The 72,089-nt window shown below is 41.1% G+C and overlaps 1 protein-coding gene across 1 annotated transcript; it reads left to right on the top strand.

Moving 5' to 3' along the window:
• Positions 1-35,048: 35,048 nt before the first annotated feature.
• Positions 35,049-69,228, top strand: LOC124805056. The gene is made up of 4 exons (XM_047265482.1): positions 35,049-35,166; positions 57,709-57,858; positions 67,018-67,182; positions 69,047-69,228. Exons 1-4 carry the CDS (start codon positions 35,095-35,097, stop codon positions 69,194-69,196), a joined length of 537 nt encoding a protein of 178 aa, XP_047121438.1. The 5' UTR covers positions 35,049-35,094; the 3' UTR covers positions 69,197-69,228.
• The last annotated feature ends 2,861 nt before the right edge of the window (positions 69,229-72,089 follow it).

The following is a 72,089-nucleotide window of genomic DNA, read 5'->3' as shown; positions in this document are numbered from 1 at the left end:
TCGCCTCCAGAGTTTTCTGTATTTTGTCCGTCACTGCTGCAGTGACAGCATCAGTGATGGTTTGAACAACGAGCCCGAGCGTCTCCTTAGCCTGCAGCGCGGCACTCACCTCAGCCTTCACGAGTGCGGCGATGTCAGCGATGCCGGGCGGAGCGGCCGCAGCTCCCGGTGTAGACTCCACGCCTGCGCTGTCGCCGGCCTGGCCGTTGGCTGCACTGCGCGTTGTTCGGCGATTTTCCATTTTAAGTGCGATTCCGTGTAATTGGTGCTCAGTATGTGATGTAAAATACGACACTCGGCAGTAGATATACGGCTTTAGTATATGTAGACTAGCCTAACTGCTTAAAACACCTCCAGATTTCACGTAAACTTACGAGCCAAGCTAACGCACGTCACTCACTCGCCGCCATGTTTTACCGTCCTGTATTAAAACAATTCCTTTTATCAATAGTGCAATTTATAAACAATGTTTTGTGAGTAGAATAAAATTTTCAATGGTAAACTTAACTGCTTTTTCGACGTTATTTTACCAGCTAACTAAAAATAGGAAAGCCTTGAACCCCTTCCACTAAATTTAGTTAGTATTAAGATTCTTTTACAGGGAGTGCAGTCGAGCTGATGCTGAAATCATTAAGTATTAGATTATATCATCGCTAGTCTCACTGAACTCTTCTGAATCCTACATGTCATGTGTGGTCTGGCGTCTCCTTACCAGCAACAGGTCCCAGGTTCAAACTAGTCAATTCCCTAAAAAACACACTCAGAGCGTCGTTGCGCGAAAGTGGTAGGGAGGCACGATATAGAACAAACAGACACCACGCAGAATGTTAGAAAATGGCGACCCTACCAGGATGGTAAAATACCATGATTGAAGGTCGACCACATGCCTAACTAGGTCAGAAAAATATCCTGTTGAAAAATTTTCGTAGTAAAAAAATTTTTTTTCTGAAGTTATACATAGCCGAAAACAGTAGCTGCAGCGATAGATAGTAAAAGTATTCAATAGAAAGTGAGTTTGGCAGATACAATAGCATAATTAAGTTATGAATTTTAATATTGTTAGAATTAAGTTTTCTCCTCAATGCAAGCACACAGGTGGCGGATACATCGTTGACAAGTTGGTTCTGACCCAACAGGTAAGTGAATTGATTGTCAAGTCGTGTGTGCAAAAAGTTTATGAAACGCGTGAGACCGTATGAGCGCATGTTGACGCGAAGTAGGGCGGTGAATTGCTTTTAAAACAGAAAATAAGGGATTCGGAAAGATTAGCAATGGCAGATCGAGACCTTGACCGAATTGAGGTAGAGACCCAGCATGAAAATGGACAGAGAATAGAGGACAGTACAACAGACGATGCAGTATCACGAGAAATAGGACATATAACGCACCATAACGACGGTAATGTACGTCAAGGCATAGAAAACGTAAGTCAGCATACGACAGAGGAGCAGGAAAGTAGAGAGACAGTCGATGAGGATTCTAACTTGCGTCTTGAATACGTAGAACCCATAGTACAAGTAATCAGAGCTCCCTCACCACAGAGTACAAGGAATTCGAGCAGAGACGTGTCACCTAACAGTTCAATGCAATCGGTTGCAAACCAACACTTGGGCGAAAACACAGAGCGTAGGACGTCGGAAGAAAACGCAGTAGGACCCACCAATCTGGCAGAATTATTACAATTAATTACGGAAACCATGACAAGGCAAAATAAAGAAATTGCGAACCAAACTAAAATTCAAAATGCAGAAACGACGAAACAAATTGCAGAAACCACGAGACAAATGCGTGAGATTAAAGAACAAAACAAAAAAAATTCAGTTACACCTAAGTCATATTGAAGACGAGGCAAAAGAATCTCGAGAAGTGATAGTTAACTTAATAACAGGTCACAATCAATTGAGAACAGACATTGACAAGGTACAAGCGGACGTACAAACATTGCGTAATGACATTCAGGACGAGATCAAAACATTACGTAACAACACCCAGGGAGAAGTCAAGAAACTAGAGAAACAGATAAACGTAATCACTAGACAAGCAGCAGGTACAGCGCGTGAAGTTGTTGAAAACAGTGTGTTACACAAACGTATCACAAAAGCAGCGCTGAAAAGATATGATAATCGCATAGTCAAAATAGAAGCGCAAAAGGAAGCGACAATTTCAGAAATTGCGAACAGAGTTGTTGCAAACCATTGAAGAGCGTAGTGAACACGATCCAACAAGCACAGAGTCTGCAACCACATCCGTATCTGTAACAGCACCGGAAAAACAAGCAATTAACGAAGATATTACGCATTTGCGATTCCAATCACAGGCGGAAAGTAACATACGTGAAATCAGACAGCCTGCACAGCAACAAACACGTTTCCAAATTCTTGATGAACAAACGTCCTCAAAAACACATGCGGAACCACAAATGTATGTTTCAAGACAGTTTGGATGGTGCAATGAAGCAGCAAGGTTAGCCAGACAAGATACCGAACCAATACCTGACAATGGAAAGCCAGGTCGCGAAGAATACAGTGCAATTCATTCAGCTACACGTTCACAACCGATGGAAGAAAATTATTGCGTACCACTCCAACCATACTACGCAAGGGTAGGCGAAAGTTACAGTGGACAATATCCAATGGATTTACCACAACCGGAAAGAACGACGGGAGAAATGATTAGAAACAAAAGTGGCGAAGAATCGCGAATTTCATATGGGACTATGACGAAGTACGACAACGATCATTTCCTCACAGTCAGAAAATTTCAACACTTTCGAGAAGGAAACTCATTACATCCACGAACGTTTATTGATCAATTCCGAGTAGGATTACCAGAACACTGGACGTTAGCACACAAATTAGACTTTATATGTGCACACATGTCAGGAACAGTCGCAGAAACCATGCACAATGTTGCAGCGACATGCCGATCGTACGAAGATTTCAGAGAGAAGTTTCTCTCACGATATGGGCCCAGCGAAGCACAGAACAGAGTGAAGTACGAATTATTACAGAAACCGTATTTTGAAAATTCAGGAGAGAAGAGTCCCGTGAAATTTTTCGAATTAATGGCAAAGAAAAATCAATGCTTAGATGTGCCATACAGTGACGGACAGTTGATTAAATTATGCGCGATGATGCTACCATTGAAATACCAGCAATCATTAGTAGGTCGCGGAGGCAATGACGTCGAAGCATTTAAAGATATTCTAAGGGAACTAGAGTTCATATTTTCGGAAGATGACGCAAGAAAAAGACGAAGCGCACGTGAAAACGAAAGCAAAAAGCAATGGAATCCACAAGACACAGTACGAAGAAACAATAATTACGAACCATGTGATAACTTCGCACCAAGAAACGACAATAGATTTCAACGAAGAACCGGTTATGGATTTAGAAGAGAATATGGCAATAACCATAATTCACCCAGGAACGGCAACAACTATTACAGAGGGAATAACGACAACCGGAACGGGTACTGGAGAACCAATAGACCGACAAAGTATCAACAAAGAAACCACTATCAACAAGCTGAACAAGAAAAGAGAATACAGATACAAGAGGTGGAGGTAAGGCCACCAAACCCCGATAAACGTTCGAAGTGACAGCTAAGCGCCCATGCCAAAGAGAATGACGCACCGACCCAGGACAATTGCAGCACCTTGAACAGAGAAGTAAACATCTTATCACGAGAAGAGAAGAAGGAAGAAACAAATCCGCAGGGACCAGATGAAAACAAAGACAGGAAAATAACAATATCGTGTTGGGACGAAATTAATTGGGAGAATACTGACGAGGAAGATGAATTACCAGAGGTATGCACAACGAATGTAGGAGGAAAGGACGTAGTAATGAGTATTGCAGAGCTATTTGAGATGGAAACCAGGGAAAGCGAATTCAATAAGGATAATGCGCAGTTGACAGAAGTTGAAAATAAGTTACAAGTGGGCACACAACCCAACGTATGCAATGAAGGAAGTTATGAAGCTATAATTAGAGCATTTACATGCGATTATGTGGAAGTAGCGACGAAGAAGGAGAAGATAGACGAGGATGAGGAAAAAGTAGAGGATGTTGAAGAAAGCGTAAATGAAGGTAGAAATAGAGAAGATGAAATAAAAGAAAGAGAAGTAGCAGTCGAAGCTTATCCTACAGAAAGTTCGAATTCACAAGGGACATTCCTAAAAAGACTCATGTATGATTCAGTGGAGGATTTGTTGATGCAAGAAGAAGAAGAACAGAACCAACCTTGTCAAATTCAACCAGTTGTGAAGGCCATGGTAAAGCATATCCCATTCAATATTGTAATTGATAGCGGAAGTGAACTGACTACGATCTCAGAAAATTTATTCATGCAGTGTAATGCCAATGAGGAATTGCCAGTTCTGAAAACACATAAGATTAAAGTAAGAGGTCCTATTAGAAACAATGCTGCGGAAGTTTCGAGACAAACAAAGTTAACTCTTTCGTGTCAAGGTCAAAAGATCGAAGCCAACTTCGTGATTATACCTAAACTAACTGTAGATTTGATTATAGGTGCAGATTTTTTAAATGAGAGACGAGCGAAAATAGATATGGGGGAAGGTAGCATAACATTCGGGAATGTCACACTTCTCTTTGAGCAAAAGCTAAAATTAGAAGAAATACCAGTTATAAACAAACAATTAAGAATGATGCGAGATAAAGAGGTTGAAGAATTAGAATGGTATGCACAAAAGGGGGAATTGCCTCAACTCATGTTAGAAGTCCATAAATATTGCAAGAAGTTCAAGGTATTTCGGAACACAGTAAAAGAGAATTAGAGGGTATTTTACTAGATAAAGCAGAGGTATTTTTACCTAAGACTGGCAGTATTAAACACTTTCAGTACAAGTTTGAAGATTAATTTTATTACTGGTGAATAATCAGCACAATATTTCAAGATTATGATGCAGGTAAGATCGTCAGGAGAAAGAAGAATGAAGAGAGAGGAAGGTGGGAAAAAGAAAGTAGTTTCAATAAAAACAAAAACAAAAATAACACCAATAGTACCATAGAGTAAGGTGAAGGGATAAAATGTAGATAGTCTAACAGCATGAAATACTAAAATGCTATACACCACGATACTTGTAACGTTGTTGCTTTATCTTGTGGTGTAAGCGGTGCTGATAGACAATAAAAGTGGGTTAAAAGCTGTGAGCTATCCGACGAAGTTAACCTTGCATTACTGCGCAACTGTTTCACCAGGTATCCAGTCTAGGTTATCAAATTCCCAACCAGACTAACATTAATTATAATCTTTTAATAGTCATACAACAACCGGTGATATATATATATAAAAGAGAATTTAAATAAAAAGAAATAAATCAGTTTATATTTGGAAATTTATTTTAACATTGATCATTGAAATTCCAGCATATTAAACTTGAGTCGTAAGTAAGCTGGTGCCTTATTTAGGATTGTGAAAATGTGAGATTGTAATCTTACGGAACACCTTAAATATGGAGCCAAGATTGGGAGACTGCATACAACACTGCATTCATAAAATAACACACGAAGAACATTGAAACATATGCAAGAGGAAATTAACCACAACCAACCAATTCAATTTTCACCCAAAGAAATTACGTTCGTAGCACAATCCTGTCCGCCATGTAATTACCACACACTGGTATACTAAATTCATACTAACTCTCTGTGAAATCTTTACAAAAAGAATAGCTGAGGGCTACTTTGATGATTACACCACATGCTTCACGTGGTCAACTTGGTTTACACAAAGCGTGTAACTCCACAATAATTTTGATAATTAAAATAAATTACATCGAAAAGCAATTTACAAAAGAAAAACCTCGAACTGGTTACTAACGTCTTACTATTAACCTGATGGGTCAAACAATTATATAAGCACGTGGTAGTGGTCTCACAAAGTACACCCCACATGGGTTGAACATAAAGAAAAGTTGCTATCTTGAAAAATATTGTCAAGACGAGATGTTATAATCTCACGCACACTCGCATTTAAGATTGATGATCTTAGTTAGAGTTACTTATCAACACGTGGTTCCACTTTATTCACAAAGTAGTGACAAAGTAACTATTGGAAAATATTCTGAACTTCACACTCGAAATACACTGCGTTGCAATTTAAGATAACATTAGATATTTTAGAGCTAAACCTGAAATAAAGGTGATTAAATTTTCAGTTAGGCTGATCTTAAGAAATCCATTGTCCTATGGACTTAGCAGACACGCGCTTAGCCAGAGATCTTACCACTTCAGACGCTCGCCATGGACAGACTGACCTGGTCCCTTCCTGGGGGTGGCTCACAAATACAAACGGAAGTAGCCAGAGGGGCAGCTTCCTATACCAACATGACAAGGGACGGACAGGACCATACTAAGGATAGAAACCTCTTTGCTTTTAGAAAGTGTAGCTACCTGTTCCGACGTTGGTCCTACTGTTCTCTAGCAGACAGGCTTGTCTGCTACCATCCAGCATGCAACTAGAAATACATTTGCTCATTCATCCTCTCACACAGAAGGGAAGGGGGATGACAGTATCTTATCATAAACAGTATATAAAAGAAAGCGGATGTAGGTTCCGTATGAGACTGTGTGACATGAATTACATATAAACTGTGTTTTAACGTGTAGTAGTGTGACAGATCGTTCTTGTTTATGTGTAAAAGTAACACGTTCCACTACTCAGTCTCCTCCCAGATAGTCAGAAACGCCACAGTAAATTTAGAAGAGGAATTTATGCCCTAAATGACAACAGATTTAAGAAATTAACATGAAAGGAATCCAACAGAGACCTTTCATAACCCCAACGCTCCGGGAAAAGACTGTGCAGGGAATATTCTGGCCATGCTAGGACATTCCCAAGCAGGCTTCTCACACCCAACTTAAATAAAAAATGTAAAGAAAAGGCAAAAGGTCACCAGCTACTTGCTAAAACACAATAATTTCAACACATCTTTAGAATCTACCAATTTCAAAGAGAAGAAAACAATCTGTGACACCTATTTAAAAGATAGTGTAGACCTAACTCGGTCAGCAAGTAAAAACAATGGTTTCTGTGTCATTAATATGAAAACAATTTCTGGTTGTTACCCTTATGGAGTTCACCAGTGTTTGCTCATTGCAAGAGTCAACTCATCACAGGAAAATTTATGACTGTATATTAACAAGTAAAATTTATGAAAATAGCAAAGGTGCCACAGCAATTTAAAAAAACCATGAAAATAACATCAGTATTATAAATCAGAGCATTACAATGCACAATCCGCAAAAGCAAAAAAAAAAGATAAGAGAAAAAACATGTTTTACAAAGTGGTTATCGCAAAAAAATTCTATATCTTATAAAACTAATAATTTGTAGAATTAAAATAACTATGTGGCACTAATTTAATCACTCTACTATATTTCAATTAGTTAGCAAACAATGAGCACTGTGCCATTATACTGAAACTACAATAATTATGTGATTGTTACCCTTAAGGGGTTCCTCACAATAAATATGCCCCATGCAAAGGCTAATCGATCACAGTCCAATGAGAATGAATAGTTATCTGACTGATAAATGAAGCAATGCCACTTGAATGAATTTACGAAACAAAATATCACAAATCTAATACATCACATAAGAACAAACATTGATCAATAAAACAGTACAATAGTCAACATCTAAAATAAAAAACACCAATAAATAAAACACCTGCAAAATACAAGAGTCAAAGTTTCTCTGACAGAAACAAACGTATATCCATTGAACTAAGAACCGTATAATCACTGTTCACTGACACACTCAGTAGTTCCACTGTTCCGAGGCACAATATAAGGGGTGGGGGGAGGGGGGGCGGATTCGTCGCCGCAGCTGTCAGTAGGGATTTTTGTCCATCTGTTGCGTGCAATCCCGCTGTCTCTGCCCTCTCATGAAGTTTCTCTTGGTGGCCCCTTGTCACGTACATCTCGATTTGGTTCCATGTTTGTGTTGTCAAATTCGTGCGGTATCCTCGTTTGACACGCCAGGTTGATATTCCTGGGCAAGGATGACACTTAATGGCTCTTCTTTGTGCCACCCTTAGCTACCAGAGAACATCGAACTATGATTTACTGTCGCTTGACAGTGGGCATCCGTCAGGAAATGTTGATAGGCGTCGTTGAAGTCTGCCAGTTTCTCAGAACAGTATGTGTCAAAAGGCTCCACGCCCCTTGTGTTGTTACATTCTTGAGTTATCCTCAATTGCTCGCCAGTTTGATATTCCTGGGCAAGGATGACACTTAATGGCTCTTCTTTGTGCCACCCTTAGCGACCAGAGAACATCGGACCATGATTTACTGTCGCTTGACAGTGGGCATCCGGCAGGAAATGTTGATAGGCGTCGTTGAAGTCTGCCATTTTCTCTGGACAGTACCTGTCAAAAGGCTCCACGCTCCTCTATCCCCTGTCTTCTGTCGTTTAACCGTGGCCGTCTCGTCACGGTCGCGTGCGTGTGGTGCGTTGCCAGCAGATGGATTTCCGCGTGGTGGACCGCTCGCCCATCTAAGGTCATCGCCTCCATGAAGGGTCGCCCTGGTGCGGCCAGCCATTAGCTCCGGGAGCAAGGGAAAGTGTTTGCCGCGTACCTTTCTTTTGTTGTAACCGCGCTCCTGAAGTGGCCCAGTTGACAGTGTGTCCTGCTGGGAAACCCGCCTGTTTACAACTAGTCCTCCTCCTCGTTGCTCCCGCTGTCTCCTTAGAGTTTAGCCGGTTGGCTTTCACGTTCTCAACTGCATTCACAGAAATTGTTCATCATAGTTATGTGATTACAAAATGTCATACATAATACTGCTTAGTATTGTCTTTCACAATTTTTAAGAACAAAAGTGAGACTTATTCTTTTTTTTAATAAAAAAGTTACATGAATCGACAATATAAAAAATAAAAGTTAAATGACTTGACAATATAAAAAAAGTGAAATGACTTGACAGTATAAAAATTAAATTTAAATGAACTGACAATATAATATCTAAATCCACATCACTAATGTGGTTCACTTGCGTTTTAAAAAATCAAATGCTACTTACTAATTCACTAAAATGAATAGGATTAGGCCTTGTGGAAGTATAGGTCAGGACAGCATAGGGTTCACATGTTATTTACACACACACACACACACACACACATATGCACACCTGTTGTCTATACTACAAACTAACTACCCATAAACATGTATTACTCATAACTCTACTTCTATCCACTACTAGTTAAGCCAACAAGCTACTTCAATGCTACTTCAACACCGTGTTTATACCACTACAACATTGTTCTAGTTCGTCCTCTTCTTGACGCTCGCAGCATACGTCTTGTCACATGATAAACATGGAGAAACGTTCCTTAAACATACATAGTAGAAAGATCAATGGTTATTTGCAAATCAAAACATTTATACCAGTTCACACACCTATCATACTCATATGTTTATACGTAATACCCACAGATCGGATATTCCCCTGAGTTTTGCATTAATTCAACACAGATCTTGCTTCTCTCAGGGGCGACTCTTATCAATTTACACAAAAAAAACATAAACAGTATTTCACTCGTTCACAAAGAAACCTTTTATCTTCACGTTTGAACCAAACTAAATCCTAATTGCACAAGGAAAGAAAAAAAAATTAGAAACATCACTTCAATCAATCACATAGAAACATCTTTATGATTATTTTTACCAACATATTATTCAAAATGCATACGTCACAAATTTAAACTAATCAATTCTTTCTCCACCGTCCTCTCTACTCCTCACTGTCCTTTCTACTCATTTGCCATGTCGCTCATTTGTTCCGACTGGGCGCCTTCTGCGCTGATCGTTTGTCATTGCCGGTTTTGTTCATTTCCATTTGCTGGATTATGTCTAGGGTTAGCCGGCCGAATTTCAACATCATGAGGTGCTCCGCCTACAGTCCTATTCCCACCGTATTCATCGTAGTATCGATTCTGGTTACCGTACCTGTAGCGTTCACGATCTTGTCCACGTCCTCGATCATTTCCGTTGTTCCACCTGTGTTCGCGACTGTTACCCCAGTTTCTATACGGCCGGTCCCGATTATTGTTCCGTTCGCGTCGCGACGACCAGTCACGCCATTGATTAGTACTACGGCCACGACTGCGAACGCGCTGCTGTGCCCCGTAATAACTTTGTGCCTGATTAGGCGGGCATTCTGCTGTATTATATTCCAACTCTTGGAGAAGTGTCTTAAACGTTTCCACGTCCTCTTTGCATCGTCCCGCAAGAATGACGTGGCGCAAGTGCATCGGCAATTCGGTGATGCATATCCTAATTAGTTCCGCAGGCCCGTATGGGTCGTATAGAAATTGATTTGCCTGCAGCATGTGGTCGAATAGGCGTGCTGGGCTGCCGAAACCAGACTGGTTCAAATTTGGCAGCATAATTATGCCATGCTTGACCCTATCTTGTGCCGCTTCCGACCAATAGGCGGACAGAAAGGCTTGTCGAAACTCCCGAGTGGAGTTGCAGTGACACGCTGCCGACCTCATGCGAATCGGCGGTTCGCCTTCCAAATAGCCACACATATATTCTATCTTATGTGAACTTGCCAAGTTGGGGGGGAAGACAGAACTCAAATTGCTCGAGCCATGCTCGTGGATGTATTCCTTTCGGCGAATTTCGAAATATCTCAAACTTTCTCACCGTAAGGAAATGTTTGAAATCAAATCCCCGCATATCCTCCCGGCGAGGCCCTTGAATGTTTCTATTTTTCTCATGTCTGCCCCTCAAAATACATTCTTCCCTGTCGTCAGAATCTCCCTCGTGGCCGGAGTCCCTCTCTGCACTGTTCGTACGGCTATTTTTAGTGCTATTGGCGAGTTCGTAATCACACGCCATGCGGTTTTCCAGATGCGCCATGCGTTCTTGTAATTCGCCTGTTACAGCTTTGTGCTGCCTGTTCACTTCGAACTGTCCCTTCTGAAATCTAAGAAGCGAACGCACTTCTTCGGTCTCTGCGGCCGCTACCGGTGTAGTATTGTTCTCGCTTTCCGTCACCTTCATCGTGCCTGCGATGTCCGCTAATGCTGCAATCTTATCATGTATTTGTCTGTTGTCCTCCGTCCCAGTCTGCTTCAATTGTTCTACTTGCTGTTCCAGTGCGTGAATCGCTTGACTGTTGTCCGCTACTGTGTTGCTAACGGATGTGGGACAATACGTTTCTACCTCCTGGACCCTCGAGAGCACCTGATGGAGTTACCTTTGGCATCCTTCTCTCAGCGCTTGGAAATTCCTAAGTAGCTCTCTTTAGATTCCTCATCGCGACTCTGCTTGCCCTGTTCTAAGGCTTGCAGACGGTCATCGATTTGTTCCAATGTACGGCCTAATTCTTACATAATATCACTTTTTATTTCACTTGCCAGATTGTTTATTCTTTGTGAGATATCATCGGACACTCTCTGCATCGACTTGACGACTTTATTTGTCTGCTGGATTAGTTTATCGTCTATTTGTTCGCCTAGCTCTCGGATCGATTTTTCGGATGATTCTTTTTGTTCTCGGAACGATTTTTCTGATTTCTGCGTCATTTGTTCGCCTAGCTCGCGGATCGGTTTTTCGGATGATTCTTTTTGTTCTCGGAACGATTTTTCTGATGTCTGCGTCATTTGTTCGCCTAGCTCGCGGATCGATTTTTCGGATGATTCTTTTTGTTCTCGGAACGATTTTTCAGATTTCTGCGCCATTTGTTCGCCTAGCTCTTGGATCGATTTTTCAGATTTCTGCGTCATTTGTTCGCCTTGCTCTCGGATCGATTTTTCAGATTTCTTTGCGTTTTCTTTATTTTGTTGCAATAAGGCTGTCATGAGTTCTGCCAAATCAATTTGGTTAGTTGGAGACAAACTAATTTCTGGCTCTGATGTGAGCCCGTTCGTCCTATTTTGCATTTCCTCTGAAGTATTCCCCATTGCATTTTCGGAACCGTCTGGCGTGTTAATATTCGAAATCAAATTATCCCCATGGTCCATGTTGCTTAAGTTGTTGGATCGCCTACTTTTAGCTTGGTTGCGAGTCTGCATTAGTTCAATTTATACCCGGTACGCAACACACTGATCAGAATAAATGTATCCCCCAAAAATTACGACAGTCACACGAAAGGTACCCAACCTTGTATGCACTTTTTCAGACGCAAAACAAATTTATATATTTGATCGATGTCAGTCCAATTTACAAGCGAGAAAAAAAACACATACATATAAAACAAACAAATATAGAAAACAGAACAAGACATACAACACAACGCCGCTCAACAATGCCGTGAATCTTTTGAAAGTCTGCTCAGAAACAACGCAGAAGTTGTTTGAGCGCTGTAGGAAAAAAAGTTAAGATTATACAACGCTCGCAATCTAACGTTTCAGAGATTCCAGAGTCTAGCGGAATCACAGAACAGGGTCGCCATGTGTAACGTTGTTGCTTTATTTTGTGGTGTAAGCGGTGCTGATAGACAATAAAAGCGGGTTAAAAGTTGTGAGCTATCTGAGGAAGTTAACCTTGCATTACTGCGCAACTGTTTCACCAGGTATCCAGTCTAGCTTACCAAATTCCCAACCAGACTAACATTAATTATAATCTTTTAATAGTCATACGACAACCGGTGATATATATATATATATATATATATATATATATATATATATATATATATATATATATAAAAGAGAATTTAAATAAAATGAAATACATCAGTTTATATTTGGAAATTTATTTTAACATTGATCATTGAAATTTCAGCATATTAAACTTGAGTCGTAACTAAGCTGGTGCCTTATTTAGGATTGTGAAAATGTGAGATTGTAATCTTACAGAACACATTAAATATGGAGTCAAGATTGGGAGGCTGCATACAACACTGCATTCATAAAATAACACACGAAGAATGTTGAAACATTGAAACGTCCCCTTTTTGATCATTTATACATGATTGTGTTTAAACTGACACACAATATTTTGTTAGCGCAACGCAATCTGACTTTCAAAATTCCCTACAAAAGAATGGCCCTGACTAACATTAAACTATACCTTTCACAAATCACTTACCTCACAAAAATCTTCGCTGCTCAAGCTACTGCAATACAGCGAGCGCCACTACTGCCAGCTAAATAAAAGATTCAAACTACTGAAGGCACTAACTACTGATAGGGATAGTTAGCAAATGAAAGATATTAATAGAGAACAAACAATGTATTTACCTTGATATCATCATATATAAATATTGCAGTTCATGACAAATTTCAAAACTCCGCCATCTCTCTCCCCACATCCACCACTGCTGGCGGCTCACCTCCAACTGCGCAACGCTACGCGCTGTTCACATCCAGCTGCCGCTGCCCAACACTACAATGGCGAGTATTACAACAATGCAAAGCAGCCACAGACTGCACACAGCACAGCCAGTGATTTTCATATTGAGCGCTACGTAACGTCGCCAATAAGAAAACATAAACAGCCTACTTACATAGAGAAAACATAAACAGCCTACTTACACAGCCCCCATGCTCCCCACAAAAATTTTTACAAATTGGATTGGGCAGTGGTCAATACAGATTTGAAAAAAAATTTTCATAATTACAATAACAAAGAAATCAAATGCACACACTTATTGATACAATGTTGGTCAAAAGCTAAAAATTTCTCACAGTCCATAAAGACAGTCCACATTGTTCATCACAGTAAAAATGCAGAGTTTTTCTCAAAGTCTGAGCAGTAAAAGAAAATGCACATAGAAGTAGTGGATTTTCATGCAGTCTTGAAGAAGTAGTGTTGTCCTTCCAACGGAAAGACAGTGCTGACTCTCGACATGCAGACAAGTAATGGGTCACAACAGCAGACCCACAGCAGAGTCATTCGACGTTTTGAAGAGTATTGGTAGGTAGGTCATCACAGAGCAGACCCACTGTAGTCCTGGTAGAGATTACGGTATTGGTGGGCCGCCAGAGGTGCAGACCCACTGCAGTCCTTGTAGAAATAATGGTATTGATGGATCATCAAAGATGCAGACCCACTGTAGTCCTTGTAGAGATAATGGTACTGGTGGGTCATCAAAGATGCAGACCCACTGTAGTCCTTGGAGAGATAGCCAGCAGCCATCTGTTGCGACTGTGCAGGTGCACAATCACCGTTGAAGAGTCTTGCGGATAATACAGCAAGTCCATAAACCACCACTTGTGCACTCACAAAGTTTTTGAAATTGTCCTTAGAACCAGCAATGCTGTTATCCAGTCCCTTGCTGAATCATTAACACACGTGCAAACACTATCAGTCCCTACTTCTCACATATTGTCCATATACTATGACCAACAGAAACGTGTGCAGTGAAATGTAACTAACAAATTAATAATATCATGAACTGGTGACAATTAAAATTTTATAACATAAGAATACAATAACAAAGGTACAAAACACATCATTAAAAACATAATAATACAGATAACGTTTGTAGTAATAGGGGCTTTACAAAAGAATAGAAATAAACATATACATCAGTGTTACAGGAATTATGACATAAGTAAATACATAAAAGATCAGAATAACTTTTGAAACATCAACTTTACACATGAGCATTAAAACAAAACAGAATTAATAATGTCTAACATCTTTACAAAGTAAATAACATATTATTAACGCAAATTATATTTGAGGATAACAGTATTCCTCATCATAGTTCATGTAGCTGAGTATGAGAAAAATTCTACAACAAAAGTCTAATGAGGTAAACATATAAAGACAGGAAGAAAATATATACACAAGGGTACCCAAACACATAGTGGGATAACACAAAAGGAAAGGACAGGGTTTGTTTCATTGCAGTATTTTGCAAACAAAACTTTCTTTGCTTCTTGGAGATCTCCCTTCATTCATCATTATTCCCAAAAGTCCTGTCTAAGCCTGCCTTCTGCATTTCGTTCACATCCTCTGTCAAAAATAGTTTTTCTCTCTGCTTTCTGTATTCTGTTCACATCCTCTGTCAATAATAGTTTTTCTCCACTGTACAGTATCCTTTTTATTTTGCCAGACCATTTTCTGATAGCTTCTCAATGCATTTCTTATAAATTTATAATAGTTAGTTTCTTATATAGTCTCCTCTTAAGCTAACTTAAATCTACTGAGCTCAGATACTAAACTAAGGGACGAGGCAATGCAGCAGCACATAACAAATTAACACAAACAGCAATGCAAAAAAAAATGGAAAATTGCAAAGCAAGCTACAGTAAATATAAATTACCAAGCAACATTACAACTAACATGAGCCAATGTACAGTAGCAAGAAAAATAAGTCAGTAGTAAAATTAGCTTAACAGAGTAACACAATTTAAAATTCAGTAGCACTATGCCTGACAAACAGCAGCAGCAAATATAAAAAATATAAAAAATATAAAACTTATATTTATACATGACAAAGCTCAAGCAGAAAAAATATTACAGTAAAAACAACAATGCAGATAAGGGAAATGTATATTCACATCTTAATATCTATGTAATTAAAGTGGTGCACCACAACAACTGATAGTAAAAAGAAATATTACCATGTACTTGAAAAGAAAATTATGTGTTACTGTTACTAGTTCCTTCTTATTGTTCTTTCCTTTCCAAGTGCTCCTTTTTTAAAGAATGTGGATCATAAAATAATTATTTAATAGATCTGTTGACAGAAAGTGTTCACATTAGCAAATGCATTTTATTTTATAAAAGCAATGCTGCAACACAGCTGGAAACCAGATATCAAGTGAAACAAGCAACTACGAAAAGCAAAGCATAAAAATATCATTCAATAGTCATGTGGCATTTCGTAAGTCAGTAGCTCTCAACTCTCATAGAAAGACACTTGTCATAATCAGGTGTACGAATATTTCCCATCAATTCATAAGCATTGCAGTAAATATCAGAAAGTACGATATGTTTCCAAGTAATTAGCGTGTCGGATTTGCGATGCTTTCTCTAAAGGAATGACAATGGCCAGGATAATGGCCTCCCTTTTTTTTTTTCCTGTGCTCTGAAAGGCACGCGCCAATGGCCCTCTCTCCAGGCGTCCGACACAGCTGGGTGCCCACGACGCATTACGTGCAGGTGGTCACTTAACTTTCTTACGGAAATATTTACGACACCAGTTTCCGCTACAGTGACAGTCTCACATAAAAATATTTCACAGGTCAAGAATTAACGTTGCAAATCTGTAGAAAGAAAATCCTATAAATATAAGTGTCCAAATAAAATATTCGTCAGCATTGTGATACAGTCACGCATTTACGCACATTTCATAACTCTTAAAGTACGATTCTTGATTTCCAACATACTTCTTATTCCTCATATACAGTAGCAACATCTTATTGATCATAAACATATCTCAACAGCATAGTACACATCGTCGTCGTAATAATAACATCAGAACACCTCAGTCAAATCTCAAAATCGTCGTAGCTTCCTCCAATAATTTCAAAACCTAAAAAAATTCTCTGCTCATTTCAGTAGTGTCATCTACCTCAAACGTACTTTAAAAATCATGATCTCACACCAAATACATCATTCAAAGCTCTCATAGTATCACAATGTGTCCGAAAAAATATGATCAGTTTACAAAGTACAGACAAAATACAGTTTCATAAGTGTGAAGTTACCCAACTGTGTAATAGCGTAAACATGTGTCACTGATGTAATAAAAAAAGTTTATCTCTCAGTTAAATGATGAGATAGCTGTGTAATTTGTGTGTTAGAGAAATATGGTACCGATGTGTAAAGTTGTATAAGCAAATACCATATTAGCTAGGGTTCCTTGTGGTTGCCACACACATGGTACACAAAGTAAGCGTGTACCCCCCTGAGGATTAATGTAATTATACCCTCAGGTGTTACAGATTACAGCAATGGAATGAAATGTATCACGGAAAACTTTCTTTGTAATTCAAAAAATCTTTAAAAATAAACGGTTTAAGTACACAATTAATCACTCAAATACGTGTACTGTAGCGCTAAATGTGCGTCTTGTTGCAACATAATCTCTGTGGAAGTGTCGTAGTTATCGTCCTCCGAAAGCTAAGTTCTGCAGAAGTCAATGTACTTACCTCATAATACACAAAAGTGAAATGCTTTGCGTATAAATGTCTTAGTTATTACGCTTATTGCCGTGATGAAGAAAGTACAGTACTGTAACGTATTGTTGTGCTACGGAAAAGGCAGTCTCATTGTAGCTATACTACAAAAGTTACTACTAAAACCTGTTTTACTTTCCAGAATAAAACAGAAAACTGTGCAGATATAAAACAGAAACACTGCAAAAGCAACATTGTGAATTTTCACTCATTAGTAGCGTCGTGATAAAACCGTGTAGTTGTCACATAAACTAACCACTGTGTCGTCTGGTATCTCACAGAAAGTACTTTAAACCCAGAATGTATTTTCAAGTAAACCAAAATGTTGCATTAAAATCTCATTAGCAGTACTGGTAAATGTTCTAAGTATGTGAGCCTTATAGTCGTTACGTAATCGTGCAACTAACAAGCACGAATGTACAAATACAACACTGTGTCGTCTGTTCACTATAACAATGCATTCGTAATTTCTGTTTAAAAATGTTCCCTAGGTTCTAGACTGGATATTTAACTTCAAACATAGTTGTATGTTAACAGTTTCTTAAGTCTGACACAGCATACTAGTAATGTAAAGTGAAAAGTTATATGACAAAGACAAAGTTAAAAAGCAGATTATCTTTCAATAAACGGTTTTACATGTGAAATGTGGTGTAAACCTTTACTCTTCCTAGTATGCAGAGTTTCAACTTCAACGCAATTATCATGTGGTATACGTCGGATTCTGTAAGGTCCATTGTAAACTAGAAAGAATTTGTGACTCAAGTGTTTCTTCTTATGTGACAATGAATGAGCTTTAATGAGAACTTTCTGACCAATATACAATTTCTTTGCATTTGCTTTACCGTGTAGTTTTCTCCTTTTGTCTGCTGCAGATTTTATATTTTTAAGAGCCAAATCAATTATGTCTTTGTGTCGAAGTTTACGTGTATTCGGGAAAGGTACAAGCTCTCTGATTCTGTTCGGTGGTTCTTCATTCTTCAGTACAAGAGTAGGTGGTAAAGCAGTGGAGTCGTGAGGCATTTCATTCAGCACGTTTTGAAATAAGTGTAAATATCTGTCCCAATGCTGATGCTTTCTGTGACAATAAAGTCTGCAAAGCTTATTGATTTCTTTCATAATCCGTTCAGACGGGTTACAATGTGGTGAGTACAATGAAATAAAAACAGGTTTGATTTTATGATTCCGAAGCATGCGTGACCAAACAGCAGATCTGAATTGAGGTCCGTTATCTGAAATGACTTTGCTAACGTGTCCAACTTCACGTAAGAAATTTTTAACAAAGGCGTTCGATACAGATCGTCCAGTGGCTTTACGTAACGGAGTGAAAGAAACAAATTTTGAAGTAAGTTCAACAGCGACTAAAACGTACGAAAATCCATTAGATGTTCTGACAAGTGGTCCCAAGAGATCAACAGCAGCAAATTCTTTTAATTTAGAAGGAATAACAGGAAATAATGGAGCACGATGTGAGACAGTAGATGGTTTCGCCTTTTGACAAAGTTTACAAATAGACAAGACTCTTCGAATTCTCTTTTCCATATTGTTAAAATAACAAGTCGTTCGAAGAATATGATAACATTTTCGTGGACCAAAATGTGCGTAGCTGAAATGAATGTACCAAATGAGCTTATTAACAAAATCGTCTGGAATGCAAAGTACCCATAGCTTGTCATCAACAGTGCAGCGTTTGAAGAGTATGTTGTTTCTAACCAGGTAATAATGCCGAATCTGTGTGTGTGTCTTTTCATGCCATTTGCACTTGATGTCTTTCCAAATCGGATCTTTATCTTGTTCATGAGCAATGTCCTTTAAAGATGTGGTGATGAAGTTTTCAAAGGCGACTTTCTGAATGTAAAGAATACTGAAATTTTTCTCGAGGTTGCCTTCTGTGTTACTTTTCTCAAGCCCAGCCGGTGCGCGTGACAGTGCGTCCGCAACAATGTTCTCCTTGCCGGGAATGTAGACTATTGTGAAGCGGAATTCTTGCAGAAACAATGCCCAACGTTTTAACCTGTCATGATTTAGTTTTGAAGACATAAGAAATTGTAATGCACGATGATCACTGTATACTTTTACGTGCTTACCAGAAAGAAAGAAACGGAATTTGTTAAATGCCCAAACGATAGCCAAAGCTTCTAATTCAGTAACGGAATAATTTTTTTCAGATTTTGTTAGCACTCGGCTAGCAAAAGCAATGGTTTTGTGAACGGTAGTGTCATTTTCTATGGCTTCTTGAAATAAATGGGCACCAAGACCGACTTTAGAAGAATCCGTGCTAAGGCAGAAATCTTGTGACAGATCTGGATGAGCTAGTATTGGCGCGTTAAGTAACGATTCTTTCAAAGAATTGAATTCCAACTGTGCTTGTTCGTCCCAGTTCCAAATAGTATTTTTTCCAGTGAGAGAACAAAGTTTTGGTGTAACAAGAATTTGCATATTCAGAAAACGACGGTAAAAATTTACGAGACCTAGAAAACTGCGGACTTGTCTTTTTGTAGATGGAACTGGAATGGCTCTGATTGCTTCTAACTTTTCAGGATCCGGCTGAATGCCTTCAGAAGAAATAATATGTCCCAAAAACTTCACTTTTATCCTACCGAATTCAGACTTTTCCAAGTTAACTGTAATTCCAGATTCTGCAAAAATATGTAACACGCTGTTGAGGATGCGATTGTGTTGTTCCCATGAGGCTTCTGCTATCAGAATATCGTCTACATATAAGGTGATGTGACGTTTTAAGAATTCAGGTAATATGGAATTTAGCCCGCGAATGAATGCTGCTGAAGAAATGTTCAAACCAAAAGTAAGTTTCTGAAACTGATAACAAACGCCGAAACAAAGGTAAGCTGTGTATTTTCTACATTCTGGATGAAGTTCGATCTGATAAAAGCTGGATCTGAGATCAATGGAAGACAACACTTTTACACCATTAAAATTTTGAAGAAGTTCTTCCATCGTCTGCGGCCTGTCTGTTTCAGGAATAATGATAGTATTGATTTGTCTCGAATCTAAGACAAGCCTGATCGATCCATTTTTCTTCTCAACAACATGTAACGGATTGTTGTATGAGCTTACTGCAGGCTCAATAATGCCCTCGTCAAGCATAGATTGTATTTCTGTTCTAACACGGTCCCTATAATGTGCTGGAATTACGTATGGTCTAACACAAAATTTAGTATGCTCACGAACAAGAAATTGGTATTGAAATCCCTTGATTGTTCCTGTTTTGTGAGTAAAAACTGTGGAATGTGCTTGTAAAATCTCAAAAAGGTCCTGCCTATCAGTGTCATTACAATTCTCAATTGTCTGAATTTTATTCTGAATTAACTTATTAGTGTCAAATGCGCCGTCGATATCATCCCTGTCAGTACTTGCAGAATGATTGTTAGCGTCAAGTTCCGTCGAAAATTCCGAACTCTTGTCTAACAGGAGGTAAAGCCGATTAATTTCTTCGTCATGGTTTGAGAGCCAATCTTCAAATTTCAAAGCTACTGACTTACCTTCTTTTTCTAAAGTTATTTCAGCATCGTGAAAGTTTAAGATTGCTTTGTATTCATTCAAAAAGTCTACTCCCAGTATAATTTCCGTCGACAATAATGGAACAATAAGAAAGTTCATAGAGAAGCTGTGGCTTTGACAAAAGAATTCTAAGTTGGTTTGTTGGCGTACATCTACACTTTTTCCAAAGATTGCACCTTGTAATTTAATCTTACGTAACGGAAGTGTGGGGCAATCGTTCGATTTGTTGCATTTGCTAAAGGCTGTTTCACTGATTACTGAAATGGGACTGCCAGAGTCAAGTACTGCCGTAAATTTTACGTCATTTACTGTAAAGTGAATCACAGGATATGCAACGTTGTTATGTTTTACGTCGTGTTCTTGGAGTAAGATGTCCCTAATGTCTTCCATTTTTACGTAATTACTAGCTACGGCAGCTGCGTCGTCAGTTTCATAAGTACGTTTTGTGGCAGCCAGCGGTGTGAGTCATTGCCTATGGTCTCTTTGTTGGCGCGCGTCGTTATTGGGATTTGGAGACCTAACTTCTACAAATTCACCGTGACGAGAAGGCCCTGCTCTGTTTGAATCCCGCCAGTTCTGATGCAATTCAGGTCTGTCGTTACGATCACATCGTCTGTCGTCATGTCGGTAGTTCCTGTAGTTTCTTTCTTGTCGGTTAAGTGGTGGAGAATTTCTCCCTGAATCGTAACTGCGCGCTGGACCGTTGCGTCTAAAGTTATTCTGTCTCCCGTAATAATAATTATTTTCGTTCCCATATTGTCTGTTTCTCTGATTGTCTCTGTGATAGCCATTACTACGGAAATGCGATCTTTCTCTGTAACTATAATTACTCGGCCAGTGGTTGTCATATGGGTGGTGTCTGTTTCGGTCACGATTTGTGTGGTGAGAATAGCCTTGTCGCGTCCAGTTATCATTTCTGTCGTCACGGAATTGTGACGGATGTGACCTGTAGTGATTGTTTTCCTGTTTTCGCATCCCGCGACGGTATGTGTCAATTTCCAGTTCTTGTAACAGTCCCTGAAATGCTTCAATGTCGTCTTTGCAACGTCCTGCTAAAATAATATGTCGTAAATGTTCAGGCAATTTCATTAAGCAAATGCGGATGAGTTCTGAGGGGCTGTATGGGTTTGAAAGATACTGATTCTTATGCAACATGTCTTCAAAATATTTCACAAGACTGGAAAATTCAGATTGTTCGAAATGTTTCATCATTATGATGCCATGTTTTACTCGGTCTTGTGTGGCTTGAGACCAATATGCTGAGAGGAAGGCATGGTAAAACTCTCCTTCACTGTGGCAATCGTGAATTACCGATCGCATTCTTACAGCTGGTTCATTCTCTAAGTAGCCACACATAAATTCTAATCTGTGTTCTAACGACCAGTTGGGAGGAAAACAATGAGAGAATTGATGGAGCCATGCTTGTGGATGAATGTCGTTGCCAGAATTCTTAAATGTTTTGAATTTACGTGTAGTAATGAACAGCTTATAGTCAAAATCGTCATGTCGGCGAGTCGCATGTCGGTCATTGTTACTTCGTTTCGGCGGTTCCATCTCAAAATCCAATGCGCCTTGCCAATTTCTTTCATTATTTCCGAAGTGTCCTGTGTTATTATTTTGTGGTTGTTCCGTATTTCTATGTCCCTCTTCCCGTATTGGAGCGCGAGTGTCCTCTGAAATACGTAATTCTTGTATTACCTGCGTCAACTGATCTTGTACTTCCCGGATTTCTCTTTTGTACTGTGTATTGATTTGATTTTGATTTTGTTTGAATTTTCTTATTTGTTCATACTCTTCTGTGTCAGTGAAGGCTACGGGTCTTGTGTCATTCAGATCATCATCTACCTTTGTAGATAAGTTAGTGACCTGATCCGAAAGTTCGGCTACTTTCTCCGATAGTGTACTTATTTCCTCCATGTGTCTTTCTGAATCAATTTTCAGGGTATCTACTGTGTCCTTTAAGTTTTCCTGAGTTCTTGCAAGTTGCGTAACCGAATCGGTAGATGCAACTGAGTCAATTTTAGCTTGCAAGGTCTCATGATTTTCATGAACAATAGTTTGCAGTTCTTTTATGGCTGCTTCGTGATTCTGTAATACATTTTCATGACGCGAAAAAATAGGTTGGAAATGCTCACAAATTTGTGTTTTTACGTCATTACAGACCTTTTGACATTTCGATTCGATGTTATGTAACTCAGTGGTTAAATCTTCACGTGTTTGTTCAAGTGTAGTGTCTAACTTTTGAAGATTTTGTTCCATTGTGTCTAACTTTTTGAGATTTTATTCCACTGTGTCTAACTTCTTGAGATTTTGTTCCACTGTGTCTAACTTTTTGAGATTTTGTTCCACTGTGTCTAACTTTTTAAGATTTTGTCCCATTTGTCTCTGATTTTGTTCCATTTGTTGCAATAATTGCAATAATAATGTATTAGTGTCTGGAATCTGTTTCTCTACGCTTTTCGGCAGTGTATTTGCACCGGCAACATTCACATTTTGACAAGCAGAAAATGCGTCTTGACTTATTTGAGAAAATGGTGATAACCCAAAACCTGAATCTACAGTATTTGCGAAATTGTGTCCTGTCATTTCGGATTCCTGAGGCGAGCTGTTGCCGACCGATCGATCGATAATGCTTCCCTGTTCACTACCTGTTTCACTGTCTATACCATTGTTTGCAGCCCGCTCCATTTCCCTATGCACAATTACCAAATTACTACTTTGAACATCAGTTAATTCATTACTCGGTGGCGCTAACACACTGCTTTCATTTTCACTGTCATTTCTCAGTCTACTTTGGAGCCTAGTATTACGTTTTTCACACGCCATTATTGTCACAATATTTCACACGACAACACAGAAAAGCACAATTTGAAGAGCAAAAATAAGAGAACACATTAAAATAACACTGAAAATAATATCTAGTTAATTGCAGCTGCGAAATACTTGGTGCAAATCTACATGCATGCCACAACTGTTTTACTGTACAACAATGAAAGACTGCAACTACAAAGGAGATTTTCTCTACAATTACGAGCTAGCAATAAACAAAATCTACACTAATTACACAAACTACAACAAAAAATCAGAAGATTCCAGTGAGGTATCCTGGCAGGGTCGCCATATGAAACGTCCCCTTTTTGATCATTTATACATGATTGTGTTTAAACTGACACACAATATTTTGTTAGCGCAACGCAATCTGACTTTCAAAATTCCCTACAAAAGAATGGCCCTGACTAACATTAAACTATACCTTTCACAAATCACTTACCTCACAAAAATCTTCTCTGCTCAAGCTACTGCAATACAGCGAGCGCCACTACTGCCAGCTGAATAAAAGATTCAAACTACTGAAGGCACTAACTACTGATAGGGATAGTTAGCAAATGAAAGATATTAATAGAGAACAAACAATGTATTTACCTTGATATCATCATATATAAATATTGCAGTTCATGACAAATTTCAAAACTCCGCCATCTCTCTCCCCACATCCACCACTGCTGGCGGCTCACCTCCAACTGCGCAACGCTACGCGCTGTTCACATCCAGCTGCCGCTGCCCAACACTACAATGGCGAGTATTACAACAATGCAAAGCAGCCACAGACTGCACACAGCACAGCCAGTGATTTTCATATTGAGCGCTACGTAACGTTGCCAATAAGAAAACATAAACAGCCTACTTACATAGAGAAAACATAAACAGCCTACTTACAACATATGCAAGAGGAAATTAACCACAACCAACCAATTCAATTTTCACCCAAAGAAATTACGTTCGTAGCACAATCCTGTCCTTCATGTAATTACCACACACTGGTATACTAAATTCATACTAACTCTCTGTGAAATCTTCACAAAAAGAATAGCTGAGGGCTACTTTGATGATTACACCACATGCTTCACGTGGTCAACTTGGTTTACACAAAGAGCGTAACTCCACAATAATTTTGATAATTAATGTAAATTAGATCGAAAAGCAATTTACAAAAGAAAAACCTCGAACTGGTTACTAGCGTCTCACTATTAACCTGATGGGTCAAACAACTATATAAGCACGTGGTAGTGGTCTCACAAAGTACACCCCACATGGGTTGAACATAAAGAAAAGTTGCTATCTTGAAAAATATTGTCAAGACAAGATGTTATAATCTCACACACACTCGCATTTAAGATTGATGATCTTAGTTAGAGTTACTGATCAACATGTGGTTCCACTTTACTCACAAAGTAGTGACAAAGCAACTACTGGAAAATATTCTGAACTTCACACTCGAAATACACTGCGTTGAAATTTAAGATAACATTAGATATTTTAGAGCTGGTGATTAAATTTTCAGTTAGGCTGAACTTAAGAAATCCATTGTCCTACGGACTTAGCAGACACGTGCTTAGCCAGAGATCTTACCACTTCAGACGCTCACCACGGACAGACTGACCTGGTCCCTTCCTGAGGGTGGCTCACAAATACAAACGGAAGTGGCCAGAGGGGCAGCTTCCTATACCAACATGACAAGGGATGGACAGGACCATACTAAGGATAGAAACCTCTTTGCTTTTAGAAAGCGTAGCTACCTGTTACGACGTTGGTCCTACTGTTCTCTAGCAGACAGGCTTGTCTGCTACCATCCAGCTTGCAATAAGAATTACATTTGCTCATTCATCCTCTCACACAGAAGGGAAGGGGGATGACAGTATCTTATCATATACAGTATATAAAAGAAAGCAGATGTAGGTTCCGTATGAGACTGTGTGACATGAATTACATATAAACTGTGTTTTAAAGTGTAGTAGTGTGACAGATCGTTCTTGTTTCTGCGTAAAAGTAACACGTTCCACTACTCAGTCTCCTCCCAGATAGTCAGAAACGCCACAGTAAATTTAGAAGAGGAATTTATGCCCTAAATGACAACAGATCTAAGAAATTAACATGAAAGGAATCCAACAGAGACCTTTCACACTACACAAAAAATAAAAAACGAATTTAAGGATTCTTTTAGAAGTTAAGACTCAAAATATCTTAGAATTGTAACATGGAAAGGGCGCCAAAATTTGTAAAGCTTTTTAAAAAGGCATAAAACAATGTAGGTACTAGACATATGTTAGATGAATATAAGTAAAACTTTTTGTAAGAACCATTGTAAAAACTCCAGCAAGGACCAGATGCAATGACCCACAAGTTGCAACACGAGAAGTATCAAGAAAGAGAAGGACGTAATTAGCAACACACAATTCCTACAAGGCAGAACCGTCGAGAGAAGGGAAAGGACAGTGACACCAACAAAGGGCGCTTGTAAATCTACTGCTGAAGGGACTGGTGCAGGGACTGACAAGCAAACACCGAACTTCCACCGCTCGTAAACCCCGGGACACCCCCACTCAGCGGAGTGGGCAAAAAACGGTACGACAAGAAGACGGCTTGGGCAAGCCACCACTGGCAAAAAAATATGTGTAAAAGTCACACTACCGCTATTAAACAGCATGCTGATGCACAAAACTGAAGAAAACTTCCACAAAGTAAAAATGACACACCCAAACAATTTATCAAACTGTTACTAAGAGGAGAACTTCAAAGGGACTAGTTATCAATAAATATTTCCATATCCTGCCCAGAGAAGAACCAAGAAGCAAGTAAGAAGCAGAGAAAAAGCAGGAAGAACAGAAATTGAAGATTCGCAAGATTGAGACCAAGGAAGAAGATGGGTGGAGAATAGACAACATACCTTCCCAAATCCCTATCCTATTGTAAACTAGTCGTCTGCGAAGTATTACAACGAAAAACGACCGCTTTCAGCAACACATAACGATGGCTTTCACGCTGCACTCACAGCTCCATTCCATTATGAGACCTCCACAACAGCAACACACACTTGCAAAGCCAACAAGGAACGACGAACGAAGCTGTACATCCATCTCGCTCAAGTCCATCACCTTCGTGCAAAAAAAAAAAAAAAAAAAACATTCGCCAACCTCATACTTAAACATTCATAGGATTGTGAGAATGTGTGAAATCAAATTATGTGATGTAGGAATTGTGCAAAAGAAACGTGTGAAAAACTAAATAAGTTAAGCACACCAGACAGCTAATAAACTACAAAATAACAGTCATTGACTATGGACTTAAGTAAAAAATAGACTATCGATAAAAATAAGTCATTAGTTCTGAAATGGACAGTATATAAAGAACGAAAGTAAGGCATAATAAACACTAAAACTATATGCCACTTATTTTCTCCTCATAAAAATAAAGGATAACTATATTTTACTTATTTTCTCCTTATAAAAACAAAGAATAAAAAATTATCTTGTTGGATGTTTTCCCTTTTTTTTACATTTGTACCATTTGTTAGGACAATATCTCAATACTTGTGTATGTATATTTCTTTCTCAAAGCAATTCTTGGAAATAATTCTTATTTGTTAGTGTAACAATGTTGAAATGAGTGTCTAGAAACAAAAACATTTTACTTGTACATGATATTTAGAAAATGTGTTAGGAATAGATTTTACTTAATTTGTACATTTATAAAAACAATATTTCTAAGAAAATCGATGTGAAAGACTCATCACTTTCGATAACAAACTTCTTAAAAAACAAACTTCACAATTAAATAAAGAAAGAAAATAATTAAAAAATATAAATTAGTAATACAAACTAGAATAGAACAGAATAACAAGGCTGAACAGTAGGCAACAAAATTTAGATAACGGAATAGTTTCTGACTGGCTTAGACAACGATTCAATTATTGCCTAACTTCAGTACAAAAATTAAGTTCGAAGGGTGGTGATATGTGTCAGGCAAATCCAACACCTTCCATGAAAACCCTGACATGATAAGCAAATCCAGTAGTATGTCACATAGCTCCGAATAAATCGTGACATTAAATTAACCAAAGTAATACGAGTAACGAGTGAGCAAATGGAATACCACAGACTAACACAAGAATGCCTAAATGCATGTCATACCTTCCCACCGTGAGACAGACGCAGTTCCGAGGGAAGAAACGAGAACAGAAGCCAAGAGCAGAACCGTGTTAAGCTAGAAGGCCCTACGATAAGGGACGGACTGGACACCCACGTCGCCAGCTAACCACTAGGACCACCCCAGCTGCAAGTTTTAGCGTGAGACTTTTTCGCGTCTCTGTTACGTCAGGACCACCCCCAGCGCATGTTAAAAGCTAGAGCACTCCAGAAGAACAGTATAGATCTTACGATAACACTAAAGGACCACACCAGCTGCAAGTTTTAGCGCGAGGCTTTTTCGCGTCTCTGTTACGTTGCAAACTTTAAAAACATTGCCCCACAACGAAAAGTATAACGTTTCTCATTGGATAGACAGAATTTTTGTAGGCGGAGCTTTTTTTTAAACCAACTTCGCTAAATTGTAGTAAGGAGAAGTTAGGAGAGTTGCTTCCGAGACGGCGAGGTGAGCAGAGTAGTGCTGCACGCCGCCCCCTGACAAACACCGACAAGGTAATGAATGCACGCGATGCCGCATAACAGCGCATAAAGCTTCACTCAGAACTGCAGAAGTCTCATCTGTTACACCCCCTTTTTGCGTAATACTAGTGTCGATCGTCAATTAAAGCTCATGGTGTTCACATTTGCCACTTGAAGTAAAAATCTGAAACGCGATGATTTTTCTGTTATATAATTATTGAGAAGCCATATCAGCCACTGCAATTTACGACAAGTTAGATAAGTAATTAAAGATAATTGAGGGTCACTGTAGACCATTTTGATAGTTTTCTCTTTTGTGAAACTTAATTTAAACCTACATTATAGATGTGATATGGCATAGTTTATCCTTCGATCCACTGTAGAACTTGGAAACCCATTCAGGGAATATTCGTTCACATTCTTGTTGAACGCAGTTGGTTTTTACCATCCTGTATTAAAACATTTCTTTTTATCAATAGTGCAATTTATAAACAATGTTTTGTGAGTAGAATAAAATTTCCAATGGTAAACTTAACTGCTTTTTCGACGTTATTTTACCAGCTAACTAAAAATAGGAAAGCCTTGAACCCCCTCCACTAAATTTAGTTAGTATTAAGATTCTTTTACAGGGAGTGCAGTGAAGCTGACGCTGAAATCATTAAGTATTTGGTTATATCATCGCTAGTTTCACTGAACTCTTCTGAATTCTACATGTCATGTGTGGTTTGGCGTCTCCTTACCAGCAACAGGTCCCAGGTTCAAACTAGTCAATTCCCTAAAAAACACGCTCAGAGCGTCGTTGCGCGGAAGTGGTAAGGAGAGACGATGTAGAACAAACAGACATTACGCAGAATGTTAGAACTTCCGTCAGCGGGTGTCCTCATACGACGCGGCACGTGTGGCCTCCACGGCAGGTTTCTCAATTACTCCGCCGCTCTACCCATGCCAGCTCATCTGCCTCCACCGTGATTTACGCTGGCTAGTACTAAGATGACCAAATAGCGTAAGTCGTCAACTACTTTTAGTGCATCTTTACGCAATCTAATACTGTCTCCATCACCTTATTTAATCTGGCTAACTTCCGTTACCTTCATTTTCGTTTTGTTGATGTTTGTCTTATAACCTATTTTCAAGATGCTATCCATTTTACTGAACTGATCTTGCAAGTCCTTTCCCGCCTCTGACAGAATTATATTGAAACTTCGTCGTCAAAGCTCATACCTGTTTATTTCTTCTCCCCGTATTTTAATTTCCTTTCCAATTTCTCCTTTGTTTCCTTTACCGCCTTCTTAACGTACAGATTAAATAAAACCGGAGACAGGCAACACACTGTCCCATTCCGTTCTCAATTACAGATTCCCGTCCGTGAACCTTAGCTCTTACTGCTTCACTCTGGTTTTCGTACAAGCTGAGATAACTTCTCGCTCTTTCTACACTCCGGAGAAAAATCGCAGCACCAAGAAACAAGAAATGTAGAGTTATGAAATTTCAGGAATATATTTGTCTAGTAACACATTTAAGTGATTAATATTGCAAGATCACAAGTAAACATAAGCGCGAGAAAAAGCCGTTGCCAATGGGAAATGCTAGTACAGTAATAACTGGTGTAGCTGCCAAAATGTTGAATTCAGGCATGCAACCGTGCACACATTATGTCATACAGGTGCCGGATGTCAGTTTGTGTGCTGGAGGTCTATGCCTGTTGCACTTGGTCGGTCAATACAGGGATGGTTAATGCTGGTTGTGGATGACGCTGGAGTTGTCGTCCGATGATGTGGCATACGTACTCGACTGGAGTCATATCTGGTGATCAAGCAGGCTAAGGCAATATGAAAACACTCTGTAGAGCAAGTCTGGTTACGGCAGTGGTATGTGGGCGAGCGTTATTCTGTTGGAAAACATCACCTCGAACGCTGTTCATGAATGACAGCAAAACAGGACGAACCACCACACTGACGTACAAGCTTGCATTCAGGGTGCGTGGGATAACCTGCTGTCATACGAAATCGCACACTAGACCATAACCCCACGTCTAGGTCTATTTTGTCCAGGCCGCACACAGGCTGACTGCAGGTACTCATTTGGCCTCCTCCTAACCAACACATGGCCATCAATTGCAACAAAGCAGAACCGGTTTTCATCAGAAATCACAACAGACCTCCACTCTACCCTCCAATGAACCATCGCCTGACATCACTGATGTTGCAAATAACGGTAGTTTGTGTTCAGTAAAATGCACGCTACAGGGCGTATGGCTCGGAGTTGTCGAAGTAACCGGTTTGTAATCGTTCGTTGTGTCACTATGGTGTCAACTGCTGCTCGAAATGCTGCTGCAGATGCAGTACGGTGCGCCACAGCCATATGCCGAACACGATTGTCTGCCGTCTCGGTAATACCACGTGGCCGTCTGGAGCCCGGTCTTCTTGCCACCGTACCTACCCGTGACCACAGCTGCCAGTGGTTATGCACAGTGCTACATTACTGCCAAGTGTATCACAATGTCGCGGAAGGAACGTCCAGCCTCTCTTAGGCCTACTGCATGACCTCGTTCAAACTAATGAGCTGTTGATAATGGCGTCGTCCTTGTCTTAAAGGTATTATTCACTAATATCAATCACTACGTTCCGTCTCAAAGGTAACTAACGCTCACGATCATTACAGGGCGTATTTAGTGCCAACCTGATTTGCATCCTCGTAATGGCGTCATTAACGCCACTCTCACCAGAATGACGCCAAATTTCAATAGACGTTATCTTCCGGATGTAGAAACAAGCCTACCAACATTTATCCTTTATGCCTTTAGAATATCAATGAATGTCTTCCATCAACATTGCCAACGCTTTCTATAAATCTAGAAATGCCGTAAATGTTCGTTTACTTTTCCACTGTATATATTCTAAGACAACTCATCTGACATGCATGTGCCTCTGTTTCTCCGGAACCCGGAAAGACCTTCCCAGGGATACATTTCTATCAGTTTTTCCATTCCTTTGTAAATCATTTGTGTCAGTATTTTGCAACCTTGTCTTATGAAGTTGATCGTTCTGTAATATCTACACCTGTCAGCACTGTCTTATTTTCAGTAACAATTTACATTCTTCTTCAAGTCTGAGAGTGTTTTCCTGCCTCTTATGTCTTACCTGACAGGAGCGATAGTTCTGCCGTGGCTGGCTCTCCCGAAGATCTCAATAATTCTGAGGGTAGTGGGTACTCCCACATGTTTTACGGTTTTTATTATTCCCATTATCGCCAATAGTGGTTTTCACCATTTCCATCCCCTGTTGTTGTATAATCATCCATAAAAAACAAGGATAATATTTTCTAAGTCCTACTAAATCGGGCAGAACCCAAATTAGACTATCAACTTCGAAAATACCAACCGTATTTCAGGAAAGGGAGACCCTGCCCAGAGAAAATCCTAAACCTCAAAAATCTCATGTCCTATCAAAAGCAAGAGCAAAATCATATATTATTACTTTAATTGACTTTCAGAAATCATACGACTCAATAGACCGGGAATCTCTCATCTCTGTACTAAAAGAATTAAATCTAGACCGCAAAATCACAAACCTAACTAGAGAAAACATTACAGACACATACTCCAAAGTCAGGTTCATGGGCGAACTATCCGACACTTTTGAGATGAAAACTGGTATACGGCAAGGAGATGGTCTCTCCCCACTGGTATTTAACTGTCCCCCAAGAAAAAAGTAATCAGAGAGCGGAATACGAAGGTCCATAGTGAAATCCGATTGCTAACAAGAAACAAAGGCATCAGAGTCAACCGTCTAAGCCGCGCGGGATTAGCCGAGCGGTCTAGCACTGCAGTCATGGACTGTGCGGCTGGTCCCGGCGGAGGTTCGAGTCCTCCCTCGGGCATGGGTGTGTGTGTTTGTCCTTAGGATAATTTAGGTTAAGTAGTGTGTAAGCTTAGGGACTGATGACCTTAGCAGTTAAGTCCCATAAGATTTCACACTCATTTGAACATTTTTTTTTTCAACCGCCTAGCTTTTACAGATGATATGGCCCTACTAGCTGAGACCTGGGAAGAAGCCAAAGGACAGACCGTCGAACTACAAAAACAAGCTGAACAAATAGGTCTCATAACTCCTTTTAGAAGACCAAGATAATCGGAAACATAAAAAACGAACCACAACATACTGAAGTGGGACACCAAAAAATAGATTGTCAAAAAATGCAAATATCTTGGAGAATAGACCAGGTGGAATGCCCTCGAGAAACGAGATCTAGAAAAAGTAAAATTTAACTGGCGTTCCAGCTCACCAAAGCGCTTATAACAAAAAATCCCTCTCGTAGAATGCAAAAATAAGAGATTACAGTACAGTAATCGCAGCGGAGGCACTGCACACGGCTGAAACATTGTCCATCACCAACAACGGCCGGTTGAAGGCTGGAGGACAAAGAAAGGAAGATATTAAGAAAAATCCTTGGCCCCAAATTCCACACTTACTAATTCACATAAAAAATGAAACCGTTTAGCAAACTACTGAAATACTCTTAAACACACTGATAAAAAACGATTGATTTTTATGGACACATCCTCAGAATGAACCAAAATAAATTAACAAAAAAATGACAACTTCCGCAACAAAGAAACAAGATCTTAATAGAACTCCAAATCACAGAAAATATTCTCATATATAAAACCGGAAAAAACCAAAGACAAGAAAGAGAAACGAACAATCCAAATTTCTGAAGAAGAAATGAAAGCCAAATCAGTAAGAATAAAACAATACAGGACTAATAGAAAGCCAAAGAACATTAAAAATTCATTGATTTAACGTACCCCAATATCGGATGACACGAATGAAGAAAAATGCAAGCACAGTGATCCACGTTACCTGAAACAATGCAGAACGGAAAGGAGGAGGATCTGCCTCACCACTGCACTATATCTCACAAACGCCCATTAAAGTGTGACACTAAGGTCGGTTTAGAAATAATGAGTAGGTATTAATAACAACGAGATGGTAACAAGTAAATACAGAACTCTCCACAACTATATTTAGGATTTCTAACGTACCTTCCGTTCTGATCTCGTTGCTTGCCGTCTGGTAGCTTTCTTCCTTCTGTCTTGTCCTAATGCGGGACGCGATATTAATCGGAAAAGTTATTTAATTATACCACACTGTTAATGTTGAATGATGTGTGAGTTCCAGCACTTTTCCGGAAATCAGTAGTGGTTTTCAGTGACTGCCAATGAAACATACACATTACCACATATATCTGTTGTTTCGTCTACCGCTATCCGTATGTAGTGGTTACTTATGTAACATCGTACACTTTTCACAGTCTCCTATTAACAAAAATCAAAACAGTTTCTCCTAAACGTCAATTCATCAGGAATCTGCTATCCCCTGTGCTTTCGTTGAAACACGTGATATTTATACACTGAAGTTTGTACCGTCGAATGTTCGCAGCATCCATAAGCGGAGCACTTCTTAAAAAGAATTAAGTCGAGGACTTCGAAGTATTTTTCATCAGTCTCAATAATATCTGCGTCTTAGCCCATTGTCCTGCTTTGTTCTTTGTGTGTGCATCACTAAATATATGTTGATGATGTCGGATTTCATAAGCACCCGATCTACTTTCTGTACGCTCGACATAGAACAATTTCTCCGTCAGCAGTGAAAGGAGCATCGTCCGTAGTAACCAAGAATCCCAATTAACTGAAAATTTTGATGCAGCCGGGGACATCATGAACATGAACAGATGTTAACTGTTAAAGAAGTACTATGTGATCAACTTTTCTTTGCGCACACACTACGTACTTGTGAATCAATAGAAGTAGCTAGTTGTCGAAAAACTTCAGACTGCTAGTCATAGCCGGCCGGTGTGACCGTGCGGTTAAAGGCGCTTCAGTCTGGAACCGCGTGACCGCCACGGTCGCAGGTTCGAATCCTGCCTCGGGCATGGATGTATGTGATGTCCTTAGGTTAGTCAGGTTTAATTAGCTCTAAGTTCTAGGCGACCGATGACCTCAGAAGTTAAGTCGCATAGTGCTCAGAGCCATTTGAACCATTTTTGCTAGTCATACGTTTGTCCCACTGTCAACCTATATCATGGTTTCCCAAACTCCGTGAACAGGTGCTCCGCAAAAACTGTTAATAACACGGCGTCTGTTTTTGTCGACATTTTGACGATACTAATTACTTTTTAAAATTTTACTACGATTTATTTGTTATTTGTTATGGTTCAGAATGGACATAATCACTGAATAAAACAAGTTTATCACAATTTAAAAAAATTATTAACTTTCAAAATAACCAAGGTGTTCCACCAAAGTACCAGGACTCTCCAACTGTTCCTTCAGAAGAAATGTTTGGGAACCCCTGATCTACACAGCACTCGAAGCTCCTTACTGCACACAATAATGATTGCTGCAACGTTATTGTTATATTACCTGCTTTCCTCTTGACACTGAAATTCCGACTTTTAGAAAATAAAGAAAAAGCATTTGCTTCATAATCTAGCTCAAAGTGTAGCTAAGCTCATTTTATTGCACTAGAACGTGATTTTTACAGATAATTCACTTCGTGCGTTAAACTTTTGTGTTACGTATGATTCAGATATTTATCTAAGGGATCGGCATACTGAGGGTTTGGGGAAATACGAAGGACAGTAAAAAGCAGCAGTAGGTAATATTACGTATCATGAAGTTAAACTATGCAAAAACATGTAACTTCTTTGAAATGTGTAAAAATTTGTAATGAAATGAAACACATCGATGTTGCAATGTAATTCGTGAAAATCTACACTTCTCACGTACGTAGGAGCGACGGGGAAAACGTATGATTACATAATAACCCGGGTTCTACTCATTAACAGCAAGTGGCACACGGAAATACGTGACTGCTATCTAGGTATGTTTCCTGTCAGCACTGCGTTGCTGTAGAAATGGTTTCCGGCAAGCAGGTCATCACGCAAACTGCTCTGGCGAGGACGATATAATGCTGTAGCGACTGGCGGCATAGCTGTTCGACAGGTGGCGACCGATGAGATGGGAGCACAGTATGGGAGCTGGACGGTTCTTGGTGCAGTCGCGCTGTGCGCGGCCCTTGGAGTAGTGACTGTGAGTACCTCACTAGCCGCATATGTGGCTAGATTGTAAAGGCGTGCGAATTTCTGCGACGAAACTAGACTTTTGGTTAAACCGCACCATTAGTCTTATCACAATTCTCGTACAGCTTTCGTTGAAAGACTGAAATTGACTGCGTGTTATTCTTAATTATTAGATCCAAGATAGAGGGAAACGGGTTTTTTGAGGTTATTTAAAATTTATGTGAGTGGCTCGAAAACTGCGCAGAGGAGAATAGAGTTCATGTGGGTTGTTGTTATTGTGGTCTTCAGTCCTGAGACTGGTTTGATGTAGCTCTCCATGCTACTCTATCCTGTGCAAACTGCTTCATCTCCCAGTACGTACTGCAGCCTACATCCATCTGAATCTGTTTAGTGTATTCATCACTTGGTCTCCCTATACGATTTTTACCCTCCACGCTGCCCTCCAATACTAAATTGGTGATTCCTTGATGCCTCAGAACATGCTCTACCAACCGATCCCTTCTTCTAGTCAAGTTGTGCCACAAACTCCTATTCTCCCTAATTCTATTCAATACCTCCTCATTAGTTATGTGATCTACCCATCTAATCTTCAGCATTCTTCTGTAGCACCACGTTTCGAAACATTCTATTCTCTTCTTGTCCAGTCTATTTATCGTCCATGTTTCACATCCCTACATGGCAACACTCCATACAAATACTTTCAGAAACAACTTACTGACATTTAAATCTATACTCGGTTTTAACAAATTTCTCTTCTTCAGAAACGCTTTCCTTGCCATTGCCAGTCTACATTTTATATCCTCTCTACTTCGACCATCAACAGTTATTTTGCTCCCCAAATAGCAAAACTCCTTTTACTACTTTAAGTGTTTCATTTCCTAATCTAATTCCCTCAGCATCACCCGAGTTAACTCGACTACATTGCATTATCCTCGTTTTGCTTTTGTTGATGTTCATCTTATATCCTCTTTTCAAGACACTGTCCATTGCGTTCAACTGCTCTTCCAAGTCCTTTGCTGTCTCTGACAGAATTACAATGTCATCGGCGAACCTTAAAATTTTTTATTTCTTCTCCATGGATTTTAATACCTACTCCGAATTTTCCTTTTGTTTCCTTTACTGCTTGCTCAATATACAGATTGAATAACCCTGTCTCACTCCTTTCCCAACCACTTCTTCCCTTTCATGTCCCTCGACTCTTTTAACTGCCATCTGGTTTCTGTACAAATTGTTAATAGCCTTTCGCTCCCTGTATTTTCCCCCAGCCACCTGCAGAATTTGTTCATGTGGGTTATGCACTGTAATACACAATACTGTTTATTTTTGGATTAGTGAGTTTAAGTGTGATCGTCTTTGTATAGTACTGGCAAAGCGCCGGCGCTAGCGCTTGGGACGAACACAAGAAGCTTTTGAAAATTCGTTTGATGCTTATGTAAAATCGCCGCACGAATGTGTTCTAGATGCTAGGCTTCTCAAGTAAACGAATGCGCGTACATTCGTGGTTAAAAGTTAAACAAGAAAAAGCCCTTTTGAAGCGTGGTTTCGTGACTGCTAGTTTTCACCAACAAACAATGTGGAAGGGTATCCCAACGAAGAATGTGCCACTGTTAGGCACGATACGAAGGATTTTTGCATCGACTTGTAACTGTGAATGCACCTTGGATTCATAACCATAGTCTTGAGTTCAAGTAACAGTCAAAACTGCAAACACATACTTAAAAGAGTTTACCGCGGCAAAGTAGATTTTTATCAAACTGCAAGTGAAAGTTCCGTCAGGGTGTTGTAATATTGTTTGAGCCTCACTGCCCTTGTTTGATTTATGCCTCATTTTATTATGAGAAGCTCTGCAATGTGTGTAAATACAGTAAACGTAAATTTGATTCAAAAAGTTCTTGAAGTGAAGTGAAGTGAAGCACAGCTGGACAGCAAGAAACACTTTAGCGCGCCATCCCCGCAACGATAGTAGTTGTGAATCTTTGAGTATGGACTCTTAAAAAAAGGCAATTGGTTTATTTAAAAAAAGGACTGTTAATCTGTATCTTGTGGAAAGAGGCCGTGTTGCTAAGCCGTCGCTCAAAACGTGTTGTTACATTTAATGAAAATTGCTATTTCAGTGATAAAACCGAATGAAGTATGTGTAATAGTCGCCAAACATTCATGTATACAAATTTTCTGGAAGTGAAGAATAGAAAGATCTTATTTTTGGAAAAGGAGGTGAACTTCATTGTCGTTGCCGGCTATCAATCGACAGAAATGTAAGTGTACAAAGTTCACTAAAATACAGGAAAGGAAATGTATTCTCTATAGTTGTCATTCAATACGTAACAGTCTCTCATAATTTCTTAATTGCAGTAATTGGATTATGTTCTTGTACAATAGTATGGTGCTGAACTACACTGATCAATTTTGATGCAGCAGGACGTGTAGTCTGAAGGAAGTTTGTGTGCCAAGCAACCTCCTTTTCTCACGAAAAGCAGATTGCTGTTTGATCTTATTTACTTACAACAGTGGTCCCTTGGATATGAAAAGCTACGAAAACTTGGGCTCAAAGCTATCCGCAATACGGCCAAGTAACCAACAGAGCCGTATTTTAAACCTTTCTCCAAATTATAATACACCATCAACCGGTGCAGAAGCTGATCATTTAAGGAGGCAGCAACCAAAATTCAGGTACCAGTTACGACTTAAAGAAGTCTCAATCAAAAATCAATCTCTCTCTCTCCAAACACATTATTAAGATAGAAGTCATTTTATATTGGCGCCCGGATTTCTAATGTTTACAGAGTGGAAAGATTACTTTCTCATTTGGCTTATAATCCACTGAGTTTCCAATATTTTCATTCCGTCCGCAAAATAAAGTTTTTTTCAGTATGCAAGTAAAATTTTTGCCAAACTCTGCAAACATCATTTGCTCGGTTGACTCTAATTTCTTCTCACCGAGCGAAATTTTAAATTTGAAAAACAGAAGGAATTCATTTGGAGATAAATATGGACAATGTGATGAACTACGAACGAATTCATTCCCGTTGTGTGGCACATTGTCACAATCGTATAGCATCTTTTTGAAAGCTGTTTTATGATTTTTCATTCAAATCGAGTTTCAGGCGATGCAGAATGAAACGTAATAGGTCTCTTTTGCGATGCTGCACTTTTACAAATACTCTACGAGTATTATTCCCCTGGAATCATCTACTGACAAAACGGATTTATTCCCTTCGACACAGTCTTAGGGTACTTCGTCCGTTGTTTTGACTGTTCTTTGATTTAGTGTGCAACGATACATTAACATTACATCCAAAGTTAGAAGTAGACGCAGATTGCAACGAAGTGTCAGCATTTGCTGCATATACTGAGTACATATCTTTCATTTCCAGTTGTTCGTGAATGGTACTGTGTACTCGTACTCAACTACCTCGCGCACGACCGGTTATTTCGCACCGCGATATCATGAACTTATTCAGTGATTTTTCATCATGCTGTCGTCAACTGACGTGTCCCAGCACTTTTCAGCTTTGCGTGCCTCAGTCGGTAAAAACCAGACCTTTACGGGATCACTTTGTTATACGTCTGTCTGTCTGTCCGACAGTGTTAAGACCACTGTTTCTGAGGAACGCGCAGATGTATCAAGTCCAAATGTATGTCACATACTAGGGTCTGCAGTCCCTTGGCGGCTAAAACATTTAAGCTTCTAAGTCAGTGTAGTCAACAGACACGGCTATTCATGTCACATATTTGGATACTCTTAAATGCATTCATCAAAACCTATTGGGCACTTCCCATTGATCCAGAATCATGAAATTTTCCAAGAAGCAAGGTTTTAGGGTACACATAAAGGCAAAAATTCGAAAACTGATAATTTATAATTATACCACTCGAAAAAAACGTTCTTGAAAGTCTTGTAATTCCTGGGATCGATATCTTGCCAGTATCGATATCCGTAACAGAGAAAAACCGTCGAGATTCTCAGTTCCCGAGATGGATAAACTATATATGCACACAATTAAGTTTGTACCCTTAGAGTGCGAGCCTACTCGCACTTTGACAATTTTTATATTCATTGTTCCTATGACCAGGGTGAACCTCAGTAGCCGAAAATTGCGGGAAAGTGGTCTCCAGTGCTAGTGCAGAGTCTCCATGAACTTCAGATTAGTCAGTTTTTTTTATCTGTCCAGTAGACCACCCCTCAAATTAAAAATTTTAACAACACGATCAAAGTTATCTGGCAGGGTCACCTATGTGAAAGGTATCTTGGCAGTGTCAGCGATATAAAAGTTATCACCTGCATTGTTGGCAGCGGGGGTTTATTTTATTATGCTTGTTTTACCTTCGGTGACTACCTTCCTAACCAGATATAAGAAATCAACACTAAAATTAGACAATGGATACAACATCTCAAAACCCATGAATTTAAATAAGGATTTGGCAGAGGTTTTAACATATAAGATATTGGTTTCTCAAATTTTTCATTAAACAGATTTATTAGCAAGGAAAAGAAGATCTTGGTGAACACAAAACAATACACGCATACAAACATGGTCCTTACCCATGATAAAATAAAGCAACTGCACACCAGTACAGTGAAGATACAGCCTTATAGGTATGCATGAATGTTCATTGTATTAGAAAGGTTTGGAAAATGCATGTGGTAACACATGTGGACATACAGAAAGGAAAAACAGTCGCAAATTCGTTCGTTCATTAAACAAAAGTAGCAAATGATATTCTGAACTATAAAAAGACATCTATAAAAACTACACTGCATACTCCAATTGTCGGCATGTACCAAACCACGACAAATTCATTAAACTGATTAGTACACGCCAACTGGTGAGAATATGACCTCATGTACAACCTAAGAAGCATGTGGATTTACATAGCATTACCATGGACAAAGAAAAACCCGTCTACTTATCAGAAAAAACTTTAATTCGGAAATCCACACCTACAGCGAACATACACTGAAGCTTCAAACATTTATTAACGACGGATTAACGACGACGGCCGGTGTGCCGGCCAGCCTGGATGTGGTTTTTAGGCGGCTTTCCACATCCCCATAGATGAATACCGGGCTGGTCCCCACGTCCCACCTCAGTTACACGACTCGCAGACGTCTGAACAGTTTCGCACTATTCCATGGATTACACTAGTCGCAGACAGTTTGGGTACACTAATTCCGTCCCAGGGGAGTACAGGGTGACGGCAGGAAGGGCATCCGGCCACCCCTTCCACTAAAATTGCCACATCCGATTAACCATGCCGACCCTGCGTATCCGCGGGAACAAAGGCACAAGTAAAAGAAAGAAAGAAAGAAAGAAAAGAATGTTTTTGCTGAGGGTCAACCCACGGCGATGGGGACTCAACTCAGCCGGCACGACACGACGCGTAGCTCACAGCTTCGCGCGGACTCCAAACACAAACTCGACTGACACTTCACACTCTAGCTCTAGCGGCGCTTGACAGTCAGTATTGCCTGCCATCGACCTGTGTGGGTCAAACAAGTGTTAATCGCTCGGTAAGGGATCGCGGACCCCTTACACGTTGACCACTGAGTTGCTGTCTGGTAATGTACCAGGTCATCTTACAGCAATATTTAATTGATGCCATATGAATTCTGCATACCAAGATGAGGATACTCTCGTGCTAAGTTACGTCAGAACGTTAGTAAACTACATGTCTTGAGCTAAATTGTTAGTATATTATTATATTACATCCAAGTTATAATCTAGATATAAGCTAAACCTGTGTTGTTAATGTAATCAACTTAACTAGGCTCCTTTATGTACGTGTACGACGTTGTAATAATTCTGTATCATATTCTGTCTAGTATTATTACATTCTGTTAGGGACACAAAAAAGTGTGCAGATACTTCTACATCTAGGGCTCTTTTTAGCCCCCAGTTGGGTGGCATGGTCCCAGTCTCTGATCCTTGGAGTCTGTACATGCTGATGTACAGTAGCACTGAACTGCGAGGGAATCAGATGAGGGATCTCCACTTACACCTTCTTTTTTCACAGCACTCCACTTCTCTGCCCAAGTTACCACTCTATGTGGCCGTGGTTCTATCCCCTTACGCTACAGGAACAGAATCCTTGAAATTATCCTTCAGCAAAAATCGCACTTACAATGTCGAGTACTGAAAATCTTTGCCCTCATTTTATTGAAATTTGCTTGCCTTACGTAATAACCCTAGTATGTGGCTGGCGATTCCATAGGATTTCATTCAGATCATCCAAACCGTTATTTAAGAGAATCGAGTAGTTCTTATTTGCTGACTCATGTTGACTTTCAAATGTGCGTAAATAAATTTCTGGGGGGGGGGGGTCTCTATCATCCGACTGAAATAACATCAGAGGGAGTTTAGGTACCTTATGAAACATATCTGCGTCTTGCCTTGACTTTTTCCACTGATACATTAAAATTGCGATATTCTGTCTTGCCAAAGAGCCACGCATGTAGTCATGAAGGTTTAGATGGTGTGGGTTTCTCGTCTAGACGGAAGTGTGACACGTCCTAGGGAAGGCTCTTTGGCTTGTGGCCGCCAATCGATGCTTTCCACGAGAATTCGCTTTGAACTCGGCGTGCTGTGAGGCGCAGTAAGTTGCTCTCGTTCTTATCTTAGTTCTGCTCAGCCACGTGGTAGTCAGAACTATTTTATATATCGCGCGAAGTGATCTGTTTCTTTTGTCCTAAGTTCGAATTTCGATGTTGATCAAAGAGCATCCATGTACATGTGGTTATTCTATAAAAGAATTAGTTTCTACTATTACCCATTTCATAATGATTGCCCCTGACTTTGAGCTCATATTCTGGTGACATCGCATGACGAACATCAATGTGTTACACCTTGTCAGAGTTGTGGAAATACTTGCTTTTACTTGGTGTATGAATACTACATTTTAGTTGAATATGGGACGGCATACGCGGTAATATTAAAGAGAAAGCGTGTTTTTTCGACCATTTTTTGGCGAGTTTCAAGTTTGAGGAGTCACAGAAGTCAGACCGCAATTAGTAGAAAAATTTCCTTTGCACAGTTTAATGATGCAACCATGCTCAACTTTCAGGCGAAATGTCATTGGTTTCCAATCAGTCGTTTTGTCCTAACAATGGTGGGCATAGACTGTCGCAATCCGCTTAATGGAGATACATATTAACAATACGAAAAGTGTAAATGCAAGCTCTGTTGTTGCAGTGTTTACATCGAGGCTTCCTGCCTGATAGGAAACAATTGTGCTCCCACGCGTCGTTGCGTGTTGATGTGAGACAGTGCTCGTAACATAAAAAGTTGCCTTGTACTTGTGTGAAATCATGTAACACTTCCGAAGTTGTGAAAAGTCTATGGTGATCAGTGCGCGTGCTTACTTTGAGGCCGAAATAGAACAGGGCGCGAGCAGTTCCGTATCACAGCCAGTAAAGAGAACTTCTAAGTGTCTCGGTATTTGTGGAAGAGCAGTGAAGCGAATTTAGAGGGAATATCGAGAAACTTTACGTCTTGTATCACCAAAAAAAGAGTTTCGACAGGCGAAAGATGTTTGAGCTGAACGAGTTTACGTAGGGAGTCATAAGAAGAAAATCCATTTCTGTGTGGAAAAGCAGTTTCCAACAGTGGCAGCCTTGTTGGAAAAGTTGAAGACAGAAGTGGGTGATTTTCCTGATATGAGTGAAACACCCCTTTCGCGTGCTATTCGAATCTTGGGCTTCAGATACAAAAAGTTCAACAGAAAACCTGTGCTGATGGAAAATAACCAAATAGCAGGAAAAAGAGCCGCATTCTTGCGGGGAATAATACACTTGCGCAACACTGGGTGGACTATTTATTACGCTGAGAGTTGGTGCGGTGCAAATCACCCCAGAAAGTTTGGTTAGCAGGAACAAAAGATGCCTTATCCATCAGAAAGTGTATACGATTATGACAGAGAAAGTGTTCAAGAGTGGAATGGCTGGAAACGAGGAATTCAAACACCGTCCGGTTCTGAAAAAAGGATTATACTATGCCACATTGGGAACGAAGATGGGTTCGTGCAAAATGCTGGCTTATGTTTTATGGTATTGGGCAGAAAGGAGGTGCAGAGTATCATTCTGAAGTGAATGCCAGACACTATGAAAACTGATTTGGGAGCGTTCTCGAAAAATTACTAAACAGATCTGCGATTGTTTTGGATCAGGCTCCATATCACACGACGATAAATCCAGTATCATGAAATCCATTTACGGAGTAGAGAAAGGATTCTACACTCCTGGAAATGGAAAAAAGAACACATTGACACCGGTGTGTCAGACCCACCATACTTGCTCCGGACACTGCGAGAGGGCTGTACAAGCAATGATCACACGCACGGCACAGCGGACACACCAGGAACCGCGGTGTTGGCCGTCGAATGGCGCTAGCTGCGCAGCATTTGTGCACCGCCGCCGTCAGAGTCAGCCAGTTTGCCGTGGCATACGGAGCTCCATCGCAGTCTTTAACACTGGTAGCATGCCGCGACAGCGTGGACGTGAACCGTATGTGCAGTTGACGGACTTTGAGCGAGGGCGTATAGTGGGCATGCGGGAGGCCGGGTGGACGTACCGCCGAATTGCTCAACACGTGGGGCGTGAGGTCTCCACAGTACATCGATGTTGTCGCCAGTGGTCGGCGGAAGGTGCACGTGCCCGTCGACCTGGGACCGGACCGCAGCGACGCACGGATGCACGCCAAGACCGTAGGATCCTACGCAGTGCCGTAGGGGACCGCACCGCCACTTCCCAGCAAATTAGGGACACTGTTGCTCCTGGGGTATCGGCGAGGACCATTCGCAACCGTCTCCATGAAGCTGGGCTACGGTCCCGCACACCGTTAGGCCGTCTTCCGCTCACGCCCCAACATCGTGCAGCCCGCCTCCAGTGGTGTCGCGACAGGCGTGAATGGAGGGACGAATGGAGACGTGTCGTCTTCAGCGATGAGAGTCGCTTCTGCCTTGGTGCCAATGATGGTCGTATGCGTGTTTGGCGCCGTGCAGGTGAGCGCCACAATCAGGACTGCATACGACCGAGGCACACAGGGTCAACACCCGGCATCATGGTGTGGGGAGCGATCTCCTACACTGGCCGTACACCACTGGTGATCGTCGAGGGGACACTGAATAGTGCACGGTACATCCAAACCGTCATCGAACCCATCGTTCTACCATTCCTAGACCGGCAAGGGAACTTGCTGTTCCAACAGGACAATGCACGTCCGCATGTATCCCGTACCACCCAACGTGCTCTAAAAGGTGTAAGTCAACTACCCTGGCCAGCAAGATCTCCGGATCTGTCCCCCATTGAGCATGTTTGGGACTGGATGAAGCGTCGTCTCACGCGGTCTGCACGTCCAGCACGAACGCTGGTCCAACTGAGGCGCCAGGTGGAAATGGCATGGCAAGCCGTTCCGCAGGACTACATCCAGCATCTCTACGATCGTCTCCATGGGAGAATAGCAGCCTGCATTGCTGCGAAAGGTGGATATACACTGTACTAGGTCCGACATTGTGCATGCTCTGTTGCCTGTGTCTATGTGCCTGTGGTTCTGTCAGTGTGATCATGTGATGTATCTGACCCCAGGAATGTGTCAATAAAGTTTCCCCTTCCTGGGACAATGAATTCACGGTGTTCTTATTTCAATTTCCAGGAGTGTATTATTAAATGGATGGAAAGCAGTAATGTAGAAGTTCCATCTAATGACACATCGTATGAGCCTACTTGAACACGCGCAACAGCACTTCAGAGCGCGGGAGTACCTTTTGGAAACTATATTGCGATCAGTGGACAAGGAAATTAAAGTCCACTAGCTGTTTGTGGCGTACTGCGAATTGAATGCCGTTGAACTTATTTGGGCATTTGTCAAGAACAAGGTAGCAAAGGAGGACGAGAATTTAAAAATAAGTGATAGTTTACAGTTGTGCTGCTCCGCTCTGGAAAGTGCCCCGAAAGTGTCTGGAGGAATTCAGTGAGACATGTACACAAACTTGAAAACAGTTAAGCACAAAGAGCCCATTGTCTTGACACAGCAATATAACTGTCCATGTGCACGAGTGCATTAGCGGCAGCGACACCTCAGCTAGCAGCGAAAACGATTAAGGTAGATTTTATTTTAGTTATCACCCTTTACTGTAAAATTTAATCGAGCTAATCGGCTTTCCCATTTACTGTTGAAATGTGTTGCATAAATGTTCATTTACTGTCAGCTGCTTGCATATCGAGCATTTATTTGCAGTTTCCCATATTATGTCCCTCTACTTGCAATAAAAACTGAACGCGGCAATGCTGTACTGGAAGCTGCCGTTCTTCGCCGATGAATAGGCGCTTATGGCGCATTACAACAGTGGCGGCGCGCTGGTGTGACAACAATGCCCACCACAGCCTTGCATGAATTGCAACTACTAACATAATTGCTTTACGAACTCTTAACTAACAAACACGAGGAGTATTCATTAGTACAGACGTATGATGTACTCTACAAAAGTTCAAGCTTAACACCAGTGCCTTCACCTCCCCGTAGCTACAACGGTAACTCAATCGTAGCGTCTTGCATTTGACATTATAGCGGTGAAACCAGTTATCAGAAAATAACAAAAATCCTTCTGTACGTAGAAGGTTGTACCTTTAAACCGTGCAAAGGAAATTATCTCCTAATGACGGTCTCATTGTCTCATTTTTATGCGTCCTTAAAGTTGACACGCGCTGAAAAAAACTAGAAAAAGCACGGTTTCTCTTAAATATTAGCGCGTATGTCGGCCCCATGTCAAATAAGATGTAATATTCATAAACTAAATAAAAGTAGACGTTTCCACAAATCTGACAAGGCATAACATATCGATATTCGCAATCCAATTTGACCAGAATATGAGCTCAAAATCAACAGCCAATCATTATGAAATCGGTAATAGAGCAAGGTATTAACCAAAAGAATGGTTCAAATGGCTCTGAGCACTATGGGACTTAACTGCTGTGGTCATCAGTGCCCCAGAACTTATAACTACTTAAACCTAACTAACCTAAGGACATCACACACATCTATGCCCGAGGCAGGATTCCATGCCCGAGGCAGACTGTAGTGCCTAGAACCGCTCGACCACTCCGGCCGGCAGTTATTAACAAATCTGATGCTTATGTGCCTGTTTTTCCGAATTTTCCTTCGTTCCCGCACCCACGTTATTATGTAAGGGCACATATATGTTCACAGACATATTATGTCTGTGAACAGCCCACACATGGTTCCATGCCCTGTTTAATTGTACCGTCACTCGAAAATACCTTGCACGTTTCCCGGAGGCACAATTAGTATTACATATTACACGATTATCCAGTATTTTTAGATAAGTACTCGTACAGTGGACTGATGGTGAATGTGGTAACACAAGCCAAGACACGTTACGGTTCACCTCTCTCCGAATGCTCAGAGAAAAGCTGTTGTTGTGTACAGAGATTAGTGTTTTGTATCTGAAACTTTAAACTAAGAGTTCATAACCTTGGTATCCTATTAGTTCCACTTATCCCTCTTGTTGTACTAACTAATCATTTCTTTCTGAGACTCATGAGTTTGATTTCCGTCACGCCTGCCACATAAATTATAGTCAGTTGTGTCTTCACTCCAGCTTGCCGCATAACACTGTTACAAGAAATAGTTTATATCAATTTAACGACACTTGCTGATTAAAACTGACATCCAGAACATGAAAATGGCAATATCTTTGATAAAATAAGAATTCTTTTTTAAGTATTTAGGCGAGTTTGGTTTTTAAAATAGTTAGAATGGAAAATTGTCTAGCGATTTACCTCGATAAATAGTCAGTACATATCGCCTGCTGTCACGTCGGTTATTAGTTTTATCTCCATTTCCTTTGACGTATAATACAACAAGTTACCACTAGGTAAAACTCAAGTGGAAAATTATTCCACTGTCTTGTAGATTATTATGCGAAGACTTTAGGATGATTGGATTCCTTTCAGGACTTTAACGGGTACTCATGTTTTCCCTGTCTTTGGGACAACAGAGCAACAGACCAACACCATATTAGGAAAGCATGGCCTGTGAGAGAGAAGATAATTCCAGGCACAAATATCTTACTTAGAAATCCTCTTGTACCCAGGGAAGATATTTCGTTACCCTCTCTGTTAGTTAGTTACATGTTCCGTAGATCATTTGAACAATTCTATTATCGAAATGATATGTGTACATGATTACTGTTAACATTAGTGAACACTTTAATTTGTCAGTGGATTATAAGAAGTTACCCAGGAGAACAGATATTAAACAGGATTTAAAACATGCTTCGCTACCTGTCAGATATTTTATGTTATCGAGCAAAAGACCAAAACTTTTGTTGCTGTATATTGAATTCTTTTCTAAGTTGCTGTTCTTCTCCATTTGTGACGGATTGTTGTTGTTGTTGTTGTTGTTGTGGTCTTCAGTCCTGAGACTGGTTTGATGCAGCTCTCCATGCTACTCTATCCTGTGCAAGTTGCTTCATTCCCAGTCCGTACTGCAGCCTACATCCTTCTGAATCTGCTTAGTGTATTCATCTCTTGGTATCTCTCTACGATTCTTACCCTCCACGCTGCCTTGCAATACTAAATTGGTGATCCCTTGACGCCTCAGAATATGTCCTGCCAACCGATCCCTTCTTCTAGTCAAGTTGTGCCACAAACTCCTATTCTCCCCAATTCTATTCAATAGCTCCTCATTAGTTATGTGATCTAGCTTCTAAGATAAGCCGTAGGGTCAGTATTGTCTCATGTGTTCCAACATTTCTAGGGAATACAAACTGATCTTCCCCAAGGTCGGCTTCTAGCAGTTTTTCCATTCGTCTGTAAAGAATTCGCGTTACTATTTTGCAGCCGTGACTTACTAAAGTGATCGTTTGGTAATTTTCACATCTGCCAACACGTGATTTCTTTGGGATTGGAATTATTATATTGTTGTTGAAGTCTGAGGGTATTTCGCCTGTCTCATACATTTTGCTCACCAGGTGGTACAGTTTTGTCAGGACTGGCTCTCCCAAGGCTGTCAGTAGTTCTAATGGAATGTTGTCTACTCCCGGGGCATTGTTTCGACTTAGGTCTTTCAGTTCTCTGTCAAACTCTTCACGCAGTATCATATTTCCCATTTCATCTTCATCTATATCCTCTTCCATTTCCATAATATTGTCCTCAAGTACATCGCCCTTGTATAAACCCTCTTTATGCTCCTTCCACCTTTCTGCTTTCCTTTCTTTGCTTAGAACTGGGTTTATATTCATACAAGTGTTTCTCTTTTCTCCAAAGGTCTCTTTAATTTTCCTGTAGGCAGTATCTATCTTACCCCTAGTAAGATATGCCTCTACATCCTTACATTTGTCCTCTAGCCATCCCTGCTTAGCCATTTTGCACTTCCTGTCGATCTCATTTTTGAGACGTTCGTATGCCTTTTTGCCTGCTTCGTTTACTGCATTTTTATATTTTCTCCTTTCAGAAATTAAATTCAATATTTCTTCTGTTACCCAAGGATTTCTACTAGCCCTCGTCTTTTTACCTACTTGATCCCCTTCTGCCTTCACTACTTCATCCCTCAAAGCTACCCATTCTTCTTCTACTGTATTTCTTTCCCCCATTCCTGTCAATTGTTCCCTTATGCTCTCCCTGAAACTCTGTACAACCTCTGGTTTGGTCAGTTTATCCATGTCCCATTTCCTTAAATTCTCAACTTTTTGCAGTTTCTTCAGTTTTTATCTACAGTTCATAGCCAATAGATTGTGGTCAGAGTCCACATCTGCCCCTGGAAATGTCTTACAGTTTAAAACCTGGTTCCTAAATCTCCGTCTTACCATTATATAATCTATCTGAAACCTTTTAGTATCTCTGGGTCACTGTGAGCCTGCAATCAGATCTGGGAATAATGACCATACTTCGGCTGTGCAACACATCGTTGTATATTTGCCCGCCAGTTGAGGGCTCCAAGTAACCGCAGAAAAAAATCATATGCAAACTGAGGGATGCGGAGAATCACAGAGGGGTTATGGTTCCGACTTCTTTCCCAGCAGCTTTCGTCCGATAACTAGTGCAGGCTCGGTTGCAGTGTGGCAGTTCAGAAGCTCTAGCCCAGGATCGCCCACCCGCCGCCGATAACCTTCAGACGCCAGCTTGATAAGGCCACCAGCGAAGCAGACAGCAGAGACTGTAAGAGTAAAATAGTCCGAAATTAATTTATATTACACATCTGTGAGCTGCTGCATATATATCTTATTAACAAAACAAGCAGTACTTAGTAGCAAAAACACTCCATTCTTGTAATCGTTACTATAAGATCAAGAGATGTTGGACATTAAGAGTCTATCACGATTCCATCTCTCACATATCGCTGTCTTTGACAAATCACGACTCAAGTAATACACTAATACTTATGAGAAGAATGGTTGCATAGTCTATCTGGACACCGATATTTTTAGCGACTTCGGTCAAGAATACCATCATTACGACCCGGAGAGCGGTGTGCTGACCCCACACCCCTCCTATCCGCATCCTCCACTGAGGATGACACGGCGGTCCGATGGTCCCGGTAGGCCACACGTGGCCTGAAGACGGAGTGCTTCGATTGTACCGGGAGAAAAAAGTCCTGAGACAAGAATGCAATAACTTGGGTCACGTTTTCCAACGTGATGGGACTCATTAACAAAAAAGCGTTCTGACAAGGCATGTAGTGTTACATTATGATCATCGTGTCAAAAGACCGACGCATACACTGTTTCCTACGAAGATGAAAAAGGAGCTATGGTCAACCAGGAAGTTTTATAAGTTGCTGACCAACTTTGTAGCAGCAACTGGTTTGTCGCTCTAACACAATCCTTATGAAGCTGATGACTTTTCCAAAAATTCGGTAGCCAGATGCTGGCTTTATTACTGATGGAATCAATCATCACGCTCGAAAACACAACTGAGAACCAAGATTCACAGCCAACGTAGATTAAGGGAACGTAGATTAAGGGAAAATAGACGTTGCACAGGTAGACACGTTCCTCTCTTTCTTTAGCACGAGTTTTTCTGCGTGGCACATGTTACCATAAGGAATATGTATCTGCTTGCGTTTTAAAAAAAGATTAGGCGGAAACGTAATGATCGAATGATCTTTTTATAATTGACCTAGAACCTCGAATTGACCTCTCCAACGTCGGGGGCGGGGGAGGCGTGCGTGTGTGTGTGGAAAGCTGAAGACTACCCGCGAAATAGTGTAACTGTGTGTTTGCAGCAGAATAACATCAACACACTACCTAAAGCGTCAACCCATGTGCTTCAGAGTTAGAGTTACCATTTGAAGGATTAAGAGTAGACACTGACTGAGTTGGGACTATGTATCAAAGTTGGATGGCATGAGAAAATAGCAAACTACATCAGGTCGTGTAAGTAATAAGAATATTTTTATACTTGTACATTTACTTATGGATAAAATGGACAAATATTGAAAAATGTTGTAAAAGTCAAAAACCTCTATAGGAAATCTGGATACTGTATGGTCACATAGGATATCTGCACTTACAGAGTACAGTCGAGATGTGACAGAAGCACTGGATCAAAGTGTCTGGGGGAGAACTCTTGGACGCTTCCGTAGAAAGCTACGAGTACGAGTGATCTATTAGAATCACTGGGCAATATGCATCTTAATTGACTGCCATCATCTCATAGTAGACCCCATGGAAAAAAATATACGTATTTTTTTGCTACTTCTGTACAGGAAGTCATAGACATGGCGTCATTGATGATCTTAGAAAAAACATGATCATTACACAGATGGGGTAATCGGTGGAGTGGAGCTGTAACGAGTAGATTTGGGGTTGTGATGACGCTACATATACCGTTTACGTAAAATCAGACCACGGCTTCTGCATGGAAGGAGACTGGCAGGAATTTCGACAATGATAAGGCAGTTTGAATAGAATGTTTAAAGTGGAATGTGGATATATAATAAATTTATATGTCAAATCACAAGCCCAGGCGTGAACAAACCACCTTGTAAATTTTATGAAGTGTACAGACGTGTGACTATGAGGAGCTTTTACGTACTCCTTGGCTAAAGGTGATTGTATAATCATCCTGGAGGCTACAATATGTAACTACAGAATGAATCAAGTGTTTGATCCTGTGCAAGACGTTTTAATTATTTTTGAACTAAAACAAACTGTATTTACAGTGTGCGCACTGCACTTTGTGCCAATTACACCCATATGGTGTCAACTAACAGACGACTTGCAGAACAGCGTAAATTTGTCTACTGGAGGTGGTAAGAATACCCGAAAATTGCCTTAAACCGTCTTGAGACGCAAGACCCATGGAGGCTTGTTAATTATATTCTGTCTGCATACTGGTAGGGTTGTTTGGAGGAAGAGACCAAAATGCGAGGTCATCGGTCTCATCGGATTAGGGAAGGAGGGGGAAGGAAGTCGGCCGTACCCTTTTCAAAGGAACCATCCCGGCATTTGCCTGGAGCGATTAAGGGAAATCGCAGAAAACCTAAATCAAGATGGCCGGACGCGGGATGGAACTGTTTGCATACTGTTTTAATTATCTACTACATGGAGGTTAACATGACTCCAACAAAGACGACGTAAGTATTACTCAGTTGTGCAATATTAAAGCATGAGAACGTATTTCTCTCAATCCCGGACATTGATCTCTACAGTACGTTCAAATAAAGATAACGCCAAATTAGGACTGATATCCACAAACTGTAATGGCCACAACAGTATATCTGTGTGGCAGGTCATCCCACCGTCGTAACCGAATCATCAGGGACGTCAAAATCGTGCTCCAGCCATTGGGTGTGGTACGTCATGTCCATCAACACTGAGCCGTCTAGGATCGACGACAGCTCTGCCTGCTATCCAGGAAGCTTCTCCCGTCTCAAGCCCCCAGTTATAGAAATATTTGAAAAATTATTCTTTATAAACAACATTGCTTTTTCCAGACAGTGTTCGACACTCCTCGTAAGTAGATTAAAATGCTGTAGAAACGTATTTTCTTCTCTCTCTCTCTCTCTCAGTGTGAAAGGGATAGGATGATCGTCCGTTCGTCATTGTTACGTCTGGCGGTCTGGCAAACCCTGTTGAATCAAGACTGGGAGGCATGATTGTTATTTATGATTTCCAAAAGCGTCAACTTTCCCAGTGATTTTTACTGGTTTGTTAAGAATAATGGAGAAAAAAGCAACTACTAAGAGTAATTCTGATAATGCAAAGGGGTACCTAGCTGGTAGTTGTACAGATGTCTAAAGGGTGCAATGTCTCGAGCACGCGTATAATAGGTGTTTGAAAGTGTAGCGACGCTATATGGCTGGAAGTGCTTCCCTCTTTACCCGGATGTTGTTTCCTATCATCGGTACGAATAATCGTCATCCCAAGTTTACCACATGCATACAAAAGATGACACATGTGAGAGAGAGGTCGTAAACATTAAGGTCGATGTGAGATCTAAAACAGAATATTCCTGGTAGTCAAGGTAAATATGGATGACGTGTAAAGGGTCACATGTATCCTGACAATCAGTTGAATGATCTTTTATAGAACTGTATCCCCATAGTTTTAATTATTTACCATTGAAATATGCATTCCAGGATTTGACCTACACAACAATAGCGAAGTGACAGACATACAGACAGGGTGATTTCAAATGGTTCAAATGGCTCTAAGCACTATGAGACTTAACATCTGAGGTCATCAGTCCCCTAGACATAGAACTAGTTAAACTTAACTAACTGAAGGACATCACTCACATCCATGCCCGAGGCAGGATTCGAACCTGAGACCCTAGCAGCTGCGCCTAGAACCGCTCGTCCACAGCGGCCGGCTGAGGGTGATTTCTTCCACCGTGTACAAACTCTAGGGATTGATCGACGAGAAGATACGGAACAGAAAAGGTCTAGTGAACTTATGTCCGGAAACGCGTGGTTTCCATGCTAGAGACCATTTATTCAATTATACTTTGTCACAGAGTTTGCGGTCTAATACGCCTTATACCAAGCAGCCACAGTTACAATAATTGTTGAAAATGGTTTCCATGTGCCTCAACACATGAGTGTACGTGCCGTAGCATGTTCTGTCTCACACGTTCACATCGGGCAGGCTGCATCCGAACAGTGTCAAAGGCAGCATCAATACGCTGCTCCAGTGTTCCACATCTGGAATGGGATCTGCATACACGATACTTTGAGATAACCCCTTACCCAGAAATCGCACGAATTGAGCTCCAGTGAACGAGCAGGCTATGCAACTGGACCCCGATCCATCGGCAAGAGAAGACACTATTGAGTTGCGTCAGGATGTTAACGGCGGCAGCCACAAAACGATTCGAATCATCAATGTCACCTCTTCCAGCAGTCACACGCAAGAAACGCCGTAAGTTCCGGCCTGTTAAGCGACGTGGAAGGAAGACTGGTCCGAAAATACGGTCGACAATTATCCCGGACCACACGTTCCGGCTGCAACGACGCTGGTGATTCGCTGTCACCACATCGTGGGGGTTCTGCATACTATCTCACAGATGACTGTCACGAAAGTTAAAGGTACCACTTCGCGTAAAGGTGGCCTCATCTGTGAAAAGGATGGATGACACAAATCCCTGAATCGTGGTTGCGTGGTGAAGTAACCAGTGACAAAACTGTTCCCAATGCGGAAAGTCTGTCGCTAGTAAGCCCTGCACACGCTGGAAAAGATAAGGTTAGTAAAACTGTCATGAATAATGCTCCACATGGTCATCTAGCTTGCCCCGTACTGGAGGGACGACTGCTTTGTACTGACACGGGGGTCTCCTTCCACAGTGTTAGCCAAATTTTCCTCCAAACGGCGAAACACTGTTGCAAACACTGAATGCTGTAGTAGTTGTCGGCGGGGATAGATCTCCTGATACAACCTTGCTGCCCGCCGTCCGTTGCCATTTGCTTTTCCATAAGTAAACATTATGTCGGCAAGCTCTCGATTCGAATACGAAACCATTGTGTACAACGCTATGTTACATCCACTACAAGTTTAGTCAACAAGAGAAGTGAATCGGACACAACATTCCTAATTACTATGGCAGGAAAGGGCGCTAGGGCATGTCGTATAATGAACAGTACCACCCTGTAGGAGGAAACCATGCGTACTTTAACTGTGACTGCACGGTACAGAGCGTATTAGACCGCAGTCTCTGCAACAAAATGTGATTGAATAAATGGTCACTAGCATGGAAACCAGGCACTTCCGAATATAAGTTCATTAGACCTTCTTTGTTATGTATCTTCTCATCGATAAATCTCTGCAGTTTGTACACAGTGTAAAAAATCATCCTGTATAAAGTTAGTAAGATAGAGTGAAATGAGATCAGCTCACCACCATCCGGAGAATTAATGTTAATATGACTGGGCTGGTGCGCTTCCACCCCCACCCCCCCTCCCTCCCACTCACCCAAAATGGACTGATAAAGGGTTACACAAAATACCAAACGGGACACTGATAGTACTGATGTTGCACATCGAGATGATTCTGTTTGTCGTAAGCAAATCAGTATGGAAAATTCTAGTGAGAGTAATCTGAGAATGCAAAGAACAACTATGCATCTGCTCCGGAGAATCTGGTTGGTTGTGGTGGAGAATAAATTAGGCCTTCCTGATATCGAGGAGGCCTAGACAATTACCTATCAAGGTTTCCGTATATGTATCCCTAAGATCATTTTGGATCATGCTAGATCATATGGTACTGATCGTGATGTCTTTTCTGGTTATGACTCCTAAAATTACAATACATTCGTGTTACGTTTTTCGCTGGATGTATACTTGATGTGGAAGACTGAAGTTTTAATCGATTATTCGGTGATGGTAGAATATAATATTCAGCTACTCTACTTAAAAAAAAAACGATCAGGAGCTATATTCATTTATATGCCTATAGTTTTAACGTTGAAATCGATTACACAAACCTGCTGTACTGACAGCAGTTTTGGAATTCAAAGTTAATCTGCCGTACGATTGAAAATCATTTCGTCTGATCCGTTAATTTAGACCCATAACTGAGAATCATGCTTCATTATGCCCTGGCAACGATAGATAGCGGAACCATGATCCTTCCAAATGTTTTGCGATTGGGTTTTCTCTAACGGTTCTCCGAACTCTAAGTCACTTAGAAGAAAACCATTCGATCATGACGTATCCTCCCAATCCCCTTAGAACACAAGCGCATATTCGTTATGGTACCATGTGCCACTCGCAAAAACCAGAGCTGAAGTGAAAGAGGAACACGTCTATCTGTACAAGGTCTATTTTCCGTTATATTACATTGGCTGTGAATGTTATTTCTCAATACTGTTTTTGAGCATTTGTGCCTACCAGTAATGAGTGCATTTTTACGCTAATGATTTTTTGAAGGAGTGTGTTACAGCGACAAACAAGTTACAGCTACGAAGTTGGTCAGCAACCTTGTAAAACATATTGGTGATTATGCAGTACATAGGCGCTGCTGACCACAGCGTCGTATTCTGCCTGTTTACGTATCTCTGTATTTGCATACGCATGCCCATACCAGTTTCTTTGGCGTTTCAGTGTAGGACTATTAGAAAGGAGAATAATTCTTACAGAAAAATGAGATCCTCAGAAAAATGCAACATTTTGGCAGTTAACAAATAACAACGAAATTTTTCAGAACATACAAAACAGATAAGAAACAACAAGGATGAAGAAAGTACTATTTTTGTACATATCTACAGAATGGCTGACAACGGACTTACCAAGCAGCTCTTCGGATATCTTAGGGAAAAGAAATTAACAACCACCGTGATTCAAGAGACTAGGAACGACTTAGAAGGGAGCATCAAAAGAGAAGAAGAGATACTGGAAAGAGAGATTTTTAGTGAAAATGTTTTAAAAGAGGGAAACTCCTGTTGGAAAAGAAAATTGGCACAAATTGATCTGAAGACAGGAAAAAGAAATGTAGTGAAACAATGAAGGAAGTAAGAAACAAACTGCAGTAAACTAAGTGTGAATATAGGGGACTGTAGCACTTTTTTAATGAAGTGTCTTCATCTAAAGTACTAGATATTTTCCTCATAAGAAATGAGTTACAGCTTTTTTTCGAATAAATCTTATCTATGTGATTTTCTCAAGTCATACAACTGGCCTCTACCGCAGCCAGGAATCTGTAACTGTTTGTCTCCTGTAGGGCTAGGTTTCCAAGTCCAAGCATGGACCTACTCAACTGACATTGGCCTGTATGTACATTGTTTTATTTCATATATATATTGTTTCTGTTGAAAAAAATATTAATTAAACCAGCCGTAGTTGACCCTCAGCACTATCCACTTCCCCCACAATGAGCGCAAGAACCCCGTCTTCAAGCCTTATCTGCACAGTCAGCTCTAGGAAGAAACTAACTGTTTATTTTAGCGACTGACGTCACAATAATTCCTTTCGCTATTTTGACAATTCCCTGTTTATTGGAGTAAACAGGAAGACGAGGAGGAGAATTACTCAATGCTGTCTTTCTAGGGGAACGCTGGGGGATGCGTACCCCTAAACTTTTTCGTCGACAAAGTAATTTTTTTGCAATGTTGAGAACTTGGAAGAGTGCCAAAGATTTATTTCACAGACGTAAATTTTTTACTTCATTTTTTAGTGTTGGTAATTGCAATACGAACGATATCAGTGCATTTTTTGGTGGGAAAAGCGATATCATTGACTGTTTTAAGCATTTCTAAGCTGCGGCACCCGTTCTCGACAACTGAATCGCTGGCAGCCATATCGACAAGATGTGGGCGATGGTAGTGCTAAACGGATATGCGTACGCTCAAACGCCGAGCTACCGATAGATGTCTCTACGGTCCCGCTACCATGATCCTCCGCGATTCATTGCCATCTTTGTTTTGTTGCTCTGTATTCGTTTGCGTTTGCTGTTCCCCCTTGTCGGTTGTGCGAAGTTTTCAGTGTCCTGTCTTTCGTTGCAACTTGTAAGTTAAGTTGGAGGTGAGAGATTAAGAGAAAACTAACGAACTATTTTACTTGTTCGCCTGCATTAAACCTGAGCACTGAACTTACATGTGAAAATGCAGTGAAAGAAAGTGTGCATGATAGAAAATTAAATGATCGTCCAGAATGTTGGACTCTGGAAGAAGAAAACGCATTTTGTGAAAAAAATGACTGATTGATCGTTTCAAACAAAAACCTCGGCTGCAGAATTTGCAAAGAAGTAGGAAGTTTAGGCATAGAAAGAAATAAACAAAGCATGTACATTGCACAGCCTTGGGGTACAGTATCTGTGTCATTTTCAGGTGGTTCCAGTAAAGAGGAAATGGTTTCTTTGCGTAAAGTCAACTGAAGAGTCCAATACCATTTTTTTTTTTGTAGTTCGACATGTTGATGACGTCATGACTAAAAGCATACGGGTGGTATCCCAAGCTTCAATTATAAGTAATTTTCGCTGCATTATATCCAATGTTGGAGTACCCTCAAACTTTTTTTTTAGAAAAAAGCACTGGAATTACTTATTGCTGAGAATTAGTTAGTTGCCACCAAAACCTATAATGGCGTTTACAATGATTTTGCAGGGCAGGAAGATGGCAATCCCAGAGCAGCTGACGTGGTGCGGGGGGGACACCATAATGGAGGCGTCCGTGGAGCAGCACGAGGGAGCGGACGGCCAGCATCTCTTCTCGGGCTACGTGTACACGCCTGTAGATGTCGACGAAAAGTTCCTGGTGAGTGGGCGTTGTTGAACTGCGGAGGTGCGCACAACGCACCACGAGGTTATCCTCACAAGAGACTGTATTATTTATTTACTCTTCACAATTACAACCTATTCTCTTATAAGCTAAAACAGGCCATACAAATTACATTTCCTTGGATAGCAATACATTTTATTTGTCTCTGATACTTCATTCTTTTTTTAAATACTACAACTACTTCCGCTGCTGCAGCACTACAATAAGACCCTTAAGCAGTAACCCAACTACTAGTACTAATATAAGCCCTACAGAATCTGTTCTCATTTTGTTCATTTATTTTGGTTCACTTAACTTGTAGATGGTTGTTTGCACTGCTGGATCCGCCCCCATACTACACCGGTCAACAGCCATTTTGTGCTGGATTCCATCGTCGGACAGCTCGTCAACTGTGTTTCCACTGTAGCAGGCAGTTCCACCCATCACTGTTACGTCTTAAACTCCACACTTCCATAATCACTTGCACTAACACAACGTAGATTTTTGGGCAATTGTTTCATTTGGTGGTGGCCAGCCTCAGTTATCTTCTCTCCATCTGCAGAACGTATTGTGCAGCCTGATTGGTAGCATGATGACTTAAGATTCAATGTCTCGTCTTCCTTGGCCTTCCTGGATACTGCGGCTGCAGTATCGCCAGGTCGACTCGCTCCTTAGTGTTGCTTTGGGATCCAATATCCTTAATACCTGACGTCCATTAGCCGCCGCATCTTCATAGTACGCGCCGTCCCACAATGTGTGTTCTGGTGTGCCCGCACTGCCGCAGGTGCAACTCTCATTCATCTATCTTTTGATTTTGTATAGAAACGTAACATATCTACATCTTCGTCTACACAGGTACTCCGCGAGCCACCGTACGGTGCGTGGCGGGCGTACCCTGGACCACCACTTGTCAAATCCTGTGCGCTTCCACTCGCAAACAGAGCGAGGGAAAAACGACTGTCTGTATACCTCCTAATTTTTCGTATCTTATCTTCGTGGTCCTTACGCGCAATATATGTTGGTGGTTGTAGACTCGTTAGGCAGTCAACTTCAAATGCCGGTTCACTAAATTTTCTCAATAGCGTTTCTCGAAAAGAACGTCGCCTTCCCTCCAGGGATTCCCATTTTATTTCCTAAAGCATCTCCGTAACAGCTACGTGTTCTTCCAACCTACCGGGAATAAATGTAGCAGCCCGCCTCCGAATTTCTTCAATGTCTTTCTTCAGCCCGACCGTATACCTGTGCCAAGCAGTAGAGCAGGACCCAAGAATAGGTCGCACCAGCGTCCTATATGCGGTCTCCTTTACAGGTGAACAACTCTTTCCTAAACTTCTCCCAACAAACCGAAGTTTACCATTCGCCTTCCCTACCACAGTCCTCAAGCTCGGCCATGGCTAGTCAGTCCACTCGATGGGTTAAGAAACCTCGTTTTTAATCTCTCCCTGATATTAGGGAGAAATTCATACATTCTCCTGCCTGTGATTGAAATGTCCCATTCATTTTGCAACAGTTGCAACACGCAATCTTTTATTACCTTTCTCGAATTGGCCTCAGTTCCAAGCACCCTTCGTACTTCCATGTGACTTTCTTTAACCAGTAAAAGTTTCTCCTTTTCCTAGTTTTCAAGTCCAGTGTGCATATTCCTTAAATTACTACAAAGCAAAGTGCAGTTATGAGCTCTCATGGGTGTATAAATACCACCTCCAAATTAAATGTCATTTCTACGTAGTTAAGATGATCGAAACCTTCAAACGCCGCCAATAGATGGAAGTATCGATGCCAGTGTGCTAACAAATTCAGTTTGAAGATGTAGATAGCGGATGAAGTGCGAAGTTCAACTGGGTACCGAGTTTAGAGGAAAGTCCCTGGTTGGAACACATTGCTAACCGGGGGATTCTTACGAAGCGAGTGTAGTGTCACGAAAATAAGTATGGGTTTGGTGATGGTAAACTGATAAAGACAGGAAAGATATGCGATAGGAAGAAAGATCAGGGCGGCTAAGCACCTGCATGTCAGACGACCATCAGTGCCTTGTAGACGGGTTCATTCAAGACGATCGTTGCATTTATGTGTGACAGGCTGCACACGCACTCAACATCTACCGTTGCAGCAATGTATCGCGCACAACACGGTGGGCTAGTAGAAGACGTGTTACCGAGCGAGGCGGCGCTGTGCTCAGTACACTGGACTCCCATTCGGGAGGACGAGTGGTTTCAACCCGCGTCCGGACATCTTGATCTAGGTTTCCCGGGTTTTTCCCAAATCGCTCCAGGCAAATGCCGGGATGGTTCCCATGAAAGGGCACAGCCGAATTCCTTCTCCATCCTTGAATCAAACCGCCGCACTCTGTCTATAATGATCTCGATGTCGACCGGATGTTAAATTCTACTCTTCCTTCCTTCTGTCTTTAGGAAAACACGTTCTCTTTTGGTATGCCGCAACTCTCAGATGGGAACAAAACCAAGCGAATGAGATTTCCTTTCGAGTAGTGACTGCGGTATCGGGTGGAGGGTGTTCCTTCACTACATCTTATCACCACTGGTGACGTAACATAGGTGCAACAAGTGACAACAGACATGAAGAAGGCACCAGTGTCAAGGGAACACCTCTCATCTCACCCTTCCCCATAAGAAATCCAAAACAATATTATCTGCGATGAAGGGTAACGTCACTGACTGTTAGATGGGCAGCGTGTGCTGCTGGTTGATTTCCTCGTCCGTGGGTAGACGGTCGCTGATGGCAGTTACGATGGGATGCTTGGACAAAGATATTTTGCAGAAAAGGTGGGATTGCATTCTGAAGGTGTCGCATTGTTGCACGACAACAATCGACCGCTTATGTTTACGCATGTTAGGATCCGGCTCTTCTGACTGTGGGTTGGAACACCATCGGGAATTCGCACCAAGCGATTTTCATCTCTTCTGACCTCAAAGACAGACCTGTTCAGTCACCTCTTCGGAACCTATGCTGACGTTCTGTGTGCGCTTGTGGATCCTAGACCGGGACCCATGTTTCTTTTATGCCTATTTCAAGAGAGTGGATTACCGATGGAACAAGTACGTACTTAGACAACCGTGGTGACTATGTGGAAAAACAATATGCACTAGCGCCGTGGTAACTTCGTATAACTCTTTGGTTTCTTGGATAATTCTGTCTTCGCAGAGCGATTTTTACCTTTTTGAACCACCCTCGTACATTACATAATTATATACCGTGGTATCAAATACTTACGTTTCATTGGGAAAATGGACTGTTTTGATTCGCTGTATACTATAACTCCTTTGATTCCATATATATGATTTTTACCAGGAAAGTACCCCTATCTCCAACGGCTATAAGCGAATACAAATAGTTTTCAAATACGAGGATGTGCCTGTTCTACCGTTCATCAAGGGCAGTTACCTGTCTTTGTGGACGGTTGATAGCTGGCGGTCACTGAAGCAGCAGTATCGTGTACTGTTATGACCAGCAGATTCACAAGAGTCACAAATGAAGTAATATTCGGCAAGAAGATAAAAATTTCCTTGAAACAAAATGTGTTAACTCATGCAGTACTTTCTGAGTGGTGTTTCCTAAATAATAAGTTCCCATACTCGACATCCAAATGCAAATATAGACTTTTAGTTAAGTGATTAAAACACAACTGAATGGAACGAATCGTGCAAAACATATGGGTAATGCACTATTGTGGCTTTTGATGTTGGACTGCTGCAATGCAGAGACACCGAAAATGTTTTAGTGCGTCCACAGGAAGCCCGAGTTAAGTGTGCATAGTTTATATTTTATCCATCTACCTACCAGTTGTTTAAAAGGAGACAAATTGACACTATTTTGACTACTTATGATATGAACGAGTTTTTAGATATAAATATTTGTAAAATAATTTTATGTATTTAAAGTTTACATTTTAAAAAACACAATTTTTATACTTTCCCTAGTTGCTTTTATTCTCATTGCAAATTTGCACAGGGTCTACAGACAATAGCAGAACGTTCCGAGCATACAGATTTGGTGTTCTTATAACATGTAATTTGACTTTTTCTATCTTTCTTCTCTACACAGTATGCACATATTCTCCTTTTCTTGGCTAGTGGTTTCATTGCCCTTCCTGGATCCGGTGCTACTAATGAATTCATTGACTTCTTTCTCCCTGCTGGTTGCTTTCTCAAATTGACGATGGAAGTCTGACATCTCATTTTTTATTGGTAGCCAGCATATTCCAAATTATGTATGCATTCATTACACTTACATCGATCATGTTGAAGAAAAACCACCAATGGCCAGCGCCTTGTTCTTCTCTTCACACTGTAGCATCCCATCTTCTGGTTCGTGGTGTCAAGGCCACGCTTTGTGGCATTGTATGTCTTTATAACTTCAGGCTTGTGATGATGACTCCGTTGTGTGGTCATGAAGAGAACTAAGGACGGTAACAACTTTGTTTTTCTTAGGAACATAAGAGGCTATCATTACATCTGGTTGAAAACCAAATAATGTAGCGCATACTTAACGTCCATTAGGTATAATAAAATCGGCAGGCAGTTCACCTTTGCTTCCTCTGACAGTACCGACTAGTGTCAGATATTTTGATAACAAACCATCAGTTAAATCGTGAGATGTTAGAAACTTATCACAGGTGATATTACGTCCAGATTTTTCAAGTTCAATCACCAGGGTTTTCACAACATTCTCTCCAAGGCGTATAGCACTGGTTTTTTCCTTCTTCCCCATGTCCATTTTCATCTTCCAGCAGCAGGTTGTTGTACTGTCACAATCTGCCCGGAACTAGATGATCTACCAGGCTTTGATGGGATGTATTGTCGAAATGGACAGCGACCTCGAAATGTGAGCAACTGTTCCTCCGCAGTCACGCACCATCCTGATATGTAGTCATCCCTAAAGGTAATTTCCAACATCTCAAAAACTGCTCTCACTGGTTCCAATTTGTCACTTGACCTTCACTCACGCCGGGCTGCCTCACTGTCAAAGCGCAACACCCTCGGAATAGCATGCAAGCAGTTGCGAGACATAATTTCAGTGAACAGTGGTCGGCCATTCTCTACACTCCATACCTGACTGCTATCTTAATTTCTTGATTTGTAAACTCCAGTCAGGATCAATGCACCTATAAACTTTTATCATTTCATTCATGTCCATATCCACCCAGTTCTCATAAAAGATTCTACCTTCCTAGTTGGCCCACGTTCACACTTTGTCAGTGAGGGATACACGAAAGAAGAACGTAAAACAAAATTCTTCATTATCACAGTTCCTAATCGGACAACTTTTAGGGTCACTGGTCTTCTTTGAATACATCCTTTTACTCTGCCTACCAGAAATTCCAGTTGAGGAGCTGTAGCCCATATTTCATTCCCATTACGAGAAAAATAATAAGCCATACTCAACAGAAATTGCACTAAATTGTTCTTCTCCACCTTCGTAAAGGGACTCTTCATGATGGTCATCTCTGTGTACTTCTGAGTATTCTGCGATATATACCTCTTCATCGTCATCAGTAGAAATTTCACATTCACTAGGTGACATCAAGTTAGTCCCTGAATATATGTAACCCACAAAAACAAAATGCACATCATAATTTATTTTGATTAATTAATGCCCCCAAAAATGAATGGTTCAGGGACAGGGTTTAAACGTAGTACCTTAACTTCTAAAATGATAATATCACACTGGGTATCACTATAGGATTTATTATCCTAGGACACAAAGATAATTCAATATACAATGTAATGATGCTGTAATATAATCGGCAAAAAAAAGGTATTTGAAAATGAGCTGGTGGCAAAGTCAAATGGGGTCCTACTACGTAACTATAGTTCCCTGCATTGTATTGTGAGCAGGATGGAATTTCAAATGGATTAAAAACTCGACTACGCTGTGAACAGTGATTGAGTAAGATTACACATCTATAGGTTCAAATATGCAAAAATTCCGGGTGTGGCCACCACAGTGCGATGGTGCATGTAGCTGAGAGAATGAGCACGAATAAACAAGTCTCTCCCTCGCTGGTGCTGTGAATACTTTATCAAACTGTGAAGTCGGGTCGTGGGTAGACAGCTATCAGCACTGGGTTGCTCTACAGACTGCAAACAGGATTGCCGACCTCCATCACGAGCTGCAACAGCGGATAATTTCCCGACATGTCATGGATTCAGACGATAACTTGTTCCAACCGAAGATTATGAATGTAATCTGCTGATCTTTGAACGGGATACACTGACAGTAGTCACTCCTATGTCGACCACAGATTTGGTCTGCTACCCCAAGATTAAACACTATCTCTGACGGACAAGAGGGGACGCCACGACCTCTGTCTTTGGCCACCCAGCCACGCCCCAACACTTCCAATCGTGGCTGCCCGGGAGAACATACAAAACCCCTCCAAAACCACCATGCAAAATTCTCCTTTAATAGTGAGACTTGCCACAAAATTTCAGTGGCGCTCTGTGACATCAGAACGAACTGTTTCCAGCCCTCCAATTATCTTTCTCCTGTTTTGCCGCGCAGGAGGAGAAACTGCACCTGAGCACCGCAAAACACAGTCTGTGTGCGGCGCCTACCTGTCAGGCACCCCACAGTGTGAAGACATCAAGTTCTGAGAACGACATCCTCACAGTCCACATGCCTGGCGACGAGACGGCGGCCAGTAAGCCGTACTCAGCGGTGCAACTACACTACTGGCCATTAAATTTCTACAACAAGAAGAAATTCATATGATAAACGGGTATTCATTGGACAAATATATTATACTAGAACTGACATGTTATTTCATTTTCACGCAGTTTGGGTGCATAGATCCTGAGAAATCAGTACCCAGAACAACCACCTCTGGCCGTAATAACGGCCTTGATACGCCTGGGTATTCAGTCAAACAGAGCTTGGATAGCGTGTACAGGTACAGATGCCCATGCAGCTTCAACACGATACAATAGTTTATCAAGAGTAGTGACTGGCGTATTGTGTCGAGCCAGTTGCTCGGCCACCATTGACCAGACGTTTTCAGTTGGTGAGAGATCTGGAGAATGTGCTGGCCAGGGCAGCAGTCGAACTTTTTCTGTATCCAGAAAGGCCCCTACAGGACCTGCAACATGCGGTCGTGCATTATCCTGCTGAAATGTAGGGTTTCACAGGGATCGAATGAAGGATATAGCCACGGGTTCTAACACATCTTAAATCTAACGTCCACTGTTCAAAGTGCCAAGGTCACCGAGACGTGTAACCAATGGCACCCCATACCATCACGCCGGGTGATACGCCAGTATAGCGATGACGAATACACGCTTCCAATGTGCGTTCACCGCTATATCGCCAAACACGGATGCGACCATCATGATGCTGTAAACAGAACCTGGATTCATTCGAAAAAATTACGTTTTGCCATTCGTGCACCCAGGTTCGTCGTTGAGTACACCATCGCAGGCGCTCCTGTCTGTAATGCAGGGTCAAGGGTAACCGCAGCCATGGTCTCCGAGCTGATAGTCCATGCTGCTGCAAACGTCGTCGAACTGTTCGTGCAGTCGGTCGCGGTGGCCCAGCGGTTCTAGGCGCTTCATCCCGGAACCGCGCGGCTGCTACGGTCGCAGGTTCGAATCCTGCCTCGGGCATGGATGAGTGTGGTGTTGGATGGTTCAAATGGCTCTGAGCACTATGCGACTTAACTTCTGAGGTCATCAGTCGCCTAGAACTTAGAACTAATTAAACCTAACTAATCTAAGGGCATCACACACATCCATGCCCGAGGCAGGATTCGAACCTGCGACCGCAGCGGTCACGCGGTTCCAGACTGTAGCGCCTAGAACCGCACGGCCACTGCGGCCGGCGAGTGTGGTGCCCTTAGGTTAGTCAGGTTTAAGTAGTTCTAAGTTCTAGGGGACTGATGACCTCAGATAGTGCTCAGAGCCATTTGAACTATTTGAACTGTTCGTGCAAATGGTTGTTGTCTTGCAAACGTCCCCATCTGTTGACTTAGGGATCAAGACGTGGCTGCACGATCCGTTACAGCCATGTGGATAAGATGCCTGTCATCTCGACTGCTAGTGATACGAGGCCTTTGGGATCCAGTACGGCGTTCGGTATTACCGTCCTGAACCCATCGATTCCATATTCTGCTAACAGTCATTAGATCTCGACCAACGCGAGCAGCAATGTCACGATACGATAAACCGCAATCGCGACAGGCTACAATCCGACCTTTATCAAAGTCGGAAACGAGATGGTACGCATTTCTCCTCCTTACACGAGGCATCACAACAACATTTCACCAGGCAACGCCGGTCAACTGCTGTTTGTGTATGAGAAATCGGTTGGAAACTTTCCTCATGTCAGCACGTTGTAGGTGCCGCCACCGGCACCAACCTTGTGTGAATGCTCTGAAAAGCTAATCATTTGCATATCACAGTATCTTCTTCCTGTCGGCTAAATTTCGCGTCTGTAGCACGTCATCTTCGTGGTGTAGCAATTTTAATGGCCACTAGTGTATTTTGCGAGACGCCAGCCAGTCGTTTCCTCTGCCAGGCTACTGTCCTCTACACCCCGGCTGATACAAATGCGTACCGCCGACCATTACCCAGGGATCGTCTTTGTCATCATCGGTCCCTAGACTTACACACTACTTAAACTAACTGACGCTAAGGACAACAAACACACCCATGGCAGGGGGAGGACTCGAACCTTCGACGAGAGGGGCCGATCGCCTTTGTCGATACCCCACTACTGTCACCGACCGACCGCCTGCTGGTAACTCTCTGGTCTTAGTAGCGAGTAGATAATAAAACATAGTTCCCAGGTGTTTTCCCTAACAGTACTACACTACTACGCGTGATTTTTTCAAGCGCACCATTCCTCGCAGAATGGCCACACTCGCTGATTCAGTAGAAAAATATAGAAATGAGACCAGAGAGAATACCCAATTTAAGCAGGGCAAACGAAGTTAGACCTCACTGTACCCGACCACAAGTTATTTCATGAACCTAATCGGCCCCTCTCCCACTGATAACATTTCGAGTGAGTGATAGAAGTTGAATAAAGGAAAAAAAAAAGTAACGCGGCAAGCCAAAAAGAGCTAGGAGCAAATGTAGACGTGTGCTTTGTCGGAGATTTTGTTTGGTTTAAGAAGGTAATGAACTCTCTGTACTGTCGCAGCTGGTGTTGGAAATGTACCTGCCGATGCCAGACGGCGGGACAGAAGACAAGCCTACGGTGCTCAAGTTGCCGGACCCCTGTCGCACCCTGAAGTCATCCATGCCCGACATGCTGGATGCCATTGCCTCCATGGTCAACCGGGAGGCGGAGTGTCCTGGTCCAAAGGTACGTATCATCACATACTTTCACAAACTAAACGTTGCCAGCTTTACAATAAGATATATACTTGGCTCCCTGTCGCTATACGGCGAAATAAGATCCCTACAGTTAACGCGCACTTGGTGCGGCTGCGTTGCGCGTCTATCGCGGCCAGTAACGTAAAGCGTTTTTGTTTACGTTTCCGTGGCAACAGCACAGTGCTATCGTTATTGTTAGCGACTGTAGGTGTTAGACGCTACTGTCGGCAGGACTCTCCTCCTCGCGTTCGGGAGTTGCCAACTATGATGCCAGTAGTCAGGGATCTTCCCTCGCCATATGCAATTTGGATAGAAAGAACTGTACTTGTTGTTTCTGTCCTGTCCTGTTCTTCTTCCAATGGTAAAGTGTGCAATATGCTTTAATCCTGTTCACGTGCTTAATGTAGACATAAAGCGGTCCTTGCGCACGCAGCAGCTGCGGCAGTAGCCAGTGCAGAATGATTTTCAAGAACTTGCTTAGATCACAGGGATTTTCTGTCCACGTAACAGCCTCATAGTTGACCCTCTGTTAGGGTCAGTTACTGACTTTAATCACTTTAAAATTTTTTATCTAAAAAAACTTGTATTTCAGAACTGTGTAACTTTTAAATTTCGATTACAGAGTCGTCCTGTATTCAGATCTAGAATAGCTTTTGCTACCCTTCTTCTGAACACGAACATTAATTGTACACATCACTTTCATTTGCCAGTTGCTCTATACTGAATCTATTTGTTAATGAAATTGAGTATAAAGATTGGCTATCAGCAATGCACAGAATGGCTTCTTCATCAATCACAACACATTGCTTAACTGTCGCGTATTTAAACTATGCCCTCTTAGAAAATGGTTCTACAGAATTATATGAAAATTTTACGAATGAATATACTCCCCTAATTTCATCTCAGAAAGTTCGTTTAGGCCCTACGATTGATTCTTATCTGCAATGGATAACTCAGCTCTTCTCTGTCTTGTTTACAAGGATATCAAGTATGCAGCATGGGAAGTCAGACCGTGTTGAGAGTAAGGGCACTTCGACTGTCAAAATTTTATCAGTAAACCGTCAACGTATTAGTAACAAATTTCTAGAATTTATTGCCCTCCAGGAAAGCTCTCGTTCACAAATTATTCTTGGAGTCGAAAGCTGGCTGAAACCCGAAGTGGAGAGCTCTGAGATATTTAGCGAGTCGAGGAATGTATAAGGGAAAGACAAACGGCTCTGAGCACTATGGGTCTTAACTTCTGAGGTCATCCGTCCCCTAGAACTTAGAACTACTTAAACTTAACTAACCTAAGGACATCACACACAACCATGTCCGGGGCAGGATTCGAACCTGCGACCGTAGCGATCGCGCGGCTCCAGACTGTAGCGCCTAGAAAGGCTCGGCCACTCCGGCCGCCAAAGGAAAGACAGATATTAGCGGCCATAGTAAGGGGGGGGGCGAGGGGGGGGGGGGGAAGCGGGAGTGTGCAAATTGGCAAAAATATTGTCGCTATTGAGGTCGAAGTGGAGTGCGACAGTGAAGTTATCTGGTAGCGTGTAACCAGGTGTAGGTGAAACCAAGTTAAGCTTCTAGTTATAAGCTAGTAAAATAATACACAAACGAACACTCTACCTTCCTGTGCTGCTGCTCGAACGGAGCTGTCTTACAACCGTCACTGACTGTTCATACGGAACAAACGACTGTGGCCATGTAGTTTTACCGATAGTAGGTGATGACTTTTTGTATATATGTATGTATATATGTCTTTCTCGACATTCGTGTTTCTGCAGAAGACTGTGTTGCTTGCGCATATGATCTTCCCTGCTGTGCTATGACATTTAAAAATCCGTATGTTTCCTTTACGTCCACAGGGAAATTACAGCTTCACAGATCAGACTATGAAGATGCCAGTGGACTCTATGCTTCTGCCTCTAGGGGACTACAAGGTGCACGTGGAGTCATTTCTAGAAGACAAGAAAGCTTCCTGCGCCGACATGGCCTTCAAATTGGTCGAAGAGTGAAAGTAAACGTTGACAATAAATACTTATGAACAAATGTAAACTTTATTTATTTCAGACGAGTCCGATATTTTTTACATTTGTACAAATTCCTATATTCTCGTAACTTTGTTTTCGTTAGCAAATGTAGTAAGAGAATGAATAAGTGATATTTTGAAGATAAAACCGCTTTAGCTGTAAGTACTTTATGTACAAGTACGATCGGTTTCACAGCATTTTAGCTGCAGCATCGGGTGCAGCCTCTACAGGTTGATAGACAAAAACTCAGGTAAGGCAAGAAAACGTAACTAAAATAAAAAGATGTACGGAACAAACATGCTCTCAAAATAAGGTCATGCTCTGATCGAGAAAAGAGAATGGGATGAGCCAGCGTTCATGGTCACCAACTTTTCGCTAAGTAACGGACGTTAATTGTAAAATAGCATAAAAGAACATAGAACGCTCTCGTGATACGCTCCCTTGATACCTAGAAATGAGAAAGCTAAAATAAGAACTTCCTGATAACACACTGCCTGGAAGGTAAAATACTGCTACATTCCACTCACCAGGATACCACAACGTGGTGAGCTAACGTATCCCCAATCACGCAAAAAGTGATCGAAAAGTGACAGTATGAGATCATCTGGGGATTACGTAAATTAATCAGCACCGGTCCCTCATTTGCCTAAATATGATTGAATAACATTCTGGTAAAAACCCCAGTCATTCAATCTTAAATTGTGGTTCACGTTCCAAAAAAATCCAGTATAAAACTATTTAAGGCTTAGGACGAAGTTAACATGAAGTGAAACAAGGCTGAATATCGTGACGTATCTAAATAGCTCAACTGGCAGAAAGCAACCCATCGCAAAGCCAGATGCCAAGAGGCTGCACTTAACCACCGCAACCGCGCGCCCTGGATGTATAGCGGCATGTCAAGACGAAACTGTGGAAGCGCCATATAGCGACGCGAAGAGAAGGTTCATGTGGAGCGCCCTTGAGGATCCGTGGGTAACTAGACATGTAGAACTATGCCAGGCCTGATGGGAAACTGAGTGATCCCTTATAATGGGTTAAAACTGACGTAAATTATTAGAGACTATTATTAGTGCCAATGTTGTCCACAGGAACGCAGATCATTAAAAATGGTTCACAATTGTAGATACTAAAATTACTGAACTGTGACATGCTTCGATGTTTCAGTTCATGTCAGTTTCATGCTAAGCCTTAAAACGGTTTTACATTGGATATTTTGGGGAATGAACCACAATTTAATATTGAATGACTGGAGTTTTTCCACCGTGTTTTTCAATCATTTTAGGCAAATGAGGGACTGGTCCCATTTAATTTATATAATCCCATAGATGATCATATACTTTCAGTTTTTGATCACTATTTAGGTATATTGGGACACGTTAGCTCACCAGATAGTGGTAATCATGGTGAGTGGAATGTAGCAGTATTTCACCTTCCAGAAAGTTTGTTATTAGGGAGCTCTTATTCTAGCTTTCGTTCTTTATAAGGTATCAAGGGAGCGTATCACGGGAGCTTCCTATGTTGTGTTATGCTATTTTATTACTGACGTCTCTACTCAGTGAAAAAATGTTGACTGTGAACGCTGTGTCATCTCATTCTCTTGTCTTGATCAGAACATGACCTGATTTTGTGAGTATATTAATCCCGTCTATCTTTTCAGTTTAGTTACGTTTTCTTGCCTTACATGAGTATTTGTCCCTTAATTTGTACAGATTGCACCTGATGACACAGCTAAAATGCTGCGAAACCGGTCGTGCCTCTAAATACTTACAGCTGACGCACACTTATCTTCAGAATGGTACATGCTGGCTATGTCTGCCCGGACTGCAAGGTCTTCTGAGTAAGTCAAAAGTGAATTAAATTCTGCAAACAATTTCGCCACTCAACTGCAAAAGCAAACGTCTGTAAATAGGTCATGCAACATTACCACACATGGGCGATGGTGGTACACAGAGGAAAAACTCAGCACTAAATATGTGATGTGCGATATGCCGAACATGAACTACGTTCTCTTATCGCATTGAGACCCGAAACTGATGGAACACCAACAGTCTGCTGTCAGCAAATACAATAATTCAGTCATATTTTTACCATTGTTAATATATGTATACACAAACAGGGAGTTTGCCGAACATGTTGACCTGCCTGCTCCTTTGTATCTAGGTGATAATTGTTGCAACACATGCTTCACGATCAGTCACCCCATTTTCTACGTGAAAGTTCTATCGTGGGTGGGTTTTCCAACTACAGATTTTATGTAGCTTTCAGGCAGAACGTTTATAACGAATTACCGGGAAGCTTCGTTTCGTCGTCCACCTAATGAATAATAATTTCCCGAATCTATTGAGAAATGACTAGGGAGCAAGTGAACTAGCGAAATGTAGTCTCCTTTGGAAGTTTTAGTTACTTCTACGATTGAATGGTATTTCCAGGATCAGATTTTAGTCTAGCCTTGCCCAGATATTCCGCAATCTGTTCTGTGGATTTGGATTTTTTAAATTCAGTTTCAGCATCCTGCCCTTTTAGCAAATATTAACATTCATCATAATAATGTTAGCGTACCAAGTCTTATAAGATCCTCGTTGTTTTCCGAAAATACATCGAAATCAGGCACATTTTTCTGGAAATTGTCTTACTGGGGTTTCACTAATAGCTGCACTGGGCATTTGATGAGAAATGTGTAAGCCTACAGATTGCATGGACAGTAAGCTGGTAATAAAGAAAATAGCGTTGCGTCGGATTTATGGACATAAACAGTATTACCGGAGTACAGCGCTTAAGATTTTACCACATACATAAAAACATAAAACATCCAGGACTAATGTTACGAAGAGATATGAAGAACGAACACGTAAAATCTGTACTTTGGGGGCCAACATCG

The sequence above is a fragment of the Schistocerca piceifrons genome, chromosome 1 (genome assembly GCF_021461385.2).
Source record: "Schistocerca piceifrons isolate TAMUIC-IGC-003096 chromosome 1, iqSchPice1.1, whole genome shotgun sequence".
NCBI lineage: Eukaryota > Metazoa > Arthropoda > Insecta > Orthoptera > Acrididae > Schistocerca > Schistocerca piceifrons.
Note: the sequence above shows the minus strand (reverse complement) of the source record. Positions and strands in the feature narration are given on the sequence as shown.

What these genes read in the sequence shown, in the direction of transcription:
- LOC124805056 (XM_047265482.1), top strand. Translation starts at nt 35,095, where the DNA reads ATGGGAGCACAGTATGGGAGCTGGACGGTTCTTGGTGCAGTCGCGCTG. An exon ending in ATGTCGACGAAAAGTTCCTG is followed by an intron (nt 57,859 to 67,017) that starts GTGAGTGGGCGT and finishes GTACTGTCGCAG; the next exon opens with CTGGTGTTGGAAATGTACCT. An exon ending in CGGAGTGTCCTGGTCCAAAG is followed by an intron (nt 67,183 to 69,046) that starts GTACGTATCATC and finishes TTACGTCCACAG; the next exon opens with GGAAATTACAGCTTCACAGA.